At 41.3% G+C, this 72,089-nt stretch overlaps 1 protein-coding gene across 1 annotated transcript; it reads right to left on the bottom strand.

The window, feature by feature from the left end:
* Window positions 1–45,814: 45,814 nt before the first annotated feature.
* LOC130848752 (pregnancy-associated glycoprotein 2-like) lies at window positions 45,815–62,746 on the bottom strand. Its single transcript, XM_057727156.1, has 9 exons — window positions 62,697–62,746; window positions 61,451–61,605; window positions 60,407–60,520; window positions 60,191–60,309; window positions 50,423–50,616; window positions 49,408–49,524; window positions 47,658–47,799; window positions 47,473–47,571; window positions 45,815–45,967 (listed from the first exon to the last, which is right to left on the bottom strand). Exons 1-9 carry the CDS (start codon window positions 62,744–62,746, stop codon window positions 45,815–45,817), a joined length of 1,143 nt encoding a protein of 380 aa, XP_057583139.1.
* Window positions 62,747–72,089: the final 9,343 nt, after the last annotated feature.

The raw sequence follows: 72,089 nt of genomic DNA, 5'->3' as shown, positions 1-72,089 counted from the left end.
CAAAAAATTAACTGGGAAGTGAGTCTAAGTAAACACTGACCTTAATTATTGAAAGTAAGATAATATTTAGTGAAACATAATTAAAATATTACCTCTATTTTTATGAAACACAGCCTAGACTAATTTCTTTTTAAAATAAGTTTGGTCTCTTGACTATACCTAGGCCCCTCCACACTGACTCTGGGTTAATGTCTCAGAAGGAGTCTCAGAGTAAATTTCCAAAGGCCTCTCAAGGCCAAGAAAGCCATGCCAAAGTCTTGCCATCAGATTTTGCCTAGGTGAATTTTTCTCTTCTAGAGATCCCCCAGTCTTTTATTTATTTATTTATTTATTTATTTATTTATTTACCTGATAAACCTGCTCAGAAACTAAGGGTCTCCAATTTCTGAAGGGACCAGGCAGAGAGAAAATTAAAAAAAAAAGAATTACTTTTACCTTCAGGTGTAAATTACCAATTGTTGTAAATCATAAGAAGCTCAAGGAGAAGAGCTTCTCTCTATTTGAAAAACAAAGAATAAATGTCAGTAATATATCAGACCAAAAAGTCATAAAATTATACATCATATTTATCAGTTCATTTCATCCCATGTAATTAACTTTTGTTCTCAGTCCATGTTTTTCCCATTAGTTGTGTTGACCTTGCCTGATGATTGAGGATGATAGTGACAGTGATAATTTTAAGAAGTTTGTGAAGTTTTTGTTAAGGCTTATGATTTGTCCAGAAGTGGGTGTCTTGATCACTGGAGATTGTAAAAAGTATACTCCAAGTGGAAAACACACTTTTAGTCTTTTTTTTTTTTTTTTCATTGTGAGGGCATCAGCCCTACAGCTGGGAAAGGCTTTAACCCATCAAATAAAATGAGGTTTACCAGGGAGGCAGGAAAAGCCATGCAGACATCTCAGATTTCCCATGGCCCTGACTGTTTAATTTATAGCTATTCTTGACCCATTTTAAATTTCCTGATTTAGGAGTAGATCGCTGACATGCTACGAGGACATCAGGATGGCAAAAGTATGACAATGAGGTGTTAATCTTGTAGTAGCTGAATGAACTTTATCTACACATGCCATAATCTTTATAGGTCATTGTGAAAAAATACTTATTTACGTAACCAAAGTAATAAAAGATTTCAAATGCAAATATAAATCACTTAAAGGCAAAGAAATTCACAGTCTGTTATCAAAATATGGAGGTCCCTTAAAAAACCTAAAATAGAATAAACATATGACCTAACAATCCCTACTAATGGGCATCTACCCTTAACAAGCCATAATTCCAAAAGAAACATTTACCCCCAATGTTCATTGCAACACTATTTACAATAGCCAGGACATGGAAGCAACCTAAATGCCCATCAACAGATGAATGGATTAAGGAGATGTGGCACATATATATGATAGAATATTACTCAGCCATAAAAAGGAATGAAATGAAGTTATTTGGAGTGAGGTTGATGGACCTAGAATCTGTCATACAGAGTGAAGTAAGCCAAGAAGAGAAAAACAAATACCATATGCTAACACATATATATGGAATCTAAAAATATGGTACTAAAGAAACCAATGGCAGGGCAAGAATAAAGATGCAGATGTAGAGAATGAACTAGAGGACACGGGGGGCAGAAGAAGAAGCTGGACAAAGTGAGAGAGTAGCATTGACATATATACACTACCAAACATAAAATAGATAGCAAGAGGGAAGCTGCTGCATAACGCAGGGAGATAAACTCAAAGATTGGTGATGACCTAGAGGGGTGGGATAGGGAGAGTGGGAAGGAAACTCAAGTGGGAGAGGATATGGTGACATATGTATAAAGGCAGCTGATTTACTTTGTTGCACAGCAGAAACTGGCAAGACAGTGTAAAGCAATAATACACCAACTAAAAAAAAAAAAAAAAAAGCAGCATTTCAAGAAAACTTTGTTCTCTTAGAGAGAGAGAGAACCAAATTTCAGTCTGGTACCAGCTAACCATTAATAGCAAAATTTGTTTACCTAATAATTTTAATCTACTCACACCCAGTCTTAACAATATACAAAATTCTTCTTACAAAGTTCCTATTCTGCAAAACTTTTATCTCTTTCTGGATCCATATTAACTGGTCCCATTTTTTTCCATCTGCATACAATTAACTGTAGGATAAATTTATTATCATCACTTTCCTCAACAAAATTATCTCCACTCTTTATGTCTGCTCTCATTAACAATATATATCCTATTCATTTTGCACACTGAAATGCTTCCCTTATCACTTGAGTAGCTTTGATTACATATTATAATTTTAACCCCTAAAAAACCTTAACCTCTAGTGAAAACCAATAAGAAAGAAGTTTTGAACTGTTTGTCACATAGGAAATTTCTGATTAGCTAAGTCAAGAACACATTTCATAACCTATTAAAACATGTATTTTTTCCAAAGCACAATCTCTTTTTACAATTTGGTGTGAGACATGGGTCTAATTAACCCAAACATCTGTAGTTTCTCTCTGGTATTTAGAAATGTTTGATTTGTAAGCACTTGCTTTTTATTAAGTCAACTAAAAACAGCTCACTTATATATTAAGCTTAGCAATATTATCCAAAGACAAAGACAAAGACTGAGACTTACATATATCCAGAGAGACAGATCTCATAGTTTCTCACTTGTGTTTTAAAATGTCTCTGCTTTTTTTTTTTTCTTTTCTTTTTTTTTTTTTTTTTTTTTGATTTGAAGTTTCATTAAGTAACCCATAGCTGAAGACAGGCAAATCAGGCTACATTTTTATCCCAAGGACATGATAAAAGTTAACTTCCAGCTTTCTCCTAGGGATATTTTTGTTCTCTCAGGGTCAGAATGTGAAAAAATGAAAAGTATTTTACCAAGCTAGTTCTCCCTAATTGCACATACAAAAAGAACTGGTCTTGCAATTTCAAAAACAAAAGAAGCTTTATTTTAACCAATTTTCTCCAGAATCTAAAGAATATTGTGCCCATCCAGTGCCAAAAAAAAAATATTTCCTTTTTGTAGTCATAGTTTCATAGCTAAAATATAGACCAAATAGTGCTCAAACTGGCCCTAATAACAGAGGCAGACTGGTTGATAAACTATTGTCCCAGCAGGGATTGTTTCTCTGGGGAGGTGGGGTCTATGTTTGATCAGAAGAATCTGGAGGAGTAAGGGAACTTGCAGCTGTGGTGGAAGCTTGGTGGCCCCCTGAGAGTTGGGAGAAGTTAGAAGGGGATCGCTTAGAACCTTAGGAGAGTTGTTCTGACTCCTCAGGCTTTTGATTATGGAGCCACATATGGCAGGATTCTGAGAAAACACCCTTAAGTCTTGAACATAAAGGAACCTCAGTCCATTTTCCCATCCTGTGGCAATAAAAATCTAATAGTAAGAGACCCATTTTCAGGCCATTTTGCATCCCCCAACTTAAATAAAGTCCAGCCACTATTACAGTAAAATGTTTCCAGTTCTTAAGGTTACACGCCAAAGGTGTTTCTCCTGGCTTAGGAGGGGATTTTTCCATGTTGAGTAACCTGCAACGGAGAACAAAGAGTGCACCTAGAAAAGTAATCCAGTGACCTGGATACATAAAGGAGTCATCTGAAGGGGATTCAGAGTGTCCCCTGAATCCCCTTCAATCTTACTTCTTGATGGGGTTTTGAGCATCCGCTACTCCCTCACCAACTTCTAACCAGACGTCTCCAGTCATTAATGGTACTGTGCACACTGTATCCTCGTTTCATACCTGGTAAGGACATTCCGACCAGTGCACAGTGGTTGCCAGGTTTTTCCTTGAGCTTTTTAGACAACAGGTAAAGCCTGGGAGTCAGGTTGCATGGAAGTCGCCAGTCTAATAAGTAGTCCATTGTAGTTTATGTGCTGCCAAGGCCTGGAGTGAAGGGGGGCGCTCCCGGAAGAAATGGAGTTGGCTGCAATGGAAAATGCCACAGGAGTCTGGACCTGAGGATGTTACTTGACACTGACAACAATGGGCTTGGCAGCAGAGAGTGCATAGCTACTCCTACCCCAAGATAGTGTTAAAATATTTGACAAAAAGAAAATTTGCTGTGCAAGTAATGTAGAGAAACAATATCACAGAATTGTGGAAGAGAGAGTGAAAGTCAGGAGTCTCCACCCAGCAGTTTGGGCGAGACCTGTAGTTACCCATGAGCTCCTGTGCTTTGGCACAAAATGATCTTGGAGAGACAGCAGTGAGGGGTTCTGAAGAGAGACATTAATTTTCTCCTCAGGAATTGAACTATGGTGGCCTGGATGACCAATCATAAATTTTAAACACTCGACCACTAGGGCCTAGAGGCTAGAAGCAAAGTGGCCCTAGCTATTTTCCCCATTTGAAAGGTAGAATGTTTCAAGGAGGCAAAAAAGGGTAAAAACTGGTACAAGGTTTATTAGAGACACAGCAAAACATATGTGAGAGCACACAGTAAAACAGCTTATTTATTTAAGACAGAAGCAAGGCAGAAATACACACCCAGAGAGGAAGAATATGGACATCCTCTCTAATGAAGAGGAGTGTGGTAAGTAAGAAACTAGACAGAGATACATACCCATGGGATGTGGGTGTCCTGAATGAGGAGTTCAGTAGAGAGGTGAGTTAAATTACTTATATAGGAAAGCCCTCCCAGGTCTTTGTTTCCCTTTGGCCAACTATCTTGTTTCTTTTTTCACACCTGACTGGTCCTAGGACCCTCCCCAAGACACATGTGCAAATTTTTGCTAAGATGGATCCCCCTGCAGAGGTCTATGGGTGCGTGTCCACACTTATTATGGTGTGGTGCCCCCTCCCTTTTTGGTCCCCAAGGAGGCTTCCTACATGTGTGCAGACAGGGAAGTTTTCCTTCACCTCAGGACTGGGCACCGTATCTCTTTACTTCAGCAGAGCTCAGCTTCTGCCACTAGCTTTGTCATTGGAGTGTCTGGGTGAAAACAAATCTTCAGTTTTATTCCATTGGACAAACACCAGCTGTCCATCTGAGGGGCCTGTCTATCTCCTACCTCAACAGGCAAATATCCCTTTGAGATCATAATTTTTATTTTTTGGAATAAATACCCAGAAGTGGGATTGCTGGATCAAATAGGAATTCTTTTTTCAGTTTTTTGAGGAATCTCCATTATGTTCTCCAGCAGCTACACTAGTGAGAGTTCCAGGGGATGACTTCACCAGGGGAGGGGTGGAAGAACTGGAAAAATATGACTTAACCTCACTCACTCTTTAGGAGCCATGCTTATGACTCTAGGCTGGGGGTTACCTGGGACGTCACAAGATCACTGAGTAAAGAAATTCTTTGACTATCAGTAATGTTTCTATAGAAACAATCAATCCTAAGGTGGGGACTGTAAATAACTCTGTTCTGAAGGTATATAACTTGCACATTTAAGACCCTTTCTCAGGTCTCTCCACTCCCTTTTGGTGCCAGTGCTGGAAGCTGTCATACTTTCTTCCTAATAAACTGTTATTCTGTAACTTAAACCTGAGTGGTGGCTTGTTATTGATCCTGAGGAGAAATTCTTTTCCTTTAGAGATTACTAATCCACTCCCTAGATGGATTTCACAGCATCATTTTGAGGGCTCGTCTGGGATTGATGACAAGATAAGGTCGCTCAGGCTTTCTGATTTCTGCCCTTTCCTGTCTCTACTAACCTGTTCATTACAGTATGAGTGGTTGAGAGAGTGACATCCGATTGAGGATGGTGAGTGTGGAGTCCCACTCTGCAGTTCCAGTTCCATGATTGCCTTCATACAGCTACAGGCAGCCCATAAGGGAGCCTGTCAGGGGTTTGTACTGACCTGCCAATGCTAAGAAGCATCCCAAATCCCCACGAGGGGTGTGCCCAGAAGAGGATGAAGCGTTTGGATTTTCCTTCTTCCTCCCCATTTCCCCTTTCTTTTCTGGCCTCTTAGAACACTTTTCTGTGACCTAGAGTAGTTGTGGGACTAACCTAACACTCAGGCTATACGAGGCTCAGGGCATCTGCTCTCCCTGATGTTATTGTCATTTTCTGCTCATTCCCATATCAAGACAACACTCTTGGGGTACTTGGCCTCATCTCCATAGAGACATAAGATTCCATTTACATTGTCTGTTGATACACTGTAAAGAAAAGCATGTCAAAGAGTTGGGAGGCACACTAGCCCCAGGCACTGCTCTGTGGCTAGAGATCATGCTATTAGCAACTAGTAGCCGAGCCACACCTCGGACAGATAGTTTGCTTCAATGGCTAAGTCTTGAAATTCTATGGATAAAGACCCTTATGGCTTATATGGACTTTCTCATAACCCTGAATGGGAGCCCCTTCATATGGGCAGATTGGAAATGCAATGGACTTCTTCCCTTGATCTCTCTGGCAGGTGGTGGATCACCTTACACTCTTATTATTATTAAAAAAGGCTGGTACAGTATTCTTATTGTTCCATCTGTTGCACAAAGATGAGTGCTTTTGAAGACCCTGAAGACTTTCCTTTGGGTTGTCCACATCTGCCTTGGCCAGCTCTACACCATTTCTTTTGCTACCATCTAACATGGTGTGGAAATCCCAGGGTATGTCATTATGGAATTCAAAACAGGCCAGTAAAAGTATATCTCTTCCACAGAGATTACCCCCCTCCATTGCTGTGTCCTAGAAGGAAAACTTAGGTGCTTTCACTTTGGCAGTTGGCATGGGAAGCCTACCCATGGTATGTTAGGTGATGAGGCAATCCTATAATGGTTTTAATGGTGAGGAACTCAAAACATATCTGGCATGATGTCAGAGCCACCGCTGGCTCATCCCCACCCCTACTTGTTGGTGGAATGAGTAGGGATGGGAGGATGGACACATGCATCGGTAAAAAGGGGGAAGAATAAGTCTGACCAGGGGAGAAGAAAGCTTTAGGTGGAAGTCTGCCTCCACCCCCATTTGTGATTAGGAGGGATGCTTCCTAGAAAGTTGGCACTGGATACCGTTTCTTTGTTTTACAGATGGGAGCTTCACAAAGTTTCAGCCCCACCTCTTTGGATAGCATCCTGAAGAACTGGGACAAGTTTGATCCATAGAGTCTAAAAAAGAAGTACCTGATTTTCTTTTGTAATACTGCCTGACCACAATACCCTTTGGGAGATGGTGAACATTGGCCCCAGAGAGGGATGCTTAAGTATAATACAATCCTTCAACTTGATTTATTTTGTAGGAAACAAGGGAAATGGGTAGAAGTTCCTTATGCAGAGCTTTTTTTTTTTTCCCCTAAGGGATAGCCCTGAGATGTGTGCCAAGAATAATATCATGGAGATGACTTCCCCTCTCTCTCAGTTACCCCCATATTCTGACTCCCCTGAGGGAGCTAGGCAGATGTCTTAATTACCCTTGGCTCCCCCGGAGTCAGACCGGGAGGTACAGTCCAATCAGGAGAAGACGATGTTACCTGTCAAGTCCTCTCTCAGGTCTGAAACTCCTAAGATGATGCCTCTTCAAGAAGTAGCTAATGGGGAGTTTGGACCCACAAATATTAAAAAAGGCTTTTTTTATCAGGAGGTACAAAGGGTGAAGGGAAACTTGGGAGACTATTTAGAAGACCCTGATAAATATTTAAAGACTTTTGTGACTCTTAGTCACTTGCATAATTTGACTTGGAAAGATGTGATGATGTTACTAAGTCAGACTCTGACCCAGGATTCTCTAGACTGAGTTTTATCTGAAGCTTGGAAGTGTGGGGATAAATGGTAGGAATCAAATGCTAGGGAAAAATGTGAGGAAAAAATAAGGCACTTCCCATTGGAGTGCAAGCTGTTTCCCCGACTGAGCCTGACTGGGATTTTGATACTGAAAGGAGTGAATGGTTTAGGAATCATTTTGTCACATGTATTCTTGTGAGGCTACAGAAGGCAAGAGCTAAGCCCCTTAATTACTCTAAATTGACAGATATTGAACAAGGAGGGAGGGAGTCTCCCGGCAGATTTTTAGAAAGGCTGAGAGAAGCTCTACAAAAAATTTACTGATTTAGACCCTGAAAGTCCTGAAGGCAAAGTTATTTTAAAGGATAAATTCCTTACTCAACTGGCACCAGATATTAAAAAAAAATTACAGAAATGTTTTTAGACCAGAACAGTCTTTAGACAGACTGTTACAATTGACAGAAACAGTTTATTATGGTCAAGATGCCAAGGAGGAAAAACATAGACAAAGGAGAACAAAGGAGAAAGCTGAAGCCTTGGTGACAGCAGTCCAGGCTGTAATGAAACAACCTGGAACCCCCAGGAGGTCCCTCAAATCAGGGCTTCCCTGGCAAGGGAGTGACCTGCTTTCTGTGTGGAAAGGAGAGGCACTTCAGATGACTGTCCCTGGGCCATAAAGCCATCCCCGGCTCCTTGTCCTATCTGCAAGGGACCACACTGGAGGAGGAACTGCCCCCAGTGGTGAAAGTCTCAGGGATCAGACCTCCCAGAAACCCAAGAATGACAAGGCCCATGGGTCCCCACACAGGCCCCTGTCATGATAACATCTGAGGAACCCCAGGTGCAAATAACAGTGGGAAGCCAATCTCTCAACTTCTTATTAGACACTGGGACAATTTTTCCATTCTCACTGAGACCCCTGGTCCACTTTCCTCTCATTCTATGACCATGAGAGGACTGTCTGGTCAAACAAAATGATATTGCTTTAGTCAGCCTTTAAGCTGTAATTGTTCCTCTTTTCTTTTTTCTCATGCCTTTCTGATAGTGCCTGAGACTCCATCTCCTCTATTAGGATGGAACATATTAATAAAAGTTAAAGCACTGGTACATAGAAATATCAAGGTCTCTGCTCCTCAATGTTTTCCTTCGGTAGAAACAGAAGTAGATTCTGAAGTATGGACTGAAGGAGGAAAAATTGAAAAGTCAAATATACAAAACCTGTGGTGATCAAACTCGAAGATTCTAGTCTTTTTCCCCATCAAAAACAATACCCTTTAAGATGAGAAGTTAAAGAGGGATTAAAGCTCATCATTGAAAATCTAAAATAACAGGGACTACTAATACCCTGTAACAGTCCTTATAATACTTCAATTTTGGGAATTAAGAAACCCAATGATCAGTGGCGGTTGGTGTAGGAGTTGAGACTTATTAAGGAGGCTGTAATTCCTTTGCATCCTGTAGTTCCTAACCCCTATACCTGGATCTCAGACATACCAGAAAGTGCAGCCTGATTTACTGTTTTGGGTTTAAAAGATACTTTCTTTTGTATTCTGCTGGAGGCCGAAAGCCAATTTCTGTTTGCCTTTGAGGATCCTATCCAACCGGCTGTTCAACTTACTTGGACAGTGTTGTCCCAAGGCTTTCGAGATAACCCTCATCTATTTGGTCAGGCTTTATTATAGGACTTACAAAGATTCTCAAATCCCAGAGTAATTGTTCTACAATATGTGGATGACATTCTGGTTTGTACAGACACTGAAAAACACTACTCGAATATAACTAAAAATGTATTAAATTCCTTGTCAGACTGTGGTTACCGGATATCAAGAGCCAAAGCTCAACTATGTAAATCTTCTGTCAAATATTTGGGTCTTATAATTTCTCAAGGCTCAAGGGCTTTAGGGCCTGAGGAAATAGAGTCAATTCTTAAACATCCTTTACCTGCCACTTTGAGTCAGTTAAGAGGGTTTTTGGGTCTTACTGGCTATTGTAGGATCTGGATTCCTGGCTATGGGGAATTAGCTAAACCTCTGTGTCAGCTGTTGGCTGATACCCAGGAGGCTAACACAAATCAGATACTATGGACACCTGAAGGCCAAAAATGCCTTCAAGGCTCTTCAGCAGGCCTTGATGCAGGCTCCAATTCTTAGTCTCCTGACGGGACAAAAAATCAATGTGTATATTACTAAAAGAAAGAGAATAGCCTTAAGGGTCATAACCAATCTAAGGGACCCCAACAACAACCAGTGGCTTATTTAAGTAAAACTTTAGATGTGGTGTCTCAGGAATGGCCTCACTGTCTGAAGAGAGTGGCCACTATTTCGTTGCTTGTATCTGAAGCTCTCAAATGTGCTAATGGTCGAAACCTAACAGTTCTTACTTCTCATGATGTATCTGGGCTTTTTAACTCTAAAAATAATCTTGAGATGTCTAAAATAACCTATTATACTAACCACATGAGTCAAATGATAAAGTCTTTAAGCTCACCTGAAGTCTCTCTTTAGGATAACTTCAGGTCCTGGATTACTGGATCATCATGGGGAAGGATGTTATTAACTGCTACTACATGTATCATTTTATTCTTATTGTTTGCTCCTTGTCTTTTTAATTGTATAAGCAAAGTGATTTCCAGATGACTGCAAGCCTTCAACTTACAGATGGTTGTGGAACATTCTTCCATTTATCCACCAGGCTATGTTGGATTTTACTTAGGCCCTCTGGATCTGGGATCCCCCAAATGGATTATGGAAATAATGCTGCTTTCCCTTGAATGATGATGCCCCTTCTCAGCAAGAAGTAGCTAGAGGAACAGGGCACCCCTTTTCCCTGCAGCAATAATTTCCATCTCAAAGAGGGGGGGTTATAAGACGTCCAGGGGTGGACTTGGCTGGGGGAGGGGTGGAAGAACTGGAAAAATGTGACTTAACCTCACTCATTCTTTAAGAGCCATGCTTATGACTCTAGGCTGGGGGTTACCTGGGGTTTCACAAGATCATTGAGTAAAGAAATTCTTTGAATATCAGTAATGTTTCTATAGAAACAATCAATCCTAAGGTGGGGACTGTAATTAACTTTTCTCTGAAGGCATATAACTTACTCATGTGAGACCCCTTCTCAGATCTCTCCACCCCCTTCTGGTGTCAGTGTCAGAATCTGTCATACTTTTTTCCTAATAAACTGTTATTCTGTAACTTAAACCTGAGTGGTGGCTTGTTATTGATCCCAAGGAGAAATTCTTTTCCTTCAGAGATCATGAATCCACTCCCTAGATGGATTTCATGGCATCACTAGCTTACATCCCAACCAACAGTGTGCAGGGTTCCACATCCTCATCAACACTTGTTAACTTTTTTTTTATGTTTAAAGAGCATTTGTTTTTACTTTTTTATGATTTTTAAACTCTTTATTGGAATATAATTGCTTTACACTCTTGTGCCAGCTTATGAGGTATACCAAAGTCAATCAGCTGTATTTATACACATATCCCCATATCCCCTCCCTCCCATTACTCCCCCCACCCTACCTGTCCCAGCCCTCTAAGACATCACCCATCAACAAGTTGATCTCCCTTTGTTATTCAGCAACTTCCCACTGGCTATTTTACAGTTGGTAGTATAAGGGGAAGCTGGAACATTTGTTTTTTGATAATGACCATCCTAACAGACTTGACAGAGTATCTTACTATTACTTGGTTTGCATTTTCCTGCTGATTAGTGAGGGAGGAACTATCCTTGACCCAGATTTACAGAATAGGATACCAATATCCAAAAAGGAACTTATCACGGTCATATGACTGGTAGGTGTCAGAGGTGGGATGTGAACCCAGGCAGAAAAGCTCCAGGATGTACATTCCTGATGAGAACATTGTACTATCTTCCATGTGCTTAGGAAACATGGGATCATGCTGTTTTGGATTCTGTTATTTTCTCTCAATGTCATATTGGAACTATTTCTCATAACACTAAGTATTCATCTAAAATATAATTTTAAGGCAGTTGATTGCATGATAGTCTATCTATGCTGTGGATACTTTATGTTTAATGGGACTTGGAATGTCTGAGATATTCCCTTTTGTAAAAGCCTCTGAGGACTACATTGTTCTGTTTTAATATTTGCAGGTGCTTCTGATCATCGCTTTGGCACAAACCTTAGAAGCAAAACTGGGACAAAGACCATACATATTTTAAGAACAAGCCATCTCCATAAAAATTGTACCAATTTACACTGTTTCAAGTGTCCAAGATCTTTTTTCCTGTGTTTTTTTTTTTTTTCCTATCTTTTTTCTCATTGATGGCTATAAATCTCTCTGGTCTGCAATGGTAAAGGATAAAAGTGGAAGATAGGGGTAGATTGTTTCTTTGAAGATCAGACTTTGGGACTTCTGTGGATGTCCAGTGGTTAAGACTCTGAACTTCCAATGCAAGGGATGTGAGCTTGATGGCTGGTTGGGGAACAGGCTGTGTGGTATTGCCAAAAAAAAAAAAAAAGTTGGTGAATATCAGAATTTATCCTCATGTTGGTAGCACAGCCTACAAATGCAAAGCCTGAAGAACATTAGCAGACACAGCTCCAGCCCTGGCTTTAGGCTCATCTAGGGAAGCAAATCCTAACATTTTCTGGTTGATATTATGGCAGTAAGTTCTGATGACATGATATGTCTCCCCACATGGATGTAGCAGTGTGTTCTAGTGGAAACATCTATGAATTCATCCATTCATTTATTCAACAAGTATTTATTGATGGCCTATTATGTGCCTGTCACTAGTACTGGAGGCAGAAGATTGGAGACTTCCTTCATCTGTACAATGGGGGTCATGCCCTTCAAGGGCTCATGGGGAGTTAGTGAAATGGAATATGTAATTAACTAGAGCTATTACTCTTACTCTTATTGGTGGTTTCTCACCAACAGAGAGACATTACTTATGGTTCCATGAAGAGCACTTGGAAAATGAGTTTGAGAAACTGTTCACGTGAGTCTCCATTAAGCCAAGATCATGATATTTACTATTAAAAAAAATACTAGTTCTGCTCTCACCTTTCCCCCTATATCAGCTCTGTAACCAGTCCTCTTTTAATGTCCTAAAGCTGATCATAATCCCAAAGGGACCAGACACACGTAACTGTGGACATATGGCAGATCTGCACACACATGGTAACTGCAGGGTTTAGGGGTGTTTTTCAGTGTCGGGTCACAAGACCAAAGTCAATGCCCTCCCCTTGTCCTTACACAGTTGTTCCCTGGCTCCCTGAAGAGGAAGCTCCTCACTCCTCTCACCTACCCACACCTCATCTGGCCTCCCTATTGGAGGCTGTCTCTTTATCTGTCTCCATGAACTGGTTGTGGGTTCCTAACCCAACCCTGTATCCCAGGTCCACCACAGCACCTGTCACACAGCATCTGATATCATTCCCCAAGGATCCATGACTTGAAACATTTTGTCTACCAAACCAAAAATAGGAAATAATTTTTAAGTGTCTTAACAATCAAAGAAGACAGAAAAGACCACTGAGAGCCCAGGCTCAGGCTGAAATGAGCAGGCTAACTGTTAAACTGTTATTCTAGCCAAAGTAAACATAATGGAGCTTTATGGCTCCTTTCAGGATTCCCACAGCCTGGGTGTTCAGCGCTAGATCTATTCAAGTCTGTCCTTTGGGTAGAACAATAGGATGCTTGCCTGGTCACCATGTGGCTGATTGATGGGGTGCTGCATCTTCCTGATCATTTTTGCACATAGTTAAATTCAGATTTGGTGGTTTAATTCCTACACAGGAGATGGTACAGCATCTAGCAAGTGACATATACAATAGCCATTTAGCTCAGCAATTCTGCTTCTAGGGATATATCCCAAAGATACACTGGCAAAAATACAAAAAGACATATGCACAAGCAAATCACTGCAACATTGCAAGAGCAAAAGATGAGAAACATACCTGAAGTGACCATCCATGGGGGATGGTTGAATAAGGTATGGGGCATCCGAATAATTGGATATAATTGGAATGCAGGAAGGTGTGGAATGGGTGAGATCTTCAGAGTATACTGTTTAGTTTTTATAAAGAGGAATCACAAAATTGTTTATAGTATGTCGGATTTCCATACACATATATGTATATTTTCATTAAGAAAGTGGAAGAATAAACCAAAAGATAATAAAAATTGTAATTTATGGAAGAGGGGCAGGGACAGAAGTGAGATTTTTCTTGTATTATAGCTTGAATTTGATGCCATGTGAATGTGTTACAGAATCAAAAAAATAGAAAGTAAACACATCTGTCAAATTTCAGAACTAAGACAAATGGGCCTAATTCTATCAAGTTGGTGATGTAACCCCCAAAACAAAACATTACTTAAGTAGCTTTAAAGTGCAGAATTTTGACTCTACATTCAGGTGGGATATCTTGTAAGGACAAAGCCAAACAAACAAACAAAGGAAAACACCCTCCCTTGAAAACACAAGAAAAATCAAAAATCCAAAGAAATCTGAAACTATATTCAACACCTTATTGTTGGTGATATTGCTACTGTTATTTGAAAGTTTCATATGCAGGTGCATACAAGTTAAAGCAACTAAGTAGTTAACACTCATGTTTTTATGAACAAAGACTTTCAGTGGAAGAGGGAAAAGAGATTGAAGTATACAACCAAAAGCTTAAGTAAAACCTTGTGTTCTTTAAACTTGAATTGGAAATGTAAGTTTCTACCAATGAATTATTTTCCTTTTTTAAAAAATATAATATGTACTTGGCTCTGACCACTGGAAATTCTAGAAGCAATGGCAACTTGATAACAGTGACTATCCTAAGGCCTAACTTGTGGCCTCTAAATACTATTTCCCAGAATAGGATGTAGAGATTTTTGAAGAGATGGATGATTTCAGGGCTGGACCAAGAAATGCATCAGATAAGACTGGGAATCTTGAAGGTCAAGAATTTTGAGAGCCTTCAAAGACCACCAGGCACCACAAAAAGTTTAGGAATGTATATAAAGGGGCCAGAAGTGAGACACTTTTGAAACAGGAGGGAAGGGGGCAGGGCACAACCCTTGAAAGAATGACATAGTCCAAGGACATTACATAAACTCTGCAGAACCAAATGGGTCCAAGATGGTAGACAAGTTGAATTCCACTAGACCTTTAGCATCAGAAATACAAGCATAGGGCTTCCTAGGTGGTGCAGTTGTTGAGAATCCACCTGCCAATACAGGGGACATGGGTTTGATCCCTGATCCAGGAAGATCCCACATGCCGCGGAGCAAGTAAGCCCACGTGCCACAACTATTTAGCCTGTGCTTTAGAGCCCGTGAGCCACAGTTATTGAGCCCATGTGCTACAACTACTGAAGCCCACGTGCCTAGAACCCATGCTCCACAACAAGAGAAGCCACGGCAATGAGGAGCCTGTGCACCACAACGAAGAGTAGCCCCCACTGACCACAACTAAAAAGAAAGCCCGCGCACAGCAACAAAGACCCAACACAGCCAATAAAATTAATTAACTAATTAATTTAAAAAAGAAATACAAGCATAAGGATCAAAAAGTAGGTGGTGGCCCAATTCCTGGTAATTCACCACCCATTCCTGAAATAGCTGAAATACGCTTCCAACTCATTAGCCTACAGAAAGTACCCCACCCCTATATAAAATTGTCAACCTCGTACCCTGATGCCTTTCTCACCTGAGGATGGTTCACATTCTGTCTACAGAGTGTTCTTCTTTCTAAATAAATTCCAATTCTTACCTATTAGTTTGTCTCTCACTGATTCTTTCTGTGATGAGTCATCAAGAACCTGAGCTTCCATAAGTCCTAAAACCGGTGTGTAATTTGAGTTGGAAGATTTTGGTTTTGGCCAGATTGAGTCCCGGCTGTGTGGTTTCTAGTCCCAATCAGTTTACTGGCTGGAGTTGTGTCCCAGCACGTTGTTCAAGTTCCAATCTGAGTTATTCTGTTTCAGCTGGTGACCACGAAGGGACAGTGATAAGGTAAGAAAAATGTTGAGAATTAGGTCTTCGTCCCTAAAGAGGCCCATGGTGCACAATGATCCATATACACTGGGGAGGGCACTCTGCCAATTTCTGCTCATTTTTAACTGGCTGGTCAAACCTATGTGCTTATACACATTCAACAGCAGGTCCAGGACAAAATTAATGTCTCTGTTCTTCTCCTTGATTCTGAGGATTTTCCTCCTACATTGTTACATTCTTATTCATTCCTGCTCCTTCCCTTCCTTCCCTCCTTTCTTTTCTTTTTTTCTTTTCTTTTCTTTTCTTTTCTTTTCTTTTCTTTCTTTCTTTCTTTCTTTCTTTCTTTCTTTTTCTTCCTTCCTTCCTTCCTTCCTTCCTTCCTTCCTTCCTTCTTCCTTCCTTCCTTCCTTCCTTCCTTCCTTCTTTCTTTCTTTCTTTCTTTCTTTCTTTCTTTCTTTCTTTCTTCTTCTTTTCTTTCTTCTTCTTCTTTCCTTCCTTCCTTCCTTTCTTCCTTCCTTCCTTCCTTTCTCTCTTTCTTTTCTTTCTCTCTCCCTCCCTCCCTTTCTTTCCTTCCTTATTTCTTTTTTCCTGCCTCCCTCCCTCCCTTCCTTTCTTCCTTCCTTTCTTTCTTTCTTCCTTCCTTCCTTCCTCTCTCCCTCCCTCTCTCTCTCTCTTTCTTTCTTTCTTTCTTTCTTTCTTTTCTTTCTTTCTTTCTTTCTTTCTTTCTTTTTCTTTCCTTTCTTTTCTTTCTTTCTTTCTTTCTTTCTTTCTTTCTTTCTTTCTTTCTTTCTTTCTTTCTTCCTTCCTTCCTTCCTTCCTTCCTTCCTTCCTTCCTTCCTTCCTTCCTTTCTTTCTTTCTTTCTTTCTTTCTTTCTTTCTTTCTTTCTTTCTTTCTCTTCTTTCTTTCTTTTTTCTTTCTTCCTTTTTTCTATTAACCCCAGAAAACCTGTGTGACCATCAAGGTGTACTTTTTATTGCTCTTACTCCCCTCCCTCTGACTCTTATAAGTGCTGACCCTTTATTACCAACTTACAGCTAAATCAACTCCCGCTCATAATCAATACCATTGGGGACATCTTCTAAGGCCATTTCTTGTGACAACTTTTTGGGCACTAACACCTGGTTGGTGACTACCTTGGAATGGGTAGCATCTAAAATTGTAAGTACAAATCTTGACCAAATTGTGTGACAGATTTTGACTTAAGAGTGGAATTTGAATAGCTCAGGATTTAGAGATGTCATTTCAGGCTTGTTTGAAGTGTGTCAGGGTGCATCAGTCCCAACCAATACCCCTCTGGGCCATAGGTTTCCTCGGGAACTGGGAATGATTTGGGCAACAGGAATTAAAAGGAAAAAATTTCATAGGTTATGTCATCAGGTTTGGCCATAATATGAGTTAAGATATTTAAAATGGAATGAAGTACCCTAGTTTTAAAATTTCAGGGCCTTGTATCTAGGGCAATGGAACCTGAAAGGTATTTAAGGTGTATGTAGCTCACAGGGATAACTCCAAGAAGGACAAAAAGGACATTTTAACGGACACACACTGCAGGGCCATGGATCCCAAAAGAACATAGATCTCTCTTCCCCCGAGGTTCAGTCCTTTTGGCTATGCATTTTGTAGCCCAGTCTGCCCCCGATATCAGGCACAAAATTCAAGAAATAATAGCTGGTTCTCAGGACTGTGATGAACAATTTATTCCAATTATTTTATTTAGTTTTCAGTAATAGGGATATGGTGGAAAAGGCTGAACACACCCAGAGAAATATGCAAAAGACCTAAATGATGGTCATGGCTTTGTCTACTCAGAGACACCAAATGGGAAGCTGGCTTTTCCAGGCCAATCTGCCCCCTGGCAGACTACAAGTCTCAGGGTACCCATACAAGGCAGTGAAGCCTGTGTGGATAAAAAGGGGAACTGAGGGAGGATTGAGATTGATGAGCCCTTTTCAAACAGTCAGGGCATAGGAAGAGGGAATGCCCCAGATACCAGAGAGAGATGGGGGCCCTCAGCCATTGATGGTTTTGCAATCAGGAGACAGTTTTTGCTCAAGGTTGAAGGTGTCTCTACCTAGAGACACCACCTGTATGACTAATGTCAAGTGTCGGGTGGTAACTGATTGTGGGGCCACTTGATAGAATTTCTCACAGACACTGGTGCATCCTTCTCAGTCGTAACCCAAAGGATTGGAAACCTTAACAGTGATAAGGTAATCATAATGGGGTTGTCAGAGAAGAGAAGGGCGCACTTTCCTGGAACCACTTTTGCTGAATATCAATTGCCAGCTGTTTTTACATTCCTTTCTATTTGTGCCTGGCTCTCCCAACCCTTTAATGGAAAGAGATTTATTAAGTTAGGGGCCACACTGTTTCTTGAGAGTCAAGGGAACCACCTTCATCAACAAGCAGTTCTAACAAAAAGCAAAAACAAACATTTAATCTGAAGCTAAAATAGAAGCTTTAGTAAAGACTCCAGAATGTGGAATATCAAGTTTCTGGCTTTGGCCAAAGATACCCAGACAGTGATTTTTAAGTTAAAAGTGTTATATAGTGTCTAAATATAAGGTACAGATTTCTTAAACCTGGGGAAGATCCTCAAAAATGTTTGTAGATAGATTACCAAAATAAGAAGCAACTGGAGTGACTAAACTGACCATAGCTGGTATCCTGGGCCTGATAAGAATTTTGGAAGAGGGTTTCTCCCCTAAGCTACATGAGGAAAACTAAAACTTTCAAACATAGGTGAATGTGTATGTCAGGCCTTCAATATCATTGAGGTAACCACCAAATTCTTTGAAAAAGAAAACAAAACTGTCCCTATTTTCCAAATGTAGTCTTTACAGTCTTCAAAAGTAATCAATGTCCATCAATCTTTTTACCACTCCCAAAACCCTCTCTATTTATCTTGAGGCTTGTAAGTATTAAACAAAGCAGAAACAAGGCAAAACTAAGAGGAACTTGCCTGTATCTTTGAAATGCAAATGCCCTATTTGGTCTTCTCTGAACCCTTATCACTGTCATCTTTTTAAATGCAAATTTTAAAAAAGAGGGTAAAGTAACTTATAACTTCACTTGTCAAGGATAAATAGGAATCATATGCGTCTTTTCTGTAAGCACTAGTAAAATGAGTTTAGCCAGGTAGATAGGTGACCTTGATTTGTTCCATCTGCCAGAAGCCCAATTTGAATGCAATCTCTTGTAACTGTTTGGTTTTATCTTGTACCTGTCAACTTAAAAAAATGCGCAACTTTAGAGTTGCAAGCTAACTTTTATTTGGGGCAATATGAGGACTACATCCCCAGAGGTAACATCCCAGAAAGCTCTAATTAACTATCCCAAAGAGACAGTGGGAATGTCTGCATATATGAGATTTTGGTGAAGAGGGAGTACATGAAATTGAGCATATATTTTTATAACAGAAGGTCTCCGCTCATCACAAGGAAAAATTGTCACCATGGAGATTTATAGTATTCTTTAAAATATGAGGAGATACAAGAATTGGGCTCATAAAATTGTCTCCTGAAAATATCTGACCATCTGAAGACTTGTTCTGCCAGTATGTAACAGAGCACAGAATACCTTATTTCAGCTTTCCACCCTGAACTCCTTTCAGGATGATTTTGAAAATCAGCAACAGCAGCAGCTCATTTAATCCTTGTAGAGGTGGATGGCAAGTGCCTGCCAATGGCAAGTGCCAATTGTAGGTGACATGCCTGACTCAGGACTGAAATTTCAGAATGGGAACCATGAGGCCTCAGTGTTTGTGTTTGTGTGTCAGTATGTACCTACGTGTGTGTTGTAGACGTATGGTACTGCCAAAAAGTTAATTTGTAAGAGAGCTCTATTTAATTGGCATAAAGGAAATTAAGTGCTTATATAGATACACAGAAATGGAAAATCTGGTCAAAATGAATTTCTTGCTCATTTCATCCGGAAAATAATCAGTACTAAAGTGATATCAGGTATTAAAAGTGGCTTAAATTTGTTGGTTTAATTAATATAAATATGTCTTTAGGGTCATCCATGCTGAGTATAATACTTCTGTTGTACCTAGGTTTACTAGAGTTCAAATAACACCTTATTTTGTTAAAAATTTGTCAATTGGAAAAGAAATTCAATGGGGAAACAAAAATTAAGGACAGTGAGCTTTATGTTTTCAGTCAAAGAAGGTGAGAGGATGAGAAAAAATACTGAAAATAGTTGTGCATTATCAGGGATTTCTAAAATTGGATTAAATATAGTTGGGTAAATGAATTTTTGGGGGGAGTGGGACAGCAAATACTGAATTTGTTTTCACCCTCCAAAGTTTTCTTGAAGTGCTGCTTTTAATGACAGATACTATGGGTTTCTTTGCCTTTATGCGACCTGTATTTGCTTTTGAGAATTTTTGTAACTTTGGTTAAGGAATAAGAATTATCTCACAGTGACTTAATATCTTATTTGACCAAGTGTTTTAAAACATTTTGACAATCTTCCCAAACATCAAATTTAATTAAGTTTCCAGTAAACTCTGGGGTGCTATAGAGAGCCCCTGAGGTATTTAAAGAGAAATATTTTACTACTATTATTTACTCTGTTAAGGTAAATATAATCATTCATAATTCAAGTCATTTTAACCAAGTATTTCCATTATACTTTAATGAGAGGTTTAACCATGCCATTTAACTCTTCTGACATTTATAGATATTTTTGTACATTGATGCTGTTACAAAAGTGCTTCTTTATAATGGAGATTCACAGAATATATAAAAAGCCAAGATTGAGACTTCTCTGGTGGTGCAGTGGAGAAGATTCCACACTCCCAATGCAGGGTTCTGGCTTAAATGCCTGGTCAGGGAACTAGATTCTACATGCTACTACTAAGAGGTCACATGCCTGAACTAAAGTTCTTAGATGCCACAAATGATGATCCAGTGTGCTGCAACTAAGGCCATGCACAGCCAAATAAATTAATACTTTTTAATAGCCTGAAGGATATTCCTTTGTATGTCTCTGCCACATTTTCTTTATCCATCCAACTGTTCATAGATCTAAGTTGTTTCTACATCTTGGCTATTGTGAATGATGCTGCAATGTACAGGACAAGATAAATATCCCTTTGAGATTATGATTTTAATTTTCTGGAATAAATACCCAGAATTGAGATTGCTGGGTCAAATAGGAATTCTCTTTTTGATGTTTCAGAGGAATCTCCATTATGTTCTCCAGTGGCTACACCATTTTACATCCCCACCAACAGTGTACAGTGTTCTACTTCCTCATCAACACTTGCTATCTTTTGGTTTTTGATAATGACCATCCTAATGAATGTGAGATGGTATCTTATTGTCATTTGATTTGCATTTTCCTGATGATTAGTAAAGGAAGAACTAGCCTTCTCCCAAATTTACAGAATAGGAAACTGCTATCCAGAAATGAACTTATCAAGGTCATGTGACTGGTGGATGTCAGAGGTGGAATTTGAACCCAGGCAGAAAAGCTCCAGGATGTACTTGCCTGGTGAGTCTTCCTTGTGAGACTGCAATATCTTCCTTGTGCTTAGCAAACCTCGGATCATGCTGTTTTGTATTCTGTTCCTTTCTCTCAATGTCATATTGGAACAATTTCTCATATTATTAAGTATTGTCCTAAAACACAGTTTTAAGGAAGTTGATTGCATGATGGCCTATCTATGCTGTGGACAATTTATGGGTTTTATTTTGTTTTGTTTTTTGTTTGTTTTGTTTTGTTTTTTTGGTCCAGTTTTTTTATGTGACATTTTTGTTCTTTTGATCTTTATTGGAGTATAATAGCTTTACACTTGTGCCCAATTCCACCTTAAAACAAAGTGAATCAGTTGTATCTGTCAATTTATCCCCATATCCCCTCCTCTTGAGCCTCCCTTCCATCCTCTCTATCCCACCCTTCTAGGGCATCAGCAATCATTGTGTTGATATCCTGTGTTATACAGTTCCTTTCCACTAGCTATCTATTTTATATTTTGTAGTGTATAAATGTCAATGCTACTCCTTCACTTTGTCCCAGCTTCTCCTTCCCTTTCCTCTTGTCCTCAAGTCTGTTCTCAACATCTGCATCTTTATTCTTCCTCTGCCACTGAGTTCATCACAAACATTTTTTTTTAGATTCCATATATATGTGTTAGCATATGACACTTGTTTTCCTCTTTCTGACATATTTCACTCCACTTGACAGAATCTAGGTCCATGCACCTCACTACAAATAACTCAATTCCATTCCCTTCTATGGCTGAGTAATATTTCACTGTATATATGTGCCACATTTTCTTTATCCATTCATCTGTCTATGGACATTTAGGTTGTTTCCATGTCCTGGCTATTGTAAATAATGCTGTAATGCACATTGTGGTGGGACTGTAAAGTGATACAGCCACTATGGAAAACAGTATGGAGGTTCCTCAAAATAACTAAAACTAGAACTACCATATGACCCAGCAATCCCACTACTAGGGACATACTCGGACACTGTGTTTAATGGATATTGGGATATCCCAGATTTTTCCTTTTGTAAGAGACTCTGAGCACTATACCCTTGCTATTTTAGTTTTTGGGTGCTTTTGATCATCATTTTAGCATAAACCTTAGAACTAAAATCGCTGGGAGAAAGACCATACACATTTTAAGAACAAATCATCTCCAAAAAGATTGTACCAATTTACACTCTTTTAAGAAGTGTTCAAGATCTGTCTTTGTTTTATATTTTCTAACATTTTTCTCACCAGTGGCTATAAATCTCTTTGGTCTTCAGTGGGATAAATGGATACAAGTGAAAGGCAGGGGAAGATTGTTGCTTTTAAGATCATAATTCAGGCTTCCCTACTGATCCAGTGGTTAAGACCCAGCACTTTCAATGCAGATGATGTGGGTTTGATGCATGGATGGGGAACTAAGATCCCTCATGCTGTGCAGTGTGGAAAAAAAATCCAAAACTTAATGAATATGAGAATTTATCCTCATATTGGTAGCACAGGCTACAAATATAAAGCCTCAGGAAGAGTGTCTCATCAACAGAGAGCTTTTTCTGTTCTCTCTTACCCACAACTGGTTCTTTCCAACTGTGCTCAGCCCCACAGGAAGCCTTCCTGGACCCACACTCGCCCTCCCTGGCCACTCCAGGCTGGGTTGGGTGACTTACTCTTGTGCTCCCCTTTTTCTCTAGTCCTAATCAACCCTAATCTGGCCCAGGCACACCTTGGCACAGCCCCCCCCCCTTTTGCATGGAGTCCAGTGTAGATTTGCCTCAGCCCATGCAGGCCTCCTCGTGCCTCCATGAGGCTGGGGATTTGCATTACTGAAATTCCTTGTCTTCCTCAAAGCCTTCTTTGAAACCTTCAGCCTCCTCTGAACTTCCACAGGGAGCTGACATTAACCCTTAACCCTGTGATAGGGCTGTGCAGTCACTATGTATCCTTTTACTCATGTAAGCATTCAACTTCCCATAGAGGGGTCTGGTAGCCCAACTCACAATGCAAGATTTAGGGCTTAGAAAGGGGAAGTTGCAGCTGAGGACTAGAGGAACCATATAATTGATAATTGAACCAGGATATTTTTGAGAAAAGAAGGGAGACTGTTAATCATTATGGTGGGACAACACACTGAGACTGTCCCCAGCCAACCCCACTTGTCACTTGGCCTATTTCAGGGATTGCTAGAGCTGATTTTCTGTGTGCATTACTCTGATGGCTCTGGTGGAACTGAAGCTCTTCGAGAGCAGAGGCCCTTAGTGTTCATCTTTTCTCACACCATGCAGGCATGGAGTAGTGTCTCAATGCATTCCAAGACGATGGATGTCCCAGTCTGCCCTTTACTAAAAACTGGTTGATTTCATTTGAGGTGCTGGCCCAGTACTTGGGCTCAGCAGCATCTCTAGTGGTTTGGCTTGGCCTGCAGAGGGCCCCTTCCTCCCAGCAGCAGCAGCCCAAGGGTTCCTTCAAGGCCCAGATTTGAGAACAAGCCCACACTGTTGATCCCTCACCTTCCAGATGTAGGCTTGAGAGGGCACTGGCCACTGATGGTGAAGATGATAGTAGTTTGGCCCCTGATGTTGCTTCATGGAACCAGCTACTGTTAGAGAAAGAGGAGAGAGGTTGGTTCAGCTGATCCCTGGTGTGTGGAGAGCCCCAGGGTGGCCCTGTGGCATGCCCCTTCATCTCTTTACCAAAAGGTCAAAAGGTTATGGTGACCCATCTAGTGCAGCCAAGCAGCAATGTGGCCCAGGTATCCACGATGGTGTGGCAGCTATGGAAACAACCAACAACCACCCTGTCCATGGTGATGATGAGAGATAGTGGGAAAAATTTGGCCCCAGAATCACTCTGAAGTCTCCCCCCATGACTGCCAACCTCCCTGACTGTTTCCAGAACAGCCCTTCAGCTCATGCCCTGATTCTGTTTTCCTTGGCTCTGGTGATGTTAGCTTCTTTGACTTCCTTTCATTTCTTGAATGTACCAGGATCTTTTGTGCCTCAGAGCCTTGGCATGTGCCAATTCCCCTTTCTAGAAGACCCAGTGATCTTTGTCTAGCTAATTTCTGCTCATCTTCCAGGTTCCAGGTTTAATGTCCTATTTCAAGGAAGTCTTCCTCCCAGACTAGATCATGCTCCTGTCTTGTTCACTCTCTGAAGACACTTCCTTATTTGTAGCAGGTACCGAAGTGGTAATTCATTATGTGTGTGATTCGTTCCATGTACATCTACCTCACTACATGTAAGGGCAAGTTGTATCCTCAGTGCCTCCTTCAAGTACCCAATACACAGTGGATGCACAATGTATCTTTGTTGAGTGAATGAATGAATGAGTGAGTGAGTGACTGAAAAAATGCATGAGGAATAACCAGAGACCTGTGTCTAGTGTCTGACCAATAACAGGTCAACTCAGACAGTGAAGATGGAGGTTCTCTGAGGTGGCAGATGCCCAGAGTGTTGAGGAGGGAGACACAGGCTGCTCTGGGAGAGGTTGTTTCCCAGCATGGCCCTCTCACCCGGATCAGACACTTAGGCTACCACCCAGATGTCTGAGCTAACCCACGGGGGCACCAAAGGACACATAAGCTTCTGTCTGAGGGTGTCACACAGAATTCCATCAGTTATTGCCCTTTGTTCTCAGGCCACTCCTGGGTCCCAGCTTCCTGATTCTCTCTGTCACAGGTCCTGTCCCACTGTGTGCCCAGGATATGGGGGTGGGTGACAATGGGTAGGGGGAGTGTCTCTTTGTATGAGTTGCTTTCATGTCTCAAGAATGCAGCCAACATGTCTCCACTGCTGGTAAGCTCCTCCCTAAGGAGACCAGTTTTCACAGTTTGTCCAGAACTTTCCCTGTTTTTGAATTAGTAGTGTGTTTTTGTTGTTGTTGTTGTTTTGTAGTAAGAACACCCATAGTCCCAGGTAGACCTGGACCGTAGGTCATCTTATCTCAACCCTGTTCATGCTGGTGAAATTTTCCCTGATCCACTTTTCCCTGCACTCTATGGTCCTTAAACCATGCCATCTGCCTCCCAGGACAGTGGGTGTACCCCTCTTTGGGATGCACATATCTCTCTGGAACCTGTTCAGGACACTCATCAGGGCCCTGGTCAGGAGGCTGGGGTGATTATGAGCCCATGGGTGGTGTGTCTCTCTGTGTGTTTTGTGATCTGTTTCTGTGTGTGTGTGTGTGTACATGTAACTGTGTGTGTGTGTGTGCACCTCTGTGCCTCTGTCTGTGTCTATGTTTGTGTGCATGTGTGTCTGAGTGTATCTCTGTTCCTCTGCATGTTTATATGTATGCCAATGTGTGTGTTTATATGTGTCTTTCTGGGTGAGTGTATGTGTCTGTGTGTGACTGTGTGTTTGTTTGTGAATTCGTTTGTGTCTGCATGTGTCCGTGTGTATGACTGGGAGCATCACTTGAGTGGCCATCAGAGGGAGAGGCTTATGGGTTCACAGTTACCTGCCAGTAGTGGGTTGTGACACTGGTATCCATTTGACCTGTCCTTTGTTGTAGCTGTGTTCCACCCCGCCAAACACCACAACACTACCCTCCTCCTGTCTGAGGAGAGAAGGGAGAGGGAGGGCTCCTTGTCAGAGACTAATGCCACTCACTGTCTGAGTGCTGTTCTCATCTACCCATCAGAGGTACTAGTATAGTCCCCATTTTACAGGTGCAGAAATTGAAGCACAGAGGGATTGATTACCTGACCAAGTTCAGTCATCAGCTATGGGTGGCACAGAAGAGGTTCAATGTTGGGCAGCCTGGCCAGGCTGCAAACACCCAGCCTTCTGAACAGGCCCTGGTTCCCTCCAGCAACCAGAGTGCTCAGAGATACACTCAGAGACACTGTGCTGGAGGAGTCTGGCCTCCCCTGTGTAGCCTGTCATTTTTCAGAAAAGGTGAGGACCGAGGGCACTAAGAATGTGGGTTCAGACTCGCTCATGCTTGGTTTCACAGGTCTGTGACCTGTGTCACCCATGGGGCCCAACACTCAGCAGGGCCCAGCGCCTCTGCTTTCCCTGTCCTGAAATTCCTAATACATTCTTAACAGAAGGTCCCACAGTTTAATTTTTCACTGGCTCCTGCCAAATGTATAGCTAGTCTTGGGCTCCCAGTAAAATATTAGTGAGGGAGTAAACATTCCCGTCATCCCTTTCATTCCTTCAAGATCAAATCCATCAGCAAATCCTCTTTCCTTTTCCTCCAACTTATATCCTGATACCTTCCATTACCCTTCCTTTTCCTTCCACTGCTTTGGACTGAGCTGCTGCCCTTGAGCCCATGAGTATGGTTCTGTTCCAATAAAACTTTATTTACACAAACCAGTGGTGGGTCCACATGTTACTCTGGGGCCATAGTTATGCTAGGGTAGATAGTCTCTCTGGACACCTCTGGATCAGGTGGTCTATAATTTTTCATGCAAGTGAAAGCATTTTACAAGTTGATTTAGAGAGAGTACTCATCCAGCTCAGATTTACTTGCTCAGGTAGAAGGCTGAGAAATGATGGCACATGTCTTCAGGTTGTTGAAGATGGGGATGGTCCCTTCAAGAGCAAGGATTGGGTAGTCCAGGCCCAGGATGCCATCAATGGGTGTGTGATCCAAGCCAATCTGCACTTTTCTCAGGCCAAATGCCTGCCCCAGGTTAACAATGATACTGATCTGTGGGAGAGGAGAGTGTTCTGACATACAGTTTGGGGAGTGGAGCTGGGACTGGGCTGGAATGGAGATGCCATTAACAGTTCAAGAAGACCTGAGGCCTGGCTGTGCCCTGGGTGGACCTCAGATGGTTAGACCAAGCTGGGGCAAGAATTCAGGTTTCATCTGTACAGGGCTGTGAATTTCAATCAACACCTGCTCCTCCTGCACACACCATCTGAAATGAGTCAAATTGGCCTCATGTCTTGTGTACAGGTGGGGAAACTGAGACTCAGGACAGGACCAAATGATTCCCACTTCATGACAAAATGACTAGAGAGGAGAATAGTCTTGTCTTTGGCATCACTATGATCAGGTGACAGAAATAAACTGAATCATCCACAAAGCATTGTGGATTCTGCATCTGCCTAGGAAGACAGAAGCCCATTATACAAAGTTGTTGCCAGAGTTCTTATGAAAATTTAGCCTGGGAAACAAGCTTTTGGGCACATGTGTGCGAGAGAGAGAGAGAGTGTGAGAGACAGACAGACAGACAGATGGAGAGTACTCAGGCCCTTTGCAGGAAGCAGGACATAGATATTATTGGACTCTCAAAGGCCCCCTAGGGTAAGCACACATTTATCATGCCCCTTCCACTACTGTGGTCCCTTGCTTTCCCTGACTAGTAGATGCCCAAAGCCCTCAACTACTCCCAGGAGCCCAAGAACAGTTTTATTTTTTCTCCAAATAGCCCACACCTGCATGAATCCTGATGACCAGCCCAGCTCCACTACTTACCAGATGTGTGACCTTGACAAGGTCATGGCTCTTTGCACCTCTGTTCCCTCCTTTGTATAATGGAGCTAATCAGTACTTGCTGTGTGGGGTTGTTGCAGGATTATACACATTTTTACCATGAAAGTGTCTGGCACAGTCTGAGAATAGAAAAGTGGGTGCTTCCGCCCACCCCCCACTCCCAACAAAATTAACCTTGAGCTGCTCATGGTCAAAGGGGCTGCAAACCACACCTTAAGCCACTCTCTGGGTTAGCTATTTTGGGAATTTGAATGTCAGCAAGGGTGATGTCTCCCCAGGCACAGAACTGTGGGCCAGATGCTATCCACTAGGAAACATTGGGATCTCAGGTCATCTTTACTCTGTTTTGTAAGCAGTGATCCCTCACAGGGCCAGCCCTGACTCAGCTTCTGATTTCCAGTTACCTGAGTGATGTCATAGCCAGAAATTCCAACAATCTTCCCAGCACCATAGATGAGGTCTACAGGCCAGCCTGAGAGCCAAAAGGTGGTGGGAAAGTGAGGGTCGAAGTGCTTGTGTGTACCTGCAGACAAAAGTGATGAGTGTTGCTCAGGTGCCAAGGATGGAGAAGTGGGTGAGAGGGAGAGTATAAGATGGGCGCTGGTTCAGGTACTCATGGAAGGTGGGACCATGGTATTGGCTGGAGTGCACCCACAAGTTACATAAGCCAGTGTCAGAGATGACCATGAACTCCTGAGGGGGTGTCCCAGTGGTAATGTTGCCAAACTAGAGCAACTTTGGGGCCCGGGGGAGGGGGGTTCAGGCAGGCCTGTCTGCCCTGGCCACTCTTGATTCAAGGAGTCCTGCCTCCCTTGTGATATCCTAGGTCTTCTGAAATCACTTTCCAACCACCCTACTTCAAAGTTTCTGCTCAGACCGGTGCCTTCATTTGAAGTTTTGTTTTTCTTTTTTTTTTTTTTTTTGGTCCATATGCAATCTTAGTTCCCCCACCAGAGGTTCAACCTGCATCAGGTAGTGTTATCACAGATCTTAACCACTGGACCTCCAGGGAAGTCCCAGTGCCTTCATTTGAGAAGATCTCCAGTCTTCAAGGTCCAGCCTGAATGTTTCCTTCTCCAGGAAACACTCGGTCACCCCAGGCCAGATCCTCTAAACTCACATCATGCCCTATCAACACCATGCAGTTGGCCCCTTTACTGTACATGAATTTACACTTTGCCTATCACTCAGGCTGGCCTATGCATGCTTGCTCACTCTTTCTTTCTTTTTCTTTCTTTTCTTTCTTTCTTTCTTTCTTTCTTTCTTTCTTTCTTTCTTTCTTTTTCTTTCTGCCTATGCATTTTTTTCTTTACCTTCACAAAAATTTAATGTTAAATTACATTTTTTTGAGGTAAACCAAAGTGAATCAGCTGTATTTATACATATATCCCCATATCCCCTCCCTCCCACAACACTGTCCCACATTCTCTGTCCTTGCCCTCTAAGGCATCACCCATCAACTTGATCTCCCTTTGTTGTACAGCAACTTCCCACTAGCTATCTATTTTGCAGTTGGCAATGTATATATGTCTATGCTACTCTCTCACTTCATCTCAGCTTCCTCTTCTCACCCCCCCAGCCCTGTGTCCTGCAGTTCATTTTCTGCATCTGCAACCTTATTCTCAACCTGTCACTGGATTCATCAATACCATTGTTTTAGATTCCATATATATGAGTTAGCATACAGTATTTGTTTTTCTTCTTCTGCCTTATTTCACTCTGCATGACAGTCTCTAGTTCTATTCACCTCATTACATATAGTTCCATTTCATTGATTTTTATGGCTGAGTAATATTCCATTGTATATATGTGTCACATCTTCTTTCTCCATTCATCTGTTCATGGGCATTTAGGTTGCTTCCATGTCCTTCCTAATGTAAGTAGTGCTGCAATGAACATTCTGGTACATGTTTCTTTTTGGATTATGGTTTTCTCTGGGTATATGCCCAGGAGTGGGATTACTGGGTCATATGGTAGTTCCATTTTTAGTTTTTTAAGGAACCTCCAAACTGTTTTCCATAGTGGCTGTACCAACTTACATTCCCACCAACAGTGCAGGAGAGTTCCCTTGTCTCCACACCCTTTCCAGCATTTATTGTTTCTAGATTTTTTGATGATGGCCATTCTGACTGGTGTGAGGTGATACCACATTGTGGCTTTTACTTGCATTTCTCTAATGATTAGTCATGTTGAGTATCTTTTCATGTGTTTGTTGGCCATCTGCATGTCTTCTTTGGAGAAATGTCTATGTAGGTCTTCCGCCCATTTATGGATTGATTTATTTTCTTTTTTGGTATTAAGCTGCGTGGGTTACTTGTATGTGTTGGAGATTAATCTTTTGTCAGTTGCTTCATTGGCAAGTATTTTCTCCCATTCTGAGAGTTTTCTTTGTGTTTTGTTTATGGTTTCTTTTGCTGTGCAAAAGCTTTTAAGTCTCCTTAGGTCCAATTTGTTTATTCTTGATTTTATTTCTGTTATTCTAGGAGGTGGATCAAAAAGGATCTTGTTTTATTTATGTCATACAGTGTTCTGCCTATGTTTTCCTCTAGGAGTTTTATAGTGTCTGGCCTTACAGGTAGGTCTTTAATCCACTTGGAGTTTATTTTTGTGTATGATATTAAGAAATATTCTAATGTCATTCTTTTACATATTGCTGTCCAGTTTTCCGAACACCACTTATTGAAGAGGTTGTCTTTTTTCCATTGTATATTCCTGCCTCCTTTGTCAAAATTAAGTTGCCCATATGTGCTTGGCTTTACCTCCGGGTTCTCTATTCTGTTCCATTGATCTTCCTTTCTATTTTTGTGCCAGTACCATACTGTCTTGATCACTGTGCCCTTGTAGTATAGTTTGAAGTCAGGAAGCCTAATTCTACCAACTCTGTCTTTACTTCTTAAGATTGCTTTGGCTATTTGGGGTCTTTTGCGTTTCCATACAAATGATAAGATTTCTTGTTCTAGTTCTGTGAAAAATGCCTTTGGCAATTTGATAGGGATTGCCTTGAATCTGTAAATTGCTTTGGGTAGAATAGTCATTTTCACAATGTTGATTCTTCCAATCCAGGAACATGGTATGCCTCTCCATCTGTTTGTATCATCTTTGATTTCTTTCATCATTGTCTTATAGTTTTCTGCATGTAGGTATTTTGCCTCCTTAAGCAGGTTTATTCCTAGGTATTTTATTCTTTTTGTTGCAATGGTAAATGGGTAGAGTTTCCTTAATTTCTCTTTCTGCTCTTTGTTCTTAGTGTATAGGAATGCAAGAGATTTCTGTGCATTCATTTTGTATCTTGCTACTTTACTAAATGCATCGATTAGTGCTAGCAGTTTTCTGGTAAAGTCTTTAGGGTTTTCTATGTGTAATATCATCATCTGCAAAGAGTGACAATTTTACTTCTTCTTTTCCAATTTGGATTCCTTTTATTTCATTTTCTTCTCTGATTGCTGTGGGTAAAACTTCCAAAACTATGTTGAATAATAATGGTGAGAGAGGGCACCCTTATCGTGTTCCTGTTCTTACAGGGAATGCTTTCAGTTTTTTACCATTTAGAATGATGTTGGCTTTTGGGTTCCCGAATATGGCTTTTATTATGTTGAGATAATTTCCTTCTATATTCATTTTCTGGAGAGTTTTTATCATAAATGGATGTTGAATTTTGTCAAAAGCTTTTTCTGCATCTATTGAGATTATCACATGCTTTTTATCCTTCAATTTGGTGATATGATGTATCACATTGATTGATTTATGTATTTCGAAGAATCCTTGCATTCCAGGGATAAACCCAATTTGATCATGCTGTATGGTCTTTTTAATGTGCTGTTGGATTCTGTTAGCTAGTATTTTGTTGAGGATTTTTGCTTCTACATTCATCAGTGATACTGGTGTGTAATTATCTTCTTTTGTGACATCTTTGCCTGGTTTTGGTATCAGGGTGATGGTGGCCTCATAGAATGAGTTTGGAAGTGTTCCTTCTTCTGCTGTATATTGGAAGAGTTTGAGAAGGACAGATGTTAGCTCTTCTCTAAATGTTTGGTAGAATTCACTTGTGAATCCATCTGGCCCTTGGCTTTTGTTTGTTGGGAGATTTTTAATCACAGTCTCAATTCCTGTACTTGTGATTGGTCTGTTCACATTTTCTATTTCTTCCTGGTTCAGTTTTGGAAGATTGCACTTTTCTAAGAATTTATTCATTGCTTCCAGGTTAGCCTATTTATTGGCATATAGTTTCTTATAGTACTCTCTCATGATCTTTTGTATTTCTGTGGTGTCCATTGTTACTTCTTTTCCATTTCTAATTCTGTTGATTTGTGTCTTTTCCCTTTTTTTCCTGATGAGTCTGGCTAATGGTTTATGAATTTCGTTTATCTTCTCAAAGAACCAGCTATTAGTTTTATTGATCTTTGCTATTGTTTCCTTCATTTCTTTTTCATTTATTTCTGATCTGATCTTTATGCTTTCCTTCTTCTCACTTTTTTTTCTGCTTCCTCTAATTGTTTTAGGTCTAAGTTTACATTGTTCATTCAATATTTTTCTTGTTTCTTGAGGTAGATCTGTATTGCTATAAACTTCCGTCTTAGAACTGCTTTTGCTGCATCCCATAGGTTTTGGATTGTTGTGTTTTCATTGTCATTTGTTTCTGGAGATATTTTTTGGTCTCCTCTTTGATTTCTTCAGTGATTTCTTGGTTGTTTAATAGTGTATTGTTTAGCCTCCATGTGTTTTTATTTTTTAACAGTTTTTTTTTTCAGGTAATTGATATCTAGTCTCATGGCACTGTGGTCAGAGAAGATGCTTGAAATGATTTCAACTTTGTTGAATTTACTGAGGCTTGATTTGTGACCCAAGATGTGATCTATCCTAGAAAATATTCCTTGTGCACTTGAGAAGGAAGTGTATTCTGTAGTTTTTGGATGGAATGTCCTATAAATATCAATTAAGTTGAGATGATCTAATGTGTCATTTGAAGCTTGTGTGTCCTTATTTATTTTCTGTTTGGATGATCTGTCCATTGATGTAAGTGGGGTGTTAAAATCTTCTACTATTATTGTGTTACTGTTGATTTCCCCTTTTATGGCTGTTAGCATTTGCCTTATGTATTGAGGTGCTCCTATGTTGGATGCATAGATATTTACCATTGTGATATGTTATTCTTGGATGGATCCCTTGATCATTATGTACTGTCCTTCCTTGTCTCTTGTAATATTCTTTACCTTAAAGTCTAACTTGTCTGATATGAGTATTGCTACTCTAGCTTTTTTTGACTTCCATTTGCATTGAATATCTTTTCCCATCCCCTTACTTGCAGTCTATATGTGTCCCTTGGTCTGAAGTGGGTTTCCTGTAGACAGCATATGTAAGGGTCCTATATTGGTATCCATTCAGCCAGTCTGTGTCTTCTGATTAGGGAATTTAATCCATTTACATTTAAGGTGATTAATGTCCTGCGTGTTCCTATTACCATTTTCTTAATTGTTTTTGGGTTTCTTTCTGTAGGTCTTTTCCTTCTCTTGCATTTCCTACTTAGAGAAGTTCCTTTAGCAATTGTTGTAAGGCTGGTTTGGTGGTGCTAAATTCTCTTAACTTTTGCTTGTCTGTAAAGCTTTTGATTTCTCCATTGAATCTGAATGAGATTCTTGCTGGGTAAAGTATTCCTGGCTGTAGGTTTTTCTCTTTCAGGACTTTCAGTATATCCTGCCACTCCCTTCTGGCCTGCAGAATTTGTGCAGAAAGATCAGCTTTTATCCTTATGGGTTTTCCATTTTAAATTATTTGTTGCTTTTCTCTTGCTGCTTTTAATATTTTTTCTTTGTGTTTAATTTTCATTAGTTTGATTAATGTGTGCCTTGGTATATTTCTCCTTGGATCTATTCTGTGTGGGACTCTCTGCACTTCTTGGACTTGATTAATTATTTCCTTTCCCATGTTGAGGAAGTTTTCCAGTATAACCTCTTGAAATATTTTCTCAGACCCTTTTGTTTTTTCTTCTTCTTCTGGGATGACTATGATTTGAATTGTTGGTGTCCTTGATGTTGTCACCAAGGTCTCTGAGATTATCTTTCATACTTTTTATTCTTTTTTTTTCCTGCTCTGTGGCAGTTATTTCCCCCATTCTGTCTTCCAAGTCACTTACTCATTCTTCTGCCTCAGTTATTCTGCTGTTTATACAATCTAAAGTATTTTTAATTTCAGTTATATTGTTGTCCATTACTGATTGTTTGCTATTTAGTTCTTCCAGGTCCTTATTAAATGTTTCTTGTATTTTCTCTATTTTGTTATAGAGATTTTGGATCATCTTTACTATCATTACTCCGAATTCTTTTTCAGGCACTTTTCCTATTTCCTCTTCATTTATTTAGTCTTTTACTTTTTCCCTGCTCCTTTGCCTGTATGGTGTTTCTTTGTTTACTCATCTAATTTATAGCATTTGCTGTCTCCTTTCCCTATGCTGCCTAGTAGTAATATCTCTTGTTTCTGCTCACTGCCCCCTGTGGTGATGTTTGTTCATTGTCTTGAGTAAGCTTCCTGGTGGGAGGGACTGGTGCCAGCTTTCTGGTGTGTGGCTCTGTGTCTTTTCTCTCCGATGAGCAGGGCTATGTCAGGTTGTGTGGTTTAGGGTATCTGTGAATTTAATATGGCTTTAGGTAGTCTGTGTGCTCATGGTTGGGTTTGTGTTCTTATCTTGTTTGTAGTTTGGTATGAATTGTCCAGCCCTGGCAGTTGCAGACAGTCGGACAAAGCTGGGTTTTAGACTGTGATACACGGCTCTGTGAGAGTTCTCTGTGGTTAATCTTTCCTGTGGCTGAGGACTTCCTAGTAGTCTAACATCCTGTATTCAGTGTTCCTTTCCCAGAGCCTCCTACTTGACTTCTGATAGAATAGTCCAGACTTCAGAGGTTGCTTGTCCTGGCAATAAACAGGTTTAAAAAAGACTGTCCAAACCCCAGACTAATGGCAGAGTGTTGAGTCAAATAAATAGTAAATCATGGAAACACATACATGTACAAGACACACAAATACTGAATTCAGTAGAACATAAGGCACTAGAGAAACCTGACAGAAGAACACCAGTATGCCATCAGACAATCAAAGAGAAAACCAGCAAAAATTCAAAATCAAAAAAAAATAAATAAATCATACACACAAAACCCCAATTTCAGGGAAATTTCAAAAGCTAGGATCAAATATAATAAAGAACAAATTACCACCAGACAGACTGAAGATTCCCAAAACAAAATCAGACAATTATAATTATAATTAAGATAAAGACAAAACCTAACAATAAAAACCAAAGACGTGTGTCATCTGGAGAATAAAGCAAGGAAATGGAGCAGTCCAATAATATTGACTATAATTATATTAAGATAAAATAAACTAAAAATAATATAGAAGACAGGGCAACAGAATAGAGTAGTGTGACTTGAAATATGAAAAGAAAAAGAGAAAAAATTAGAGATGTATAAAAGTTAGAGAAGGAAAAAGATAGGAGAGATAAAGTTAGCACTTAAAAAACTTAGCTAGAAATAGAAATATATAGAAAGGCTAAAAATAAAAGTAGAAGAAAAAATAGAATACAAAAATATGTTATAAAATATGTAGATCCCTTAGGACTAAGATCGTAATTAATTAAAAAAAAAAAAAAAAAAAAAGCTAGAACTCACCCCAGAATGGACCAGATCGGTAGAATTAATAGTACTATTTCTGTCACCTTGGGGTCTCAGCTGTAAGTGTCCTTCTACCCACCTTGGACTTTTTGTATTACTCTGGGACCAGCAGAGCTTCCTTTATTGTTCTATTGTTCATCTGTAAGTGCTGGTGTGTGGCGAGAGAGAGAGAGGGGGTACAATAGTGGTTGCTTCCCCTGGGAGTGAATGAGCAGTGGTGCCCTGCCTGTGTCACAGGAGCCTGGGCAGTGATGGTGGTGCCTGTTGCAGAGGGACACTGGTGGCTCAGACCAAGAGAGCAACTACAACTGTGGCTCCTCCTCCCTGCATAAGACTCCACTGTGGCACCCTGGCTGGGTCACAACACCTCGGTCAGTGGTGGCAGTGCCTGTTGCAGAGGAAAGCTGGCAGCTCAGGTGTAAACACAATGTCTCCAGAGCTGAGCCACTCTGCAGACTTTTGGCTCTCGGCTGTAGGTACTCTAGGCCAGCCACACCCAGGGGTCTTTGCTATCTCTGATAGTGATAGCCAGGCCCTAGCTCCAGTGTGTGAGATTCATCCTTTTCCTTTCTTCTCCTCCTCTTTCTCATTTTTTCTTCCCCTCTGTCCTAACCAATTCTGTTGGGATCTTTGCAGTCATTTATGGTGTCCAAGGTCTTCCGCTGGTGTTCAGCTGGTTCTCTTTGTGAATTATTGTGTCTTTTGATGTATTCCTGATGTATCTGTGGAGAGGGATGCATTCCACATCCTTCTACTTCATCGTCATCTTTCTCCCCCACCCCCATGCATTCTTGTAGAAGAGGTGAGACCTTTTATAAATCAAGAGCAATAACAATACTCTTAGATTCTTTGTTTTTACAATTTGACTTGATTTTTCTTTTCCTAGGTTGAGATTGTTGATACATGACCTCCAACTTTATAAAACACTCATTTTCCTCTAAACCTGTAGATAATATATAATTCTAGAGCAAGCCAATTAAAGAATGAATGAGAAAGTCAGTATAATATGAATCCTTGGGCATAGAACATATGAAGGAAAAAGTTAACAAAATTGAAAAAGGTTCTGCATAGATGAAACCAGCATTTATTTTTTTCATACTTTAAGTCTGAATATACTCTAATAGAGCTACATAATGTCAACCAAAGTTATTTACTCAAAAGCATTGATTTGTGACAAGGGACATGCAAGTTCCTGTTCAACAATGCATACTCATTTGCTAAATTAAAAATATTGATTTCATAGAGAAAATAAAATTATGGTTATTCAAAAAGTAGATTCTTCAAAATGGTGGTTTCAAGCAGATTACTCCAAAACTTGTAAATGTTACTAAGATTACAGCCTTCCTTTATGAATTGCCATGTATCACATTTCTCCTGTAGTATTACAGACCTGTGTCCTTTGCTTACTATGTGTTTCCTGATTGCAGAGCGTTAGGTTTTTATGGCATCACAGGCCATAGGGCGCAGTAGTTTTTACTGGGGTCCATCTTGGATCTGCAGAGACTGAATTTCCTCTGCTTGGGGTTTCAAATTTGATGTGCAGTTGGCTTTATCTTTTCCTTAGACATGGCTCACCTTTCACCTGTAACTCCGTGGCTCACTTAGTTCAGAAAGAACAATATCCTTTAAACTAATGCCATCTTTGGCACAGAAATGGATGTTTACCTGTCCCCTTGTCATTACTGGGGCCAGTCACCACAGACCAAGAGCTGAGGATAAGAGTGCCTTCTCCTCTGGGAATGGGGTACCTGTTCCCCAGTGTTTCTTCTTCTTGTGGGAACCCCAGCCCCAACATGCTGCCTGGCACCTCCAGGTGAATCCCAGTGCTAGGCCAGAGCAGCAGAGGGTGCTGTGGATGGCCATCCTCCCAACACACTTACATCCAGGTAGTTCCTTAGGGGTTGAAGAGAAATTTTCAGGTCATGAGCAGCATTCTGGAACCTGTCATCCGTATTCTTCTCCAGGGAATTTGTCAGCAGGTTTTTCTCTCTGAAGGTTTCTTGCATGGTCTTTATCTTCATTAGAGAGATTCTTTCACCAAGCATTGGGAAAAGGAAACACAGAAGGGCAGCCATCAGCTGTCTGTGTCATTGTATGACTGTCAAACCTTGCATTGTAATGATGCTGTGTATTTTCCCAGCATTTTTATGAGTGTCATGTTATTATCAGGATGCCATGCAAAGACCAGGGGAAAGACCTCGATTGAAATACAGGTTCTATTGTGTAATTTTGGGTAAGTCATATGGCCATTTGGAGTCTCAGTTTCCCCATTGGTAAAAAGGTGGACTATAATAACTCTCAGCCCCCATATAGAATGTTGTGGGTATTATGTGAGATACTGGATATAATGCATCTGATATGTAGAAAGTCTGAACAATGACAGCCATTCCCACTGCTATTGCCATCCCACTGTACCTTTTACAGAGGAACTCTGGGAAGCATGTAAAAGTGGACCCTTATTCTTTTTTACAGAGGATAAGTTGAAATGAGGGGAGATTTTTACTTGGATGTGGTCACACTGCTTGTTACAGGTAAAACAGGATGGAAGTAGCCTTCCTGATATTTCTTCAGGGCTCAAACAGAAGAGAAGGGTAAGAGAGGAAGCCAGGAGATGGGGAATAGATTAGGGAAACTAAGAGGTTAGAGAAGTAAGGAAGAGTCAAAATATGAAGAAAATCTCAGAGAATTCTGCATACACAGATATAGCCAAAGAGATGGAGAGACAAAAGAGAGAAATACAGAAATGCAGACACAGACACCTTCACATGAAATATAGAGAGAGCAGACAGAAGATCTAGAAACACATACAGGAGAAATGCTGTTCCATAGGACCACACTTACAGGTGCAGATGCTTTGCACTGAACAATTATAAGGAATGCCATTTTCACCTAGGTCATGATGTGACTTGGCACACCCAGAGTTCTGCAAGCCAGTAGGCCGACCCCAAGACCCTTGGACCCAACATCCCAATGGCATGGTACTCATCAATAAGGGTGAGTTGAACTTTAAGACTGGCAGGGAATTATCACATTCCTTTCTTATCCTGATGGGGGAAGACTAAGAAGACAAGAAAAACCCAAGAAAGTGAGTTGATGCAACTTACACTCCCCATATTTACATGACCAGGCATTCTGAGAGGCCACCAGCCAGAGGATCCCAAGCCGCTTCATGTTTCTTTCCTGGCTCCAATTAAACAGGGAATAGCACGCAATGGTAGCCCAAAGCTCCTAGTTATTTATGCTCTGAACTCCCCTAATTGTCCCTTTAGGCCACTAATGGATCTGAGAAGAAATATGAATCTGTTGATTAAATCTTTACCTTCATTGGTGTCCATGTGGTGTGGACTTCCAAAATTCCCAGAATATAGAGTTTTCTACTATAATCTCTTCCTTGGAGCTTGGCTGCAAAACCATGCTCAACCACATGGACTAACTAAGAGTGGGGAGACTCTTGCCAACTTGGACATAAAACACTGCTACTAATGTTATAAAAGTAAATGTTATGGGCCATGCTTGACATTCATGATCTCACATGGTCTTCCTAGCAACTTCATGAGATGTGCATTTCTGTCCTCATTTGAGAGGAGATTGTTAGGAGGAAAATAGGTCAAATGTAAAGTGAAGCCCTGAGAGGAAGCCCAGTGACATGCAAATGACTGGCTTTAGGTAGTGGGGCAGATCACACAGATCAGGGGCACATATGATACCAATCTGCATAAAAATCTAGGTTAGAGTAATACTACAATTGCAGAATTTCACTATTGGAAGAAATGTGGTGCATGCATCCACAAAATAATTTATATCATCCAACAAACATATGCGGAGGGCCCTGTGTACTGAGTTCTGGATTAGATGCTGGAAAGTCAGTCAAGTAAGACACAGGTGATCCTTATCTTCAGGGAGCTAACAGTCTAGAGCAGTTCTCACAAACTCATGGCCCACAAGGCAAGAGAAATGAATGGAAGAGCTGGGCAGGCATCATGGACATGGGGCAGGCAGCACATGCCCTACTTTTGGGGGCAGCCTCTCCTCAGCTCTAACCAGAGGCAGCCATGCTGGAAAGCAGCTTGGTTGTCTAAATTGTCAAGAGAAGTCAGAAGTCTGGGTATTTATGTAAAATCCCCAGATTTTAAATGTTAGGAACTATTTTGTTTTTTTCCTTCACAAAACATCGTGTGTGCCAAACTGAAACAACTGTTTGCTGGATTCAGACAGCAGGTTGTGCAGGTTCTTATTACTGGCCTAAAGGTGCAAATAGTAACAGAGAGGGAGTACAATTCATATTGGTCAAATGAATAAGAGACTAAATACATCTTAACCATGTTAATCTTCCTTCCATTTGAGATCATCAAAGTCATACAAAGCAATGAATTTAATAATATCCACTTGCTGAGCAGCCGATGTAATTCCCAAAGAGGATCCGTGCCTTGAAACATTTTGTCTGCCAAATAAAACATATAAAGAAATAATGTTTAAGCTTCTTTTCAATTAAAGAAGATGAAAAAGACCACTCAGAGTTCCTGCTCAGCCTGAGATGAACAGGCTAACTGTTAAACTGTTATTCCAGCCAAAGTAAAGACATTGCACTTTTATGACTGCTTCCAGGTTTCCCAGGGTCCGGGTGTTCCTGAACGAGATCTGTCCAGATCTGCCCTTTGGACTGAACAATGGGAGGGTGGCCTAGTCATCAGATGGGTGATAGATGGGGTGCTGCATCTTCTTACTCATTTTAGCACGTTGTTAAAATCCAGTTTTGGTGGTTCAACCCCTATGGAGGGGATTTACATTACCTAGCAAATGACACATACAAATACCATTTAGCTCAGCCATTCTAATTCTAGGGATCTATTCCAAAGGTACACTGGCAAAAATACAAGAATACATACACACAAGGTATTCACTACAACGTTGTTGTAAAAGCAAAATATTAGAAACATACCTGAAGTGAACATCCACGGGGGAGTGTTGAATAAGGTGTAGGTCATCTGAATAATGGGGTATAATGGGGATGGAGGGAGGCAGGGAATGGATGAAATCTTCAAGGTAAACTGTTTAGTTTTTTAAAAAGAGGAACTAAAAACGTGCTCATAGTTTGTTGCTTTTCCATACACATATGTCTATTTTCAATAAGAAAGAGTGGACGGATAAATAAAAAGCTAATAAAAATTGTAATTTATGGAAGGGGCAAGGACAGAAGTGAGATATTTCTTGTTTTATAGTATAACTTTGCAACCTTGTAAATATGGTACAGAAAAAAAAATCACGTATAAAAATTGAGAACTAAGACAAATGAGTCTAATTGTATCATGTTGGAGACATAGCTGCACAGATAAAAACATTACTTAAGTGGCTTTAAAATGCGGAATTTTGACCTTACCTTCAGAGGGAGATATTTCTAATGACAAAGACAAAGAAACAAACAAAAGCACCCTGACTCCAAAACAAAAGCACAAAGTAAAAACCGAAGAAACCTGAGAATATATCCAATTAGTTATTTTTTGTGATATTGCTATTGTTATTTTGAAAGTATTTTAAGTATGTTATAGGTTAAAGCAAGTAATTAATTAATGGTTCTGTTATTATGAAGGAAGACTTTCAGTGAAAGATAGAATGGAGGTTTAAGTATACAACCAAAATGTCTAAGTGAATCACTGTGGTCTTAAAAGTTGGATCTGAAATATAAGTTGGTAGCATTAAATTGTTTCACTTGTTTTTTTAAATGAAACTCTGTACTTCTGGCTGTGAACCCTGAAAAGCCTAGAAGCAATAGCAACTTGCTAACAGTGACTATCCTGAGGCCTAGCTGGTGGCCTCTAAATAACATTTCCCACAAGAGGATCCAGAGATTCTTGAAGAGATGGCTGATTTCAGGGCTGGCCAAGAAGTGCACAAGATAAACCTGGGAATCTTGAAGGACCAGAAAGTTGAGAGCTTTCAAAGACCACCAGGGATGGACAAAAAGTTCAGGAATCCGTAGGAAGTGGCCAAAAGAGGGACGATTTTAGCATCACATCAAATTGATTGAAATAAATTAAATATATAAAAAGCCATCACTGAAACTTTCCTGGAGGAACAATGGACAAGACTCCACGCTCCCAATGCAGAGGGTTAGAGTTCAATTCCTGATCAGGGAATTAGATCCCACAGGTCACAACTAATAGTTCACATGCCACACCTAAAATTCCTGCATGCTGCAACGGAAGATGCACTTTGCCCCAACTAAGACCCAGGGCAGCCAAATTATTTTTTTTCAATGCCAAATTATATTCCATTTTATGTCTCCACAACATTTTCTTTATGCATTCAACTGTTAATGGATCTCAGTTGTTTCTACATCTTGTCTGGTGTGAATGATGCTGCAATGTACATGACAGTGATCTCGGTGAGATGGCAGTGACTGGTCCTGAAGAGAGATCGTAATTTATTGCCCAGGAATTGAACCTGGGTAGCCTGGATGAAAAATCAGGAATTCTAAGCACTAGATCACTAGGGGCTAGAGGCTAGAAGCAATGTGGTCCTAGATCTTTCCCCCATTTGAAAGCAAGAATGTTTCAAGGAGGCAAAACCTGTAAAAACATATACAAAGTTTATTATTAGAGGCCCAGCACAACATATGGGAGAGCACATAGAGAAACAGTTGATGTATTTAAGACAGAAGCAAGGCAGCAATACACACCAAGAGAGAAATAGTGTGGGCATCCCCTCTAAGAAGGAGGAACACGAAAAGTCAGACATTATGCAGAGATACACACCCAGGGAGGAGTGTGGATGCCCTGAATGAGGAGTGCAGTAAAGAGGTGAGTTAAATTACTTACATAGAACAGCCCTGCCATGTCTTTGTTTACCTTTGGCAAACTATCTTGTTTCCTTTCTCACACCTGTCTGGTCCTAAGACCCTCCCAGAGATGCATGTGCAACTTTTTGCTGAGGTGGATCCTATTGCAGAGGCCTATGGGTGCATGTCCACACTTATTTTTTGGGGGGTGGGGTGCACCCTTCCTTGTTTGACCCCAAGGAGCCTTCCTATGCATGTTCAGGCAGGAAAGTTTTCCTTGATCTCAGGAGTGGGCACCTTCTCTCTTTACTTCAGCAGAGCTCAGCTTCTGCCACTAGCTTGGTCCTTGGAGTGTCTGGGTGAGAACAAAGCTTCAGTTTGACTCTATTGACAAACACCAGCTGTCCAGCCCAGTGGCCTGTCTATCTCCTACCTCAACAGGGCAAATATCCCTTTGAGATCATTATTTTAATTTTTTGGATTAAATACTCAGAAGTGAGATTGCTGGATCATATAGGAATTCTCCTGTTAATTTTTTGAGGAACCTCCATCATGTTCTCCAATGGCTATACCATTTTACATCCCCACATCAGTGTACAGGGTTCCACATCCTCATCAACAATTGTTATCTTTTGTTTTTTCATAATGACCATCCTAATGGATGTGAGATGGTATCTTACTGTCATTTGCTTTGCATTTTCCTGATGATTAGTGAGGGAGGAACTATCCTTATGCCAAATTTACAGAAGAGGAAACTGCTGTCCAGAGATGAACTCATCAAGGTCACATGACTGGTAGGTGTCAGAGGTGGAATTTGCACCCAGGTAGAAAAGCTCCAGGATGTACATGCCTGGTGAGTACACTGCACTGTCTTCCATGTGCTTAGCAAACCTGGGATGATGCTGTTTCATATTCTGTTCATTTCTCTCAATGTTATATTGGAACGATTTCTCATAACAATAAATATTCTCCTAAAACACAGTTTTAAGGTGGTTGGTTGAATGACAGCCTATCTATGCTGTGGACACTTTATGTTTAATGGGCCTTGGGATGTTCCAGATTTTTCCTTTTGTAAGAGACTGTAAGGACTCTATCCTTCTTATTTAAGTTTTTGGTGCTTCTGACTGTCACTTTAGCATAAACTTTAGAAGCAAAATAGCTGGGACAAAGACCATACATATTTTAAGAACAAGTCATATCTAAATAGATTGTACCAATTTACACTCTTTCAAGAATTGTTCAAGGTCTTTTTCCTGTTGTTGTTTTTTCTTTTTCCTTTCTTTTTTCTACCTTTTCTCTCATTGGTGTCTATAAATATCTGGTAAAGTATAAAAGTGGAAAGTGGGGGAAGATTGTTGCCTTGAAGATCAGACTTTGGGACTTCCCTGATGAAACAGTGGTAAAGACTCCATGCTTCTAATTCAGGTGATGAGGATTTGATGTCTGGTCTGGGAACAAATTTACCACAGGCTGTGTTGCGCAGGCAAAAGTAAGTTGATGAATATCAGAATTTATCATCCTGCGGGTAGCACAACCTACAAATATAAAGCCTGAAGAACAGTGGACTCATTAATAGACACAGCTCCAGCCACTTAGGCTCATATACGGAAGCAAAGTCTTTCATTTATTGGTTGATATTATGGCAATAAGCCATGCTGACACCATATGTCTCCCCATATAGATGAAGCAGTGTGCCTAGTATAAGCATCTATGAACTCATCCATTCATTCATTCAACATGTATTTATTGAGGGCCTGATATGTACCTACCAGTAGTACTTGAGCCAGAAGATAGGAGGAGACTTCCTTCATCTGTACAATGGTGGTCATGCCCTGCAGGCTTACCAGGAGACAGTGAAATAGCATATGCAATTGATCAGAGCTATTACTCTTACTGCTATTGGTGTTTTCTCACCAACAGAGAGACACACTTATGATTCCACGAAGAGCACTTGGAAAATGCGTTTGACAAACTGTTCAAGTGAGTATCCATTAAGCCCAGAACATCATATTTACAGTTAAAAAAATAATAACAAAAAACTACTGGCTCTGCTCTCACCTCTCCCCTCTTTATGACCTCTGCAGCTGATCCTTTTTCACTCCCCTCAAGCCTGTCATAATTCAGTGACATCCCAAAGGGACCAGGCACACGTAACCGTGGACATACGGCAGATTGGCACACACATGGTAACTGCAGGGCTTAGGCGTGTGTTTCAGGCTGGGGTGGCAAGACTGAAGTCAAGGCCCCCCCCCCCAATACTCCAGCCCATCCCTGGCTCCCTGAAGTGGAAGCCCCTCACTATGGCCTCCTACCCACACCTCTGTTGTTTTCTCCATCCTGCCCTCCCCATTAGGATTTATGACTTTATCTATGTCCATGAACCGGTGGTGGGTTTCTAAACCAGTGATTTATCCCTGGGGTCTACCACAACACCTGACACACAGTAGGTACTCAGTAACTTTGTACTGAATGAAAAGATGAGGGAGGAAGGGAGACAACCCTTTTGATGATGTTCATCTTGGCTGAGTAAAGTCCTATCCTATGCATTGTGTTGTGGGTGTGTTTTCCACCTTATTTATTCCTTCCTGTTCCTTCTCTCCTCGAGATCTCCCTCCATCTCTGACCCTTTCTGTCCACTGCCTGGGCCTCTGCTTAGGGTCTCCAGGTTGGAAGAGGTGATGCTTCCACTCCAAATGTGCCAAACCATGGCAGCTTGAGCCAAATGGTTTGTAGATCTGCCCCTGAAGGAAGCTAAGAAAGGCTGAAGGCTTTGTGCACCCTGAGTCTCCTGGTACATGAAAGACATCCTCCCCAACAGCCTTGGAGGCCAAGGGAAGGAACATGCTTGGCCCTGGAGGGGTGAGGCTGGCACAAGGATCCACACAATCTGTCTGTTGGGAAGTGGGACTGGAAAGGCAACTGCATGTTTGGGTGACTGGGGAGGGGGCCAAAGGAGAACCATCTCCGCCTGAAGAGCCTCACAGTGAATCCCCCTGGAGCAGAAGGTCACTTTCCAAGGTCCTCTAGAAGGAATGAATAGAAACTGTTTTTAACACGCCTTACCATCCCTCTGAATGAGGAGGTGGCAGAGTTGCTAGGCCATCACCATCTTTCCCATGGTGTAACACATCCTTCTTCCACTTCCTTTGGGGTTGCCTCTCCCCAGCTCCAGTCATGCAGTACTGGAGGAAATTGTCAGTCACATTGGGCAGGGACATGTGACCAAGGAAAGCCAATCTTAGTAGTCCATGACCCTGCCAGGATGGTTCATCCAGGGCTGGAACATGACCTGAGATGGAGCAATCAGAGCTCTCCCTCATAACCAGATGTTTTCTAAGCTTCTTTCTTTAGGGTTAGATGTCTTGGGAATATATGTGTAGAAGCCTGAGGAGAGAATGCTGTCAGGTTAAGAGAATCAATGATGAGGGAAGGGAAAGGGTGAGGGAGAGAAAAAGTGAGCTAATGGCTTCTGATTTCTTGGGTCCAGTCACTGAAATGTTGGGATCTACTCTGGTTCATGTGTCCCTGATCCCCAGTATCCTTCCAGTAAGTCTCCCCTTTCCTTGAAGCCAGTTGGAGTTGGTCTCCCCCCACTTGTGGCTCAGATGGTGCTCTAGATCCTGCCTGATTTTGAAGCACCTCCCTGAACCAAAGAGAGGCACCCATTCACATTAGCACCATTGGGAATGGAATCCTTTATTCTTTTGTGAGAATAGGGATTTGCAAACCCCAAGCACAGTCCACCACCATCCTTGGGTGGGATTGCCCATTGTGTGAGTGAGTTTGATTTGAAGTAGGTCTGATTGATACCTGAAGCAGGAATCATTTACACTGCAGGAGCCAAGCCAATCCTTCGGTTTCCGCGATCAAAAACTGAGAAATACAGCCTCATAAAGATATTACCCAGGACCCAGGACTCTGACTTGGCCCACTTCTCTGTGCCCCCTTGAAAGTTGCTGAAACAGTTGCCCAGAGGACTCTGGGGGAGATGGAAATACACCCTAGTCAGCCTGATATCTTATATGACACCTCCCTTTGTAGCCAGAGCTAGCACGTTCTCAGTTTTATTTCCTTCCTTTTGTGAGAACCAGGTGGCTCTCTTAGCAGCTGAGGAAGTGGGGTGTCCATCCATGAACAAGAATGGCTAAGACATTTGGTTGCACTGAGGGGGGGTGGGTTGTGGGAAGGAGGGATTGAAAGTTTGGGATTAGCTGATTCATTCTACTATGTGTAGGATGGGAAAACCACAAGGTCCTAATGTATGGCATAGGAAACTCTATTAAAAATCCCATGATAAACTGTAATGGAAAAAAATATGAAAAAGAATATATATATATATATATATATATATATATATATATGCCTAACTGAGTCACTGCTGTACAGCAGAAATGGTAACTCAACTATAACACCATATAATTAAAAAAATAAAGAATAGCACATAGTTCCCCTATTTCTTTCCTTCTGACCCATGCTTGTTGTTTTCTCTGCAGAGAATGTCTTTTCTTCTCCCTCTTCCCCACAACCAGTGCTTTAAGAGTGGGCTCAGGCCCTCTAGGAAGCCTTCCTGGACCCAGCTCACCCTCCTTGGCCACTCCAGGCTGGGTTAGGTGACTTACCCTGGTACTGCTGGGTTAGGTGACTTACCCATGTCTGTAGCCCTCATCACCCCTAATCTGGCCCCAGCACCACTTGGCAGAGCCCCTAGGATTGCTATTTGCATGGAGTCCATTGTAGTTTTGCCTCAACCCAAGCAGGCCTCAATATACCTCCATGAGGCTGGGGGTTGTGAATTACTGTAATTCCCTGTCTTCCTCAAAGCCTCCTTTGAGCCCATCAGCCTCCTCCGAACTCCAACAAGGAGCTGACATTAAGCCTCAACCCTGTGCCAGGGCTGTGCAGTCACTGTGCACCCTTTACTCATGTGAGCATCCAACCCCCCCACAGAGGGGTCTGGTAGCCCAACTCACAGAAGGGGAGCTGGGCCTTAGCAACGGGAAGTTGCAGCTGAGGACTAGGGGGACCATGTGATTGATTATCCAACCAGGACACTTTCGAGATGGGAAGGGAGACTGTTAATCATTATGATAGGACAACACACTGAGACTGACCCCAGCCAGCTCTACTTGTCACTTGACCTTTCTCAGGGATTCCTAGAGCTGAATTTCCATGTTCATCCACCTGAGGGCTCTGGTGGAAATAAAGTTCTGTGAGGGCAGAGGACCTTAGCGTTCCCTTCTCCTTGCACCTCGCACCATCCCTCCATGTAGTGCTGTCTCCATTTATTCCAAGATGATGGATGTCCCAGGCTGCCCTTTACTCTCAAGTGGTTGGCTTTGTGGGAAGCACTGGCCCAGCCACAGGGGCTCAGCAGCATCTGCAGTGGTGTGGCTTGGCCTAAAGAGGACCGCCTCCTCCCATCGAAGCCCAAGGGGTCTTGCAAGTCCCAGATTTGAGAACCAGCCCCCAGGGTTGGCCCCTCACCTTCCAGATGTAGGTTTCAGTGGGCACTGGGTAGTTATTGCCATTGATGGTGAAGATGATAGTAGGCAGGCTCCTGATGCTATTGCATGGAACCTGGTACTGTTAGATAAAGAGGAGAGAGGTTGACTGCACTGATTCCTAGTGTGTGGGGAGCCCTGGAGTGACCCTGTGGCATGTATATTCACCTCTTTACAGGCATGCTTGGCATTGATGAGCTTGTGGATGGTGGTGACCACTCTAGTTGGGCCAGCCAGCAACGCAGTCCCGGTATCCAGAATGGCCTGGCAGCCTCGGAAACAACCAACAACCGTCCCATTCATGATGATGCTGAGAGACAGTGGGACAAAGTGGGCACCAAGATCATTGTGAAGTCTCCCCTCAGAGCTGCCCCCTTCCCTGACTGTCTACAGAATAGCCCTTCATCTCATGCTCTGACTCTATTTTCCTTTGCTGTGGTCACATTAACTTATTTGACTTCCTTTCAGTTCTTGAATGCATTAGGCCCTTTTCTGCCTCAGGGACTTGGCATGTGCTGGTCACCTTTCCTAGAAGACTGCCACCTATTTTGTCTAGCTAACATCTCTTCATCTTCCAGGTTCCAGCTTAAATATCACTTTTTCAGGGAAGTCTTTCCCCCAGACTAGATCAGGCTCCTATCTTGGTCACTCTCCGTTGACTCTTCCACATTTGTAGCAAGTACTGTAGTGGTAATTCATTATATGTGTGACTCATTTCATGTACATCTGTGTCACTGGATGTAAGGGCAAGTTGTATCCTCAGGGCTTCCCTCAAATGACTAGAACAAAGTGGATGCACAATGTATGTTTGTTGAATGAATTAATCTATGAATGAATGAGGGAGTGAGTGGTGAAGAAATTCATGATGAATAACCAGAGACCTGGTGTCTGAACAATAATGGGTCAACCCACACAGGGAAGATGGACTTTCTCTGGCAGCAGCTGATCAGAGTGTTGAGGAGGGAAGAACAGGCTGCCCTGGGATTGTTTGTAACAAAGGATGGCTTCCTTCCCAGGCTCAGACACTTAGGCTCTCGCCAGGTGATGACCGAGCTAGCCCACGGGGCCTCCAAAGGACCCGTAAGCTTCTGTCTGAGGGCGTCACACACAATCCCAGCAGTTATTGCCCCTTGTTCTCAGACCACTTCTAGATCCCAGCTTCCTGATTCTCTCTTCCATAGCTCCTGCCCCACAGGGTGCCAGGGATGGGGGTTGGGTGGCAATGGGTAGAAGGAGTGTCTTTTTGTATGAGTTGCTTTCAGGTCTCAAGAATGCAGCCAAGCTCTCTCCACTGCTGGTAAGCTTCTTGCTAAGGGGCCTCATTTCTCAGTTTGTCCAGGACTTTCCCTGTTTTTAAACTAGCATTTTTGTGTACTAGGAACTCCTTCATTCCAGGGTAGCCCTGGACAGTTGGTCATCTTATCACAACTCTATTAAGGCTGGTGTAACTCTCCCAGACCCTCTGTTCACCACAATATAGGGTCTTCAAACCATGACATCTGCCTCCCAGCACAGTGGTTGCAGCCCTCTCTGAGGTGCACACATCTCTCAGGACCCTGTTTAGGGCCCTGATCAGGAGATTGGGGTGATTATGAGCCTGTGTGTGGTGTGTGTCTGTGTGTTTGTGTGTCTTTATATGTGTCTGTGTGTCTGTGTGTGCCTGTGTGTCTCTGAGTGTGCCTGTGTCTGTCTGTACATGTGTTTCTTTGTATATCTGGGTTCCTGTGCATGTTTCCATGTGTGCCAATGTGTGTGTTTATGTGTGTCACTGTGTGTGTTTACATGTGTGTCTTTGTGGTTGAAGTATCTGTGTCTGTGTGCGACTGTGTGTCTGATCATGCATTTGTGTGTGTCTGCATGTGTCTGTGTGCTTGCATGTGACTATCATTAGGGGTGGGCCTCAGAGGGAGAGGCTTACTGGTTCATGGTCATCTGCCAGTAGAGGATTTGGGGCACTGGTATCCACTTGAGCTCTCCTTTGTGGTACCTGTGGTCCACCCCACCAAACATCAGCATGCTGCCATTCTGCTTCCTGCTGAGGAGAGAAGGGAGAGGAAGGGCTCACTGTTGGAGAATAACCCCACGCACTGTCTGAGGGCTGTGCTTATCCACCCATCAAAGGCAGTACTATGGTCCCCATTTCAAACATGTGGATATTGAGGCATGGAGGGATTGGGTACCTGACCAAGCTTGGTCACCTACTAATGAATGGCACAGAAGATGTTCGAAGCTAGACAGTCTGGGCAGACTCTGACCATCTAGCCTTTCAAAGTGGGTCTGGTCCCCTCTAGCAGTGAAAGTGTTCAGAGATACCCTCAGAGGCCACTGTGCTGGAGGGGTCTGGCGTCCCCCTTAGGTAGACTGTCATTTTTCAGAAAACACTGAGACCGTAAGGCACTAAGGGCCTGGGGTCAGGGTAACTGAGGGTTGGCTTCATGGGCCTGTGACCTGTGCCACCCATTTGGACCCCACGCCTCTGCTCTCCCGGTCTTAAAATTCCTAATATCTTTGGAACAGGAGGTCCCACATTTTCATTTTGCACTGGCTCCTACCAATTGTGTAGCTGGTCCTGGGCTCCTAGTAAAATGTTAGTTAGGAAATAAACATTCCTGCTGTGCCTCCCCTTCCTTCAGTATCAAATCCATCAGCAAATCCTGCTGCTTTTTCTTCCAACCTGTAACCTGACACCTTTCTCTGCTCTCCCTCTTCCCTCCTCCACCCTGGACAAAGCCACTGCCCTTGAGCTCATGACCATTGTTGTATACTAATAAAACTGTAATTACAAAAAACCAGTTGTGGCCTTGGGGCCATAGTCATGCTGGGGTAGTTTGTCTCTCCGGAAAGTTCTGAATCCGGAGGTCTATAATTTTTTTATGCAACTGAAAGCATCTTATAGCTGATTTAGAGAGAGGGCTTGTGTAGCTCAGACTTACGTGCTCAAGTAGAAGGCAAAGACAGGGTCAGAAATGATGCCTCGTCTCTTCAGGTTGTCGAAGACAGGGGTGGTCCCTAGTATGGCGAGGCTGGGGAAGCCCAGGCCCAGGATACCATCAAAAGTTTTGCGATTCAACCCAGTCTGTTTCTTGCTCATGCCAAATGCCTGGACAGTGTTGACAAGACTCCCAATCTGTGGGAAAAGAAAGTGTTCCCACATAAAGGTTTGGGATGTGGGGCTGGGACTGGGCTGGGATTGAGATGCCATTAAAACTGCAGAGGAGATCTCAGGCCTGGCTGTGCCCGGGGTGGACCTCAGATGCATAGAGCAAGCTGGGACAGGAATTTGGGTTCCATTTGTGCAGAGCTGTGGATTTTAACAAACACCTGCTCCTCCTGCACATGCCATCTCTAGTGAGTCACATTGGCCTCATGCCTTCTGTACAGGTGGGGATACTGAAATTTAAGCAGGATCCAATGGTCCCCACTTGGGGACAAAATGAGTAGACAGCAGGGTAGTCTTCTCTTTGGCATCATTATGATCAGTTGACAGAAATGAACTTAATACATTGCAATGAATTGTGGATTCTGCATCTACCCAGGAAAAAAGAGGCCAACTGAACAAAGTTGCCTTCAGAAGTCTTATCAAAATTCTGCCTGAGAATCATGTTTTGGGGGATGTGCATGTATGTGTGTGTGTGTGTGTGTGTGTGTGAGTATGTGTTAGAGAGAGAGAGAGGTTACTCAGGCCCTTTGAGGGAGTCAGGCCATAGATTTTACTGGACTCTCAAAGGCCCCTTAGAGTGAGAATCTATTTCTCAGTCACCTCCCTCATCTGTGTCCCCCTGCTTTCCCTGCCCAGATGTCTGAAGCTCTAGGCTGCCCCCAGGGTCCTAAGATCAGTTTCATCCTCTCCCCAAATTCCCCACACTTGCATGAATCCTGACTGGCCATCCCAGATCCTCCACTTACCAGATGTGTGACCTTGACAAAGCTCTGGCTCTCTGCAGCTCAGTTCCCTCCACTGTATAATGGAGTTAATCATATTACTTGCTGTGTGGGTTTGTTGCAGGATTAAACATGTTATTAGCATGAAAGTACCCGGAACTGTCTGAGAATAAGAAAGTGGGTGTTGTTTTTCCCTTTCCTGCTTTCTGCAAAATGCACCTTGAGAAAACTTTGCTTGTTTCCCAATGCTAGTGGGGGACCTCGAGGCCCAAGGAGACCAGAGGAACCCCTGAGTGACCGGTTATGATATAGAGGTAGTCAGGTGGTAGGAGAAGTGGAGGCCATACAGGACACGTGCCCCTGAGGGGTGGCTAGGGGAGGTGGTAGTTTCCCACCTGGAGGGACCCTCGGGGTCTCAGAGGATCAGCAGGGAGCATTTGTGGATTTCCCCTGTTCAATAAGCCAGAAGACCTGCTGCACTCTCTGGCCAAGTCCTCCACCCTATGAGACCCCTCAGGGCTGTCTGGATCCTAGGGGTGTAGGAGAGAGGGATGAAGGGGGAAGAGGTGATGAGGCAGACTGGTGGCGGGACCTCAAAAAATCGTAGGACCAGCGGAGATGGAGGGCATTCCTCCTGCCCACTCGAGCCCTGGGAAGCCTACTGAGCTTCCAGGCCCAGTCCTTCCTTCTCCGGGCCCCATCCATCCACATGGGTCCTAGCAGCATGGGAGGGAGAGAGGAGAGGGGAAGAGGAAGAGAGGCAAACAGTGGGGTCAGGGAACCCTCTGTAGCAGAGGAGCAGGGGAAGTGCCACTGGCCATTCTTCCACCTACTTGGCCCCAGGAAGCCTGCTCAGCTCCTTGGTCAAGCCTTCTGCCTTCCAAAGGCCCCTCCAGGCCATTGGTCCTAGGGACGGTAGGAGGAGAGGCGGAAGCGTGAAGGGCCCTCTGGGAAAAGAGGATCAGGGGAGGCGCCCAAGGCAATTCCTCTGTCCACTTGGGCTCGGAAGACTCTGGGCTCTCAGGCCTGGTGCCTAACATTCCAGGGTCCCTCTGAGACATGTTGGTTTTGGGGGCATAGGAGGGAAGCAGACAGAGAGGAGGAGAGATCAATGAATGGGGGGACGAAGGGGAACTTCCAGGGTCATAGGACCAGGGAAGACCATAGGCTATTTCCCTGCCCACTCAGCACCAGGAAGCCTGCTAGGCTCCTGGACCTGGTCTTTTGCAGTCCAGAGCCCCACTGGCTGTGTGGGTCCCATGAAAGTGGGAGGGAGAGTGGAGGGGGAAGGGGAAGAGAGGCAGACCTCTCCAGAACTGGGAGATCTGGGGACATGACCAGCATTTCCCTTGTCTAGTTGGCACTGAGAATTCTGTTGAGCTTCCAGGTCTGGTCTCCTGCCTTCCACTGCCCCCTCCAGCCACATGGATCCGAGGGGAGCAGGAGGGAGGGGGCAGGGAATAAGAGAGGCCATGGGGGAGAGACCCTCTGAGATCAGAGGCATGGGGAAAACACCTAGCATTTTCCCCACCCACTCAGACCCTGGAGGCCTGCTGGGGTCCTGGACCTGACCCTCTGCTCCCAAGACCAGAGGCACTCCTGGACCCCTCCTGCCTCATTGAAGCTAAGCCTTACTCCCCACATGGCCCTGCAGGGCCTTTTGAGGCCCTGGGGGATCTAAACCTAGGCACCACCCACTGCCTAAACCCTGCATCTCTCTCAGCCCCACCCCCAACAGCCAATGCCTTTTCTGGTATTTTTCCAACCCCCTTCTCTTTTTTGTTATTGCAGTTCTGTATAACCTTCCAAGGTTGCTTCATGTATTTTTTTCTAACATATCTGTTAATTTTCTAATCTTATAGTATTATTTATTCTGTTACTGTCCTGCTCCATTTTTTTTTCTTTTTCCTGCTCTGTGTGGCTTGCAGGATCTTGGTGCACAAGCGTGGAGTCAGGCCAGAGCTCCTGCAGTGGGAGCTCTGAATCTGAAACATTGGACTCACAGGGAACCCCAGAGCCCAGGGAATATTCATCAGAGTGAGGTTTCCCAGAGGTTCTCACCTAAGTACCAAGACCCACCTCTACTCAATAACCTACAAACTGCAGTGCTTGAAGCCAGAGGCCAAACAAACAGTAAGACAGGAACAATCCCATCCATCCAAAAAAAACAAAAAACAAAAAAAGGTGAGACAACAAAACAATATGTGTCAGAAATGAAGGAACAAGGTAAAAAAAAAGAAAAAAAAAACACAACACTAAATAAATGAAGAGGAAATAAGCAACCTAGCTGGAAAAGAATTCAAAGCAATGATAGTAAAGATGATCCAGAAATTCAGAAATATGATGGAGGCACATATTGAGAAAATACAAGAAATATTTAGCAATGATCTAGAAGAACTAAAGAACAAACAAATAGAGATGAATAACACAATACTTAAAATGAAAAATTCACTGGAAGTTATCAATAACAGAATAACTGAGGCACAAGAAAGAATAAGTGAAATGGCGGATACAATGGTAGAAATAACTGCCAAGGAAGGGAAAAAAGAAAAAAGGATGAAAATAATTGAGGACACTCTCAGAGACCTCTGGGACAACACTAAAGGCAACAACAATCAAATTATAGGAGTCCCAGAAGAAGAAAAGGGAAAGAAAGGGTCTGAAAAAATATTTGAAGAAATTATAGTGGAAAAGTTCCCTAACATGGGCAAAGAAATAGTCACCCAAATACAGGAAGGACAGAGAGTCCCATACAGTGTTAACCCAAGGAGAAAAGCACCAAGACACATATTAATCAAGATAACAAAAATGAAATTTAAAAAATAACAAAGAGCAAGAGAATAGCAATAAATAACATACAAAGTAATCCTCATAAGGTTATCAACTGACTTTTCAGCAGAAACTCTACAGGCTAGAAGGGAGTGGCAGGATATACTTAAAGTGATGAAAGTGCAAAACCTACAACCAAGACTATTCTACCCAGCGAAGATCTCATTTAGGTTTGGTGGAGAAATCAAAAGTTTTACAAACAGGCAAAACCTAAGAGAATTCAGCACCACCAAACGAGCTTTACAGCAAATGCTAAAGAAACTTCTCTCAGATGGAAACACAAGAGAAGAAAAATCCAGAAAAACAAATCAAAAACAATAAAGAAAATGATAATAGGAACATACATGTTGATAATGACCTTGAATGTGAATGGATTTAATGCTCCAACCAAAAGACACAGACTAGCTGAATGGATACAAAAACAAGACCCACATGTGCGTTGTCTACAAGAGACCCACCTCAGACAGAAAGTGAAGGGATGGAAACAGATATTCCATGTAAATGGAACTCAAAAAGCTGTAGTAGCAATACTCCTATCAGATAAAATAGACTTTAAAACAAAGACTGTTACAAGAGATAAGGAAGGACACTACATAGCGATCAAGGGATCAACCCAAGAAGAAGATATAACAACTATATATATTTATGCACCCAACATGGGAACACCTCAATACATAAGGCAAATGATAACATCCATAAAACAGGACATCAACTGTAACACAATAATTGTAGGGGACATTAACACCCCACTTATGCCAATGGACAGATCATCCAAACAGAAAATAAACAAGGATACACAAGCTTTACATGAGACAGTAGACCAGAGAGATGTAACTGATATTTATAGGACATCCCACCTGAAAGTGGCATAATGCATTTCTTCCCAAGTGCACACAGAATATTCTCCAGGATAGATCACCTCTTGGGTCACAAATCATGTCTCAGAAAATTTAAGAAAGCTGAAATCATATGAAGCATCTCCTCTGATCACAATGTTATGAGATTAGAAATCAACTACAGAGGGACATCCTAGGTGGAACAGTGGTTAAGGATCTGCCTGGCAATGGAGGGGACACTCGTTTGATCCCTGCTCCAAGAAGATCCCACTTGCTACAGAGCAACTAAGTTTGTGCACCACAGCTCTTGAACCTGTGCTTTAGAGTCCTGTAAGCCACAACTATTGAGCCCATGTGCCACAATGACTGAAGCCCATGTGTCTAGAGCACATGGTCCACCAGAAGAGAAACCACTACAATGAAGGGCTGGTGCATCACAATGATGAATAGCCCCTGCTCACCACAGCTAGAGAAAGCTCATGCACAGCAGAAAGGCCCAGTGCAGAAAAAAAAATTCTCTATTAAAAAAAAAAAAAGAAAAAAGAAATCAAATACAGGAAAATGCATGGAGGCTAAAGAGTGCACTACTAAGTAACCATGTGATCAATGAAGAAATCAAAGAAGAAGTTAAAAACTATGTAGAAATAAATGGCAATGAAAACATGATAACCTAAAACCTATGGGACACAGCAAAAGCAATTCTAAGAGGGAGATTTATAGCAATGCAATCTCACCTCAAGAAACAAGAAAAATCACATATAAACAGTGGAACCATACACCTAAAACAACTAGAGAGATAACAGAAAAGACAACCCAAAGTTAATACAAGGAAAGAAATCATAAAGATCAAAGCAGAAATAAATGAAATAGAAACAAAGCAATCAATAGAAAAGATCAATAAAACTAAAAGTTGGTTAGTTGAGAAGACAAACAGAATTGATAAACCTTTAGCCAGACTCATCAATAAAAAAAGCGAGAGGACACAAATCAATAAAATTAGAAATGAAAAAGGAGAAATCACAACTGACACTGCAGAAATACAAAGGAGTGTAAGAGACCACTATAAATAACTGTATGCCAATAAAATGGACAACTTCAAAGAAATGGACAAATTCTTTGAAAAGTACAATTTTCAAAGCCTGAGTCAAGAAGAATTAGAAAATATACGCAGACTGATCACAAGTAATGAAATTGAAACTGTAATAAAAATTCTTCCAACAAACAAAAGCCCAGGGCCAGATGAGTATCCTCATCAAAACCTAATCCAACAACATTTTAAGAGTCATACACCATGATCAAGTGAAATTTATCCCAGGAATGCAATAATTATTCAATATATGCAAGTCAATCAATACACTATACCATATTAACAAGTTAAGAAATAAGAACCATATCTCATCTCAATAGATGCAGAAAAAAAACTTTTGCTGAAATTCAAAAACCATTTATGATAAAAAAAAAAAAAATCCAGGAACTGCACATAGAGGGACCCTACCTCAACATAATAAAGACCATTCTTGACAAAACCACAACAAACATTATTCTCAACAGTGAAAAACTGAAAGCATTTCCTCTAAGGTCAGTAATAAGACAAGGATGTCCATTCTTGCCACTCTTATTCAACATAGTTTTGGAATTCCTAACCTTGGGAATCAGAGACAAAAAAGAAATAAAATAAATATGAATTGGATATGTTCATTTGTGTTATATTGTGTTATATTTTAGATTCCACATATAAGTGATATCATGTAGGATTTGTCTTTCTCTTACTGACTTACTTCATTTAGTATGATAGTCTCTAATTGCATCCATATTGCTGCAAATGACATTATTTATACATTTTTACAGCTGAGTCTCTTTGCTGTACAGCAGTAATTAACACAACATTATAACTGAACGATATTTCAACAAAAAAGAAATTAAAAAAAAGACATATGAATTGGAAAAGAATTAAAATTTTCACTGTTTGCAGATGATATGATAAGCTATACATAGAAAATCCTAAAAGTGCCACAAGAAAACTACTAGAGGTCATCCACGAATTTGGAAAAATTGCAGGAAACAAAATTAATGCACAGAAATTTCTTGCACTCCTATACACTAACAACAAAATATCAGAAAGAGAAATTAAGGAAACTATCCCATTTAGCATCACAACAAAAAGATAAAATGCCTAGGCTTAAACCTACCTAAGGATACAAAAAACTTGTACTCAGAAAACTGCAAAATGCTAATGAAAGAAATAAAAAATGACATGAATATATGGAGAAATATACCATGTTCTTGGATTGGAAGAATCAACACTATGAAAATGACTATACTACCCAAAGTAATCTACAGATTCAGTGCACTCCCTATCAAATTAACAATGGCATTCTTCACAGAATTTGAACAAAAAATGTACAGTTTGTATGGAAACACAAAAGACTCTGAATAGGTAAAACAAATTTGAGAAAGAAAAACAGAGCCAGAGGAATCAGGTGCCCCTAATTCAGACTATATTACAAAGCTACAGTAATCAAGACAGTATGGTACTGGCACAAAAACAGAAATATAGATCAATGGTACAGAATAGAAGGCCCAGAGATAAACCTACACACATATGGTCACCTAATTTATGACAAAAGAGGCAAGAGCATACAATAGAGAAAAGAGAGCCTCTTCAATAAGTGGTGCCAGGAAAACTGGACACCTACATGTAAAAGAATGAAATTAGAAAACTCCATAACAACATACACAAAAATAAAATCAAAGTGGAGTAAATACCTAAATGTGAGACAGTAGACTATAAAACTCTTAGAGGGAAACATAGGCAGAATACTATGAAATAAACAATAGCAATATACTTTTTGACCCACCTCCCAGAATAATGAAAATAAAAACAAAAGTAAACAAGTTGGACCTAATGAAACTTGAAACCTTTTGCACAGCAAAGGACACCATAAAAAAGACAGAAAGACAACCCTCAGAATGGGAGATAATATTTGTTCATGAAGCAACTGACAGTGACAGAACATTAATCTCCAAAATGACACAAACAGCTGATGAAGCTCAGTATCAGGAAAAAAAAAAAAAATGGGCAGACCTAAATAGATATTTCCCCAGGAAGACATACAGGTAGCCAACAAACACATGAAAACATGCTCAAAATCATTACTCATTAGAGAAATGCAAATCAAAACCACAATGAGGTATAACCTCACACCTGTCAGAATGGCCAAATCAAAAATATAGGAACAATAAATGCTGGAGAGGGTGTGGAGAAAGGGGAACCCTCCTGCACTGCTAGTGGGAATGTAAACTGGTACAGCCACTATGGAAAACAGTATGGAGGTTCCTCAAAAAACTGAAAATAGAATTACCATATGGCCCAGCAATCCCACTGCTGGGCATCCACCCTGAGAAAACTATAATCCCAAAAGAAACATGTACCACAGTGTTCATTGCAGCACTATTTACAATAGCCAGGATGCGGAAGCAACCTAAATGCCCATCAACAGATGAATGAATAAAGAAGATGTGTCACATATATACAATGGGATATTACTCAGCCATAAGAAAGAATGAAAGTGAGTTATTTATAGTGAAGTGGATGGACCTAGAATTAGTCCTACAGAGCAAAATGAGCCAGAAAGAGAAAAGGAAATACCATGTACTAACTCATATATATGGGATCTAAAACAATGGTATGATGAACCCAGTGACAGGGCAAGAATAATGATGTAGTTGTAGAGAAGGGACTTAAGGACAGGGGTCAGGTGTGGAAAGGGGAAGCCGGGATCAACTGTGACAGTAGCATTCACAAATATACACTACCAAATGTAAAATAGATAGCTAGTTAGAAGCTGCTGCATAACACAGGGAAATCAACTTGATGATGGGTGATGACTGAGAGGGCTGGGATAGGGAAGGTGGGAAGGAGTCACTGGAGGGATGGGATATGGAGATATATGTATAAACACAGCTGATTCAGTTTGTTGTACAGCAAAAATTGGCACAATAGTGTAAAGCAACTATATTACTATAAAGAGCTTAAAATAAATAAATAAATAAATCAATAAATACTGGAGAGAGTGTGGAGAAAAGGGAAACCTCTTGCACTGTTGATGGAAATGTAAATTGATACACCCATTATGGAGAACAATAAGGAGGTTCCTAAAAAACTAAAAATAGAACAACCATATGACCCAGCAATCCCTTTACAGGGAATATACCTGGAGAAAACCATACTTCAAAAAGATACTTGTATCACAATGTTCATTGCAGCACTATTTACAATAGCCAGGACCTGGAAGCAACTTAAATGTCCATTGACAGATGAATGGATAAAGAAGATGTGGCACATATATACAATGGAATATTACTCAGCCATAAAAAGGAGCTAAACTGAGTTCTTTGTAGTGAGGTCGATGGTCACAGTGTTTGTCATACAGAGTGAAGTAAATCAGAAAGAGAAAAAAATACCGTATAGTAACTGACATATATGGAATTCAGAACAATGATACTTATGAACCTAGTGGCAGGGAAGGTATAGAGACACAGATATAGAGAATGGACTTGAGGGCACTGGGGGAAGCAAGAGCTGTGATTTAGTGAGACATATATACATATGTCATATATATATATATATGACATGTATACACTACAAAATGTAAAATGGATGGCTAGTAGGAAGTTTCTACAGAGCAGTAGGTGATCAGCTCAATGCTTTGTGAACATAAAGATGTGGGATAGGGAGGAGGGGTATGGGGATATATGTATGTGTGTGCGTGTGTGTGTATATATATATATATATATATATATATATCTGATTCACTTTGTTGTATAGCAGAAACTAACACAATATTATAAAAAATTATATTCTAATAAAGATGAAACATATTCAATTTTGAAAAAAAAAAAGAAAAGAACATTGGGCTGCTAACGGGCAAAGGAGCTGCAAATCCACACTCCTAGCCACTGTCTGGGTTAGATATTCCGGGAGTTTGTGTGTAAGCTGGGTCCCTGTATCCCCAGGGACACAAGTTGCTGGGCAGACAGCCAGGCACTAGGGGATTTGGGAAAGATGATCCATCCCCATTGGTCCTACATTTGTTTTGTAAGCAGCAGTCACTCCCAGAGCCTGTCCTGACTCAGCTTCTTGTTTCTAGTTACCCGAACGATGTCATAGCCAAGAATTCCAACAATCCTCCCAGAGTTGTATTTGATGTCAATGGGCCAGTCTGAACGCCGGCAGCTGGTGGATAAGCGAGGGTTGAAGAGCTTGTATGCACCTGAAGACACAAGAGATGAGTGTCCATCAGGTGCCAAGGATGAAGAAGTGGTTGGGAGGGGATTACAAAATGGGCAGGGGGAGTGGTATGTACTCACGGCAGGAGATACTGGAGCAGTAGATGGAATGCACCCACAAGTCAGATGAGCCGGTGTCAAAGATGACCCTGAATTCCTGAAAGGGTGTTCTAATGGTGATGGTGCCAACATAGAACATTTGTGGGAGCCAGGGATGGGTGGTTAGGGCAGGCCTCGCTGCCCTGGACATCCTTGATTAACCGAGTGATGCCCCCCTCAAGGTATCCCATGTCTCCTGAAGTCACTTTGCAAATGCCCCAATCACAGCCTCAGCACAGACCAGTGCCTTCTCTGATTTTTTTAAATTTTTTGTCCATGTGCTATCTAATTTTCCTGACCAGGGATCATGCAGTATTAGAGCTGTCTTAACCACTGGACCTACAGGGAAGTCCTGGTGCCTTCATGTGAGAAGCTCTCCATTCTCCCCTTTGAGGCCCAGCCTGAGTGTTTCCTTCTCCTCATGGCCCTCCTAGGTCACAATGGGCCACTTCCTCTTAACTCACACCAAGTCCTTTCAACACCACAGATTTGGGCATTTAATTGGACATGTGCTTGCTCTTCGCCTGTCACTCAGGCTGGCCTATGCATTCTTGAATGGTAGACAAGACCTTCTTTAAAATCAATATCAATAACCATAGTGTTAGATTTCTATGGTGTCACAGGCCCTAGGGCTCAGTAGTTTTTACTGGCATCTTGCTTTGATCTTTGCACGCTGAAATTCCTCTGTCTGGGATTGCAAACTTGGTTTGCAGTTGGCTTTACCTTTTGATCAGATGTGGCTCACCTTTCATCTGTAACACTGTAGCACACTTAGATCAGAAAGAACAATCTCCCTCAAATGGATGACCTATCTTTGGCACAAAACTAGAGGTTTACCTGCCCCCTGCACATTATAGAGCACAGTCAAGAGTACATTCTCCTCTGCAATTGGGGTCCCTAATCCCCAGGGTTTCTGCTTCCTGCAGAAGCCACAGCTGCAACATCCACTCAGACCCCTTGAGATGAACCCTTGTGCTAGGCCAGAGCACTAGGGTGCTCTGAGGAGTGCCATCTTCCCCAACACACTCACATCCTGGTAGTTCCTCAGGGGTCGAAGAGAAATATTTGGGTCATCAGTGGCAATCTGGGACACGTTCTCCGTGTTCTCCTTTAGGAAATTTTTCAGCATGTTTTTCTCCTTGAGGGTTTCTCCCATGGGCCTGATTTTCGTTAGAGGAATTCTTTCACCGAACATTGGGAAAATAAAACAAAGAAGGGGTAGAAATCAGCTGTCCATGTTATTGTATGACTGTCATACCTTGAAATGTACTGTCATTGTGTTTTTTTTTTTTTTTTTCCCAGCATTACTATGAGTGTCATGTTATTACCAGGATGGCATGCAAAGACCTGGGCAAAGACCTCAATTTGGAAAGAGGTTCTGTGTTGTAATCGTGGGTAAGTTGTATGACCATTTGGGGTCTCAGTTTCCCCATCAGTAAAAAGGTGGAATATAATAACCCCCATCCCCAATATAGAATGTTGTGGGTGTTAAGTGAGATGATGGATATAATGCACCTGATATGTAGGAAGTCTCAGCAATGACAGCTATTACCATTGCTATGGCCATCCCACTGTATCTTTTTCAGAGAAGCTCTGGGAAGAATTTAGAAGGGGGTTCATTATCTTCTTTTTTACAAGGGGGGATTTGAAATACAGGGAGTTTATGACTTGGCTGTGGTCACACTGCTTTTTAGAGCTAAAACAGCCTAGAAGTAGCCTTCTTTCTCCAGGGCTCAAGCAGAAGTGAGGGGTGAGAGAGGAAGCCAGGAGATGAGGAATAAATGTAAAGATTTAGAGTACACAGAAACAAGGAAGAGTCAAAATAGGAAGAAAAAACCTCAGAGCATTCTGCATGCACAAAAACATCCAAAGTGATGGAGAGATAAAACAGAGAGATATAGAGATGAAGACACAGACACATTAACACAGAAATGGAAAGAGAGCAGAGAGAAGACCTAGAAGGAAATATAGGAGAACTGCTGTCCATTAGGAAAACACTTACAGTTGCAGAGATTGTTAGCTGAACAATTACAAGGAATTTCATTTTCACATAGGTCATGATGTAACTGGTACCTTCAGGTTGTGCCACCCTGCAGGCTGATGCAGAGAATCTTGGGCCACACAGTGCAAGGTGCTCATCAATAAATGTGACTTGAACTTTTAGACTGGCAGGAAAAGATTGCATCATTTGCAATCCTGATGGGTGGAAGAACAAGAGGAAAAGATAAACACCAGAAAGGGAGATGATGCCACTTACAATCCTGGTACTTACATGACAAGGCACTCTGACAGGGTCAGCAGCCCGAGGAACCCAAGCCACATCTTGTTTCATTCCAGCATCCAAGTACTCAGGAAATTGTGTGTTCTGCATATGAAATGACCTCCAAGAACTCCTGCTTTTATCTACTCTGACCTGCCCTAATTCTCCCCTATTGGCCACTAATGGACCTGATAAGAAATATGAGCCTCTGGATAAAATCTATACCTTCATCAATGTTCATGGGGAGTGGACTTAGAAAATTCTCACAATACAGAGCTTTCTACTGTAATCTCTTCCTTGGGAATGGGTGCAAAACCAAACTGAACTGCACAAACTAAGAGTGGTGAGACTCTTGTCTAATTGGATATAAAACACTGCTACTAATGTGATAAAAGTAAATGCTAGGGTCCATGCTTGACAATTGTGATCTCATGTGGCCTTTCTAGCAAATCCATGAGATATGTTTTCATGTCCCCATTTGGAAAGGAGATTGCTAGGAGGAAAATAATTCAAATAGAAAAGTGAAGATTTGAGGGGTAGCCCTGTGACATCTGAGTGAGTGACTTTAGGTAGTGGAACAAATGGCACAGATGTGGGGCACTGATGCCAATCTGCATCAAAATTCTAGACTAGAGTAGTATTACAATTGCAGTGTTTCACTATTGGAAGAAATGTTATGCATGTGTCCATAAGACACTTTGTATATTCCAGTGAACATATATGGAGCACCATGTGTGCTTGGGTCTGGGTAAATGGCTGACAAGGCAAAGTAGAGTAAGACACAGGTGATACTGATCTTCAAGGAACTAGCAGTCTAGGGCAGTTGTCATAAACCCATGGCCCTGCAGGCAAGATAAATGAATGGAAGGACTGGGTGTTTATCACAACATTGCGCAGGCAGCACACATCCCACAAGTATGGACAGCCTCTCCTCAGCTGCAACCATTGTCTGCCATGCTGGATAGCAGCATGGATTTCTGATTTTTCAAGAGAAGTGAGAACTCTGAATATTTATGTAAAACCCACTGATTTTAAATGTTAGCAACTATTTTTTTTTCTTCTTCACAAAACATAGTGTGAGCAAAACCTGAAACAAATGTGTGCTGAATTCAGCCTGCAGGCTGTGCAGGTTTTTATATCTGACCTAGAGGCGGGAGTAGAGAGGGAAAAGAGAGGGCATTAAATTCATGTTGGTCGAAGGAATAAGAGACTGAATGCATCTTAACAATGTTAATTTTCCTTCCATTTGTAAAGAAAGATCTCCAGGGCCCTATAAACCAAGAAATTTAATAATGCCCACTTGCTGAACATCTGATATAATTCCTTAATAGTATTCTTGCCTTCAAACATTTTGTCTACCAAATCAAACATAGAAAGAAATCATTTCTAAGCATCTTATCTGTTAAAGAATACAAAAAATTAACACTCAGAGCTCCTGCTCAGCCAGAGATAAACAAGCTACCTCTTAAATTGTTTTCCAGCCAAAGTAAAGACAATGGAATTTTATGGCTCCATCCAGGATTCCTAGGGCCTGGGTGTTCCTAGGTGAGATCTATCTAGGCCTGTCCCTTGGGTAGAGCTATGGAAGTTTGGCTTGGTGGTCATGTAGGTGATAGACCAGATGCTGAGTTTTACTACTCATTTTTGCACATTGTTAAATTCAGCTTTGTTGGTTCAATCCCTATGGAGGGGATTTGACAGTATCTAGCAAATGTCACACACAAATACCACTTAGCTCAACAATTCTACTTCTAGGGATTTACTCCAAAGATATCCTGCTAAAAATGCAAAAAAGGACATATGCACATGCTATTCACTGCAACATTGTTTGTAAAAGCAAAAGATTAGAAACATACCTGAAGTGACCACGCACAGGGGAGTGTTGAATAAGGCATAGGACATTGAAACAATTGGGCACAATTGGGATGCAGGGAGACATGGAATGGGTGAGCTTTTCAGGGTAGAGTGTTTAGTTTTTAAAAAAAGAGGGACCAGAAAAGTGCTTATAGTTTGTTGCTTTTCCATACACATGTATGTCTATTTTCAAAAAGAAAGAGTGAAAGAATAAACCAAAACCTAATAAAAATTGTAATTTATGGGGGTGGGGCAAGGACAAAAGTGAAATTTTTCTTGTTTTATACTTTGACTTTTCATTCATGTAAATGTGTTGCAGAATCAAAAAATGGGTAAATAATCACACCTGTCAAAATTGAGAACTAAGCCAAATGGAAGCTAATTTTATCACGTTGGTGACATAGATGCATAGAACAAAACATTACTTAAGTAGTTTTAAAATGCAGAATTTTGACTCTACATTCAGAGTGGGATTTCTTTTAAAGACAAAGACAAAGAAACAAAACACCCTCCCTCCAAAACAAATTCAAAACCAAAAAAAAAGAAAACCCCAAAAAATCTGAAAATATATTCATAACCTTATTGTTTGTGATACTGCTACTGTTATTTTGAAAGTATTGTATATATGTGCATACAAGTTAAAGCAAGTAAGTAATTAACACTCATATGGTTATGAAGCAAGACTTTCACTGGAAGAGAGCAAAAGAGATTTATACAAGCAAAAAGCTTAAGTAAAACTCTGTGGTCTTAAAACTTAAATTGGAAGCATAATTTTGTGCAATGAATTATTTTCCTATTTTTTTGTTAAGAAAATCTGTTCTTCTTGGCTCTGACCACTGAACGGCCTTGAAGTAAAAGCAACTTAATAACAGTGACTATCCTGAGGCCTAGCTTGTAGCCTCTAAATATCATTTCCCACCAGAGGATCCAGAGATTCTTGAAGAGATGGCTGATTCCAGGGTTAGGCCAAGAAATGCAAAAGATAAACTTGGGCATCTTGAAGGACTAGAAAGCTGAGCATCTTCAAAGACCACCAAGGTCCAGATAACCCTGGGAATCTTGAAGGACCAAAAAGTTGAGCACCTTCAAAGACTACCAAGGGCCAGACAAGAAGTTTACGAATCCATATGAAGAGGTCAAAAGTGGGACAATTTTGAAATAGGATGGTAGATGGTAGGGCACAAATTTTGAAAGAATGACACAGACCAAGGATATGGCATGAAGTGAGTAGGATCAAATGGGTCCAAGATGGCAGACAAGCTGACTTCCACCACACCTTTAGCATAAGAAGTACAAGCATAAGGATCAAAATATGGGTGGTAGCCTAATTCTTGGAATCTCCACCCCTTCTTGGAAGAGCTGGACTACTCTTTCCACTCATCAGCTTATAGAAGTAACCGCCCGTATAAAAGCTGACAACCCCATACCCTGGTACCTTTCTCACCTTCTGTGATGGCCCATAGTCTCCCTACACAGGGCGTTCATCTCTAAATAAATCCATTTATTTCCTACCAGTTTGCCTTTCACGGGATTCTTTCAGAGATGAGATGTCAAGAATCTGAGCTCCCTTAAGTTCTGAAAGCTGGTGTGTGATCTCAGTTGGAAGACTAGGTTTTGGCCAGGTTCGAGTCTCTATTTCTTTCTTCTTTTTCCTTCCTTCCTTCCTTTCTTTCTTTCTTTCTTTCTTTTTCTTCCTTCCTTCCTTCCTTCCTTTCTTTCTTTCTTTCTTTCTTTCTTTCTTTCTTTCTTTCTTTCTTTCTTTCTTTCTTTCTTTCTTTCTTCCTTCCTTCCTTCCTTCCTTCCTTCCTTTCCTTCCGTCCGTCCTTCCTTCCTTCCTTCCTTCCTCCCTCCCTCCCTCCCTTCTTTCTTTCCTTCCTTCCTTCCTTCCTTCTTTCTTTCTTTCTCTTTCTTTCTTTCTTTTTCTTTCTTTCTTTCTTTCTTTCTTTCTTTCTTTCTTTTCTTTCTTTCTTTCTTTCTTTCTTTCTTTCTTTCTTTCTTTCTTTCTTTCTTTCTTTCTTTCTTTTTCTTCCTTTCTTCCTTCCTTCCTTTCCCTTTCTTTCTTTCTTTCTTTCTTTCTTTCTTTCTTTCTTTCTTTCTTTCTTTCTTTCTTTCTTTCTTTTTCTTTCATTCTTTCTCTTTCTTTCTATCCCAGAAGATCTGTGAGACCAGCAATGTGTACTTATTATTGCTTTGATTTCCCTCCCTCTGATCCTTACAAATGCTGACCCTTTATTCCCAACTTATAGCTAAGCCAACTCCCACTCATTGTCAACTTCATTGAGGACATTTGTGTCATTTCTTTGTGACAACTTATTGGTCACTAACACCTAGTTTAGGGACTACCTTAGAAGGGATAGCATCTAAAATTGATTACAGCAAAACTTGACAATATTGTGTGGTTGGTTTTGACTTAGTAGAATTTTGGAAAACTCGGGAGTTAGAGATGTCACTTCAGGCTTGTCTGAAGTGGGTCAGGCTACATCAGTCCCAACCAATACCCACCTGGGCCATATACTCCAGAATTGAAAAAGATTTGGATAACAAGAATTAAGAGGAAAAATCTTAGTACATTATGCCATCAGGTTGGGCCGCAATATGTGTTAAGAAATTTAAATCAAGTCATGTATCTTATGTTCAAACTTTCATGGCCTTGTTTATAGGAAATGGAACCCCAAAATAAATTTAATGTGTGTGTAGCTCAGAGGGATAACTCTAGGAAACCACAGAGGACATTTTAACTGATACACCCTATAGGCCATGGATACCGAGTGATAGTGGATCCCTCCTCCCCTGAGGTTCAAACCCTTTTGGCTGTGCATTTCCTAACCCAGTCTGCCCCAGCAATCAGTTGCAAAATTCAGGAAAAATGGCTGGTCCTCAGACACTGATGAACAATTATTTCCAATCTGTTTATTTGGTTTTCAGTAATAGGGATATGGTGGAAAAGGATGAATGCAACCAGAGAGATACACGAGTCCGAAATGATTGCAGTGGCTTTGTCCATGCAGAAACCATCAAAGGGGAACCTGTCTTTTCTGGGCCAATCTGGTCCTGGCACACCACAAGGCCCATGGGTACCTATACAAGGCCAACATAAACTGTGTGGACAAAGGGGCAATAAGGGAGGCTGATGATCAATGTGCCCTTTCAAACAGCCAGGATATTGGAAGAGGGAATGTCCCAGATGCCAGAGAGTGAAGGGGGTCCCTCGGCTGTTGATGGGTTTGCAATCAGAATGTTGTCAAAACCTCAGCTCCCTGTGCATCAATGCCAAATCAAAATATGGAGAAAGAGTTATGGAGGATAAAGAAAGAGTGGCTTTATTTCCTTGCCACACAAAGGGGGAACACAGTAGGCTAGCACCTCAAGAACTGTGCCTCCCCTTCCCTGGGGAATAGGGAGAGGTTATATAGTCAGCAGTAGTGGTCAGAGGAATGTGGTAAGGATTAAGGCAGTAACAGTCTTGCATTCTTCTTTCTTCTGCAAAGTTTCAAAGGGGTGGGGTTTCTGACAGAATTAGGGTGTGTTCAGGGTCTTAGATGGTCAGTCTCCAAATCTGATGAGCTTGTCTGGTTCCTTTAATCTTGCTTCAGGTGGTTTCATGGCTGCTCCTCCCATGATTAGCAACTGTTTGGGTATCTGTCCCTTGGAACTCAGAGAAGATCATGGAGTCTAGAGTCTTGCCTAAAATAAGTGGGGGACAAACAAAAACCTCCACATCCAGGAGCCCCACAGGTCCCTGGTCAGCATCAAGAAGACAGTGGGGGCCCAAGGACAAAAGTGGCTCTGCCTAGAGATGCCATCTACATAACTAATGTCGAGCCTCAGGTGGTCATTGATGTGGTGGACCACTTGATAGAATTTCCCATAGACACTGGTGCAAACTTCTCGGCCTTAACCGAAAGGATTGGAAACCTTACCAGTCTTAAGGGATATGTAATGGGGTTGTCAGGGAAGAGGCAAGGGCACACTTTCCTGGAAACCCATTTTGTGCAAAATTAATGGCCAGCTGTTTTTACATTCTTTGTGTGTGTGTGTGTGTGTGTGTGTGTGTGTGTGTGTGTGTGCCTGACTGTCACATCCCTTTAAAGGGAAGAGATTTATTAACTCAGTTAGGGGACACTCTGTTTCTTGAGGGGCAAGGGAAACACTCTCATCACCAAATGATTCTAACAGAAAGCAAAGTGGAACAAATAAAATCTGAAGCTAAAACAAAGCCTTAGTAAATCCTTGGAATGTGGAATATTAAGGTTCTGCGCTTGGAAAAGATATCCAGCCAGTGATTATTAAATAAAAAGTGTTACATAGTGTCTAAATATAAGGTAGAGATTTCTTAAACCTAGGGAAGAGCCTCAAAAATATTTGTAAGTGGATTATGAAAATAGGAGGCCCCTGATCTGACTAAACTGACCATATCTGATATTCAGGGCCTGAGAGGAAATTTGGAACAGGGCTTCTCCCCTAAGACAAATGAGGAAAAGTAAAACTTTCCACCATAGATAAATTGGTATGTTAGTCCTTCAATATCATTGAGGTAACCACACAATTCTTTGAAAAATAAAATAAAGCTGTCTTTCTTTTCCATATATAGTCTTTATAGAACCAGAGGTGGGGCTCCAAAAGTAATCCAAAGCTCACCAAACTTTTTACCACTCCCAAAACCTTCCCTAATTATCTTAAGAGGCTTTTGAGAGTTAAACAAAAGGGGAAACAAAGGCAAACTAGGAGAAAGTTGCCTGCACCTGTGAGATGCAAATGTCCTATTTGGTATTCTCAGGAACACTTGTTTCCTCAATCTTTTTAAATGCTAATTACAAAATAGAGTTAAAGTAATTTAGAACTTGACTTTTCAAAGATAAATAGAAGTCCTAAGTTCTTCTTGGAAAACACTAGTAAAAAGTGTTGAGCCATCTTGATAGGTGACCTTGATTTCTTCCATCTACCAGAAGTCCAATTTGAATCCAACCTCCTGTAACTGATAGGTTTTATGTTGTATCTGACATGGAACTGAACCTTTGGAAAAGTAACTCTGAGGTCTCAGTGATTGTTTGTGTTTGTTTGTTCATATGTAAATATGTGGGTGCCGTAGATGTATGGTATTGTCAAAAATTAACTGGTAAGATAGCTCTATTTAATTGACTTAAAGGAAATCAAATGCTTATATATATACTCAGAAATAGAAAATAATCTGATCAGAATGAATTTCAGTTTTGTCATCAGTGATATCTGGTATTGAAGGTGGCTTAGATTTGTCGGTTTGATTAATATGGACATGTCTTTAGAGTCGTCCATGTGGAGTATAATACTTCTGTTGTGCCTAGGTTTACTAAATGTCAAATAAATCCTTACTCTGTAATAAACTTGTCAAGCAGAAAAGGAACTCTGTGTGGAAAAACAAAAACTTTCAAGGAATGTAAGATGTACATTTTCAATAAAAGAAAGTGGGAAGAATGAGAAAAACATACTGAAAAGCATTCTGTATGATCAGAATTTTCTACGATTGAATTAAATTCAGTTGGGCAAATGGATTCTGTTAGGAGTGGGGTGGGACAACACTAAATTTGGATTCTCCCCCCAATGTTTTCTTCAAATGCTGCTTTTAATAACAGATAGCCTGTGTTTCTTTGCTGTTAAGTGATGTGTATTTGCTTTTGAGAACTTTTGTTACTTTGGTTAAGGAGTAAGTATTGCCTCACAGTGACCTATACTCTTCTTTGACCAAGTGTTTTAAAACTTTTTGACACACTTCCGAAATATCAAATTTTAGTTAAGTTCCTTTTGATTTTGAGCTAACTGTGGGGTGTTTTAGAGGGCCCCTGAGCTATCTTTTTTTCTTAGTTATTTTTATCTTAGAACTATTATTGAGATACAGTTAACAGACAATAAAGAGCATATATTTAGAGTGTACAATTTGTTATCCCAATCTCCCAATTCATTCCCCCCCACCCTCACTGCTTTCCCCACTTGGTGCCCATGTGTTTGTTCTCTACATCTGTGTTTCTATTTCTGCCTTGCATTTCCTCTTTTGTAGTTGTTAGCATTTTCCTTATGTATTGAGGTGCTCCAAAATTGGGTGCATATATATTTATAATTGTTATCACCTCTTCTTGGATGGATCCCTTGATCTTTATGTAATGTCCTTTCTTGACTCTTATAACATTTTTTATTTTAAAGTCTTTTTTATCTGATATGACAATTGCTACTCCAGGTTTCTTTTGAATTTCATTTGCATGGAATATCTTTTTCCATTCCCTCACTTTCAGTCTGTATGTGTCCCTAGGTCTGAAGTGGGCTTCTTGGAGACAGCGTATATATGGGTCTTATTTTTGTATCCATTCAGCCAGTCTGTGTCTTTTGGTTGGTGCATTTAATCCATTTACATTCAAGGTAATTATTGATATGTATGTTCCTATTACCATTTTCTTAATTGTTTTGTGCTTGTTTTTGTAGGTCCTTTTCTTCTCTTATGTTTCCTACTTAGAGAGCTTCCTTTAGCATTTGTTGTAAGGCTGGTTTGGTGGTGCTGAATTCTCTTAGCTGTTGCTTGTCTGTACAGCTTTGGATTTCTCCCTCAAATCTGAATGAGATCCTTCCTGGGTAGAGTATTCTTGGTTGTAGGTTCTTCCCTTTCATCACATGAAATATATCATGCTACTCCCTTCTGGCTTGCAGAGTTTCTGTTGAAAAATCAGCTGTTAACCTTACGGGAGTTCCCTTGTATGCTATTTGTCATTTTTCCCTTATTGCTTTTAATAACATTTCTCTGTCTTTAATTTTTGTCAGTTTGACCACTATATGTCTTGGTGTGTTTCTCCTTGGGTTTATCCTGCCTGGGACTCTCTGTGCTTCCTGCACTTGGGTAGCTACTTCCTTTCCATGTTAGGGAAGTTGTCAACTATAATCTCTTCCAATATTTTCTCGGGTCCTTTTTCTCTTTTCCTTCTGGGACCCCTATAATGCCAATGTTGCTGCGTTTAACATTGTCCCAGAGGTCTTTTTGGCTGTCTTCAGTTTTTTTCATTGTTTTCTTTATTCTTTTCCACATCAGTGATTTTCACCATTCTGTCTTCCAGGTCATTTATTCGCTCTTCTGCCTCAGTTAATCTGCTATTGGTTTCTTCTAGTGTATTTTTCATTTCCGTTATTGTGTTGCATATCTCTGTTTGTTTGCTCTTTAATTCTTCTAGGTCTTTGGTAAACTTTTCAATCTTTGCGTCCAGTCTTTTTTCAATGTCCTGGATCATCTTCATCATCATTATCCTGAATTCTTTTTCTGGAAGAGTGCCTATCTCCTCTTCATTTAGTTGTTTTTCTGGGGTTTTATCCTGTCCCTTCATCTGGTATAAAGTCCTCTGCTTTTTCATTTCTCTATCTTTCTGTGGCTGTGGTTTTCAGTTCTACAAGATGAAATAGTGCTGATACTGCTTGATACTTCTGTCTGCCCTCTTGTGGAGGAAGCTATCTAGGAGGCTCATGGGTGCTTCCTGATGGGAGGGACTGATTGTGGGTAGGGCTGTGTGGGCAGAGTTCAGTAAGACTTTAATCTGATTT

The sequence above is a fragment of the Hippopotamus amphibius genome, chromosome 3, assembly GCF_030028045.1.
Source record: "Hippopotamus amphibius kiboko isolate mHipAmp2 chromosome 3, mHipAmp2.hap2, whole genome shotgun sequence".
NCBI lineage: Eukaryota > Metazoa > Chordata > Mammalia > Artiodactyla > Hippopotamidae > Hippopotamus > Hippopotamus amphibius.
The sequence above is the reverse complement of the archived record's forward strand: the minus strand, read 5'-3'. Positions and strand labels throughout refer to the sequence as shown.

What these genes read in the sequence shown, in the direction of transcription:
- LOC130848752 (XM_057727156.1), bottom strand. Translation starts at nt 62,746, where the DNA reads ATGTGGCTTGGGTTCCTCGGGCTGCTGACCCTGTCAGAGTGCCTTGTC. An exon ending in GAGGAACTACCAGGATGTGA is followed by an intron (nt 60,521 to 61,450) that starts GTGTGTTGGGGA and finishes TCCCACAAATGT; the next exon opens with TCTATGTTGGCACCATCACC. An exon ending in TTGGCTATGACATCGTTCGG is followed by an intron (nt 50,617 to 60,190) that starts GTAACTAGAAAC and finishes CTTTTCCCACAG; the next exon opens with ATTGGGAGTCTTGTCAACAC.